The sequence below is a fragment of the Notolepis coatsorum genome (assembly GCF_963971535.1).
Source record: "Notolepis coatsorum genome assembly, chromosome: 4".
Taxonomy (NCBI): domain Eukaryota; kingdom Metazoa; phylum Chordata; class Actinopteri; order Aulopiformes; family Paralepididae; genus Notolepis; species Notolepis coatsorum.
Window position 1 is genome coordinate 125,446,949 of NC_140168.1, and position 72,089 is coordinate 125,519,037.

The 72,089-nt window shown below is 45.0% G+C and overlaps 1 protein-coding gene across 1 annotated transcript; it reads left to right on the top strand.

The window, feature by feature from the left end:
• Positions 1-1,309: 1,309 nt before the first annotated feature.
• pigr (polymeric immunoglobulin receptor) lies at positions 1,310-36,338 on the top strand. The gene is made up of 8 exons (XM_084312916.1): positions 1,310-1,438; positions 9,679-10,023; positions 17,671-17,752; positions 19,627-19,853; positions 21,484-21,574; positions 24,557-24,645; positions 24,963-25,012; positions 32,486-36,338. The coding sequence occupies exons 1-8, from the start codon at positions 1,390-1,392 to the stop codon at positions 32,573-32,575; spliced, it is 1,023 nt and encodes a 340-aa protein (XP_084169042.1). The 5' UTR covers positions 1,310-1,389; the 3' UTR covers positions 32,576-36,338.
• The last annotated feature ends 35,751 nt before the right edge of the window (positions 36,339-72,089 follow it).

Consider the following 72,089-nt stretch of genomic DNA (forward strand, 5'->3'; position numbering starts at 1 on the left):
TGGTCATACATAGGCACTCTTTCTTGTCCTCACTGTTCCTATAGTTTTGTTTTTTAATTAGTGACTCATGATTTTATCCAAATTATTTTATTCTACTTTTTTATCCGGTTTCACTGTTTTTTAACCCTTTAATCGCCAATGACGTGTTAAGACGTCATTCTCTGCCATGCGTAATCTGCCAATGACGTCGTACAGCGTCTTTGAGATCAATATTTCAAATTTCTGTCATGGCAATCATATTTCACCCACGGAGACTTGACTGGTGCTGTAGATCTCCTCTCAACTCTCCAACGGTTCAAGACCGCCACCTGGTGGCTGATCGGCGAGTTGCCAAAACCGGAAGTGAGCGGCCGGAAGTGGTGCTCACCCATATTGGACTCCATCTCGACACACTGGACATGGATCCGTTGCCATAACTCGATAAACAACATGATTGGACGTATATTAGTATTATACAACCTGGAACTGGACCAACTAGATCGACATACCATAATAACGATCTTTTTGCTCCACTAGCATCCCCCATCGCTACGAGGAAGCTGCAGTGAGTTTCAGCGTGTTTGATTATTATTATCCATACAAACTGCTCTGATCTATATATCATCCATACTACATAAATGATTTAACGTCGGCCACAGACTTATAAACCCCCCCCCCCCCCCACTCCGGGCACCAGCAGATGATGAGTCATGACGTTTAGGACCTTGTACAATTAAAATTTTTAATCTGGCGTCAATCGCTATCAAACTGCATTTGATGATCTAATATATGCATAAATGGCTATAACTCACGTTCTATGAATTACTGCAGAAAACGATTAAAACATATTTATACTCTGGACGGTATTTTAGTATGAATGTGTGAATGAAAAAGTAAAACGTTCCTACACCCTGAACAATAGCTAATCGATGTTGAATGGGCCATAGTAATGTCAATTTAGCAATACAATTTAAAAAGTTATAGCCCTGCAAAGTAGGTGAACATCTCCATAGACAAATAGAGCTGGCAGTGATCAAACATTGATGGATATAAGCGTGGCAGAGAGGGTTTAACTGCTGTCTGTTGTTGTTGTTATTTATTTCTGATTTTGTTTTGTTGTGTTTTTTATATAAGCTGTAGTGTAAAGCACCCTGTGCATTCGTGCTGTGAAGGGTGCTATATAAATAAGTCATTCATTCATTTCATATTCAATGTTAATTATGGGGGCAGATTGTTGACCAGAATCCCTCCTTGACGTTAAAACTGTCCGGCACCTAGAGGGTTAACATTTGAAAACATCTGGAGTCCAAATGTGGTCATGTGACCGAGGGCAGTGGGGACAGAACGGGGTCGGTCTTCAGAGAGAAGGCAGGCGGCTGACTTTTTAAAACCGCAAACTGACGAAGAAACATGCTGCTGCTCCAAACCCTCACCCTGGGCCTACTAGCCTGGATCCCAGGTAATAATAATTACTGCTATTCAGTGGCTCATCAAAGTACTGCAATGGGCTTTTTCCGGCAACTTTGTAGGACAGACAGCCATTGAGAAAGACAGGCAGCTCTTGATGAATTGCCCTGGAATGTGACATTTTGTTGCTACAACAACCAACTGTATAATATAAGACACTGTAGAATGTGTGATGCTTTGGTATATGATGCTGAAACCATATGGTTCTCATTATAGAGTTTCTTGCTCGTTGCTCTTTTGCCGTGGAGGAAAGGGGGTCAAAGTTCACTGAGATACTTGCACTGGGAGAAGGAAGGCGGGTCTGTGTTTGTAAAGATGACTTTACTTGGACTGGGAGAAGGAAGACGGGTCTGTGTTTGTAAACATTACTTTCAGGGAGATACTTCAAGTTTGTTTATTATTTGTCACAACAAAATACAGAATACTTTATGATGAAATGCTTGTTTATGTATGAGCCCCTGAGATTGTGCTACATACAGTAAAAAGAAAATAAGTAAGTCAAAGTTTCAAGTTTCTTTATTAGTTGTCATACAGAAGTACAGAATACTTGTAAGTAAAGTCAATATACATAATTTATATACAATATACAATACAGAGTAAAATGAGTAACTGAGGTACAATGCAGAGGTAAAAAACGTAGGGTAATGTGCAAATGAGGTATGAACGTAGTCCAAATCTCTTTAATAATAGATCAATATAAAGTGTGTTAAAGTGTCTAAAGTGAGTGGTAATGTGAGTGTTTGTTTAAAGTGAGTGTGTACATGTGGATGTGTGTGCAATTAGTGTAGATGGATGGTGTTACATAATGTCATTGTCGTTGAGCGTCCTGATGGCCTGGGCCCAGGAGGTCAAAACTTTTAATCCCTATCTGATCCGATCCGATTTTTAAATCCCCTTTTTTGTGATCCAGGATCAGACAACTCTGCCAGATTTTGTCCCGGTATTTCAAAGCAATCCAGGATAGGATCACCCTGAACCAGTTTCAGACTTTTCAAGATGACTAGATCCTGAATATCAGTGCTTTAATCCTACCGATCTCCATCTAGTGGATATGAAAAAGAATACAAGGAAGACAAGAGACCACATTGCAGAGACATCTATAATGTCTAATTATATTGTTAAATACATAAAGGACATAAAATCATAATGAAATTGTCATTAAAAAGAATACTCCCACTAGGGTAACAACAAAAACACATTCATTCAAAGGCATCTGATCGTCCAGGCGTGCTTTGAGGAGCTGAATTCTAAGTGAGCTTTCAGTTTGCTGAAGGTGACGACAGATGGACTTTTTTTTTGTTGAAGAACATTTTTCTTTAATCTAAATTACATTTGTGATTGACAATATTTGTTGTGATACTTTTATGAGCATAAACATTTATGTCATCAACATTTGGTTGAAAACAAAATAGGCCACCACAAATGTGGACAAAAGATTTAAAATAAAATTGATTTGCCATGAAGGCTAAAATGGTGTATTATTTCAGTTAACAAACTTTGCCATCTTATTTATATTGAAACATATATTTTAATAAATTGTATAGTACATTTTGCTCTGGTAATCCACTGGAAATCCACCCCTCTGGTGGGATCAAGATAATCCAGTTTTTTGGGATCAAACTAATCCCAATCCTGTGTTGTCGGTTTGAACGACCCGTTTTGAAGATTTGATCCAGATGAAAGCTTGGATTTGATTTCCTGATCTGATCGGATATCAAAGTGATCCTAATTCAGTTTTTTGGTTTTCAACTACCCAAAATCCAAATCTGATCCAATCAGATAGGGATTAAAAGTTTTGAACTCCCGGGCCCTGGGGATAGAAGCAGTCTGCTGCAGTCATGTGCGGTGCTATTCCCAAACCAGGAGGTGATGTTACCAGTCAGGATTCTCTCTATTCTGCACAAGTAGAAGTTCTTTAAGATCTTCTGACTCACTTTGAACTTCCCTAGGCGCCTCAGGAAGTAGAGGCGTTGTCGTGCCTTCTTCACTACACTGTCAATGTGTGTGGTCCATGAGGTACTTAAAACTGATCACTCTCTCGACCGGTGCCCCGTCGATGCTGCGGGGGCTGTAGTCCCTGGCCCCCGACATTCTAAAGTCCACAATCATCTCTTTAGTTTAGCTGACGTTCAGGGAGAGGCTGTTCTCCCGACACCATCACGCCAGGTCCTCTACCTCTTCCAGGTAGGCCCTCTCGTCGTTTGCAGAGATCAGGCCCACCACGACTGTGTCGTCAGCAAACTTGATGATTGTGTTGTTGTTCCGCTGTGCCACACAGTCGTGTGTGTACAGCGAGTAGAGGAGGGGGCTCAGAACACAGCCCTGGGGGGCCCCTGTGTTGAGGGTGATGGACGAGGAGGGGCAGTTGCCTGCTCTTACTTACTTGGACTGGGAGAAGGAAGACTGGTCTGTTGTTTTCACAAAAATTCTCATATAATTCCCTCCACAATCAACACAATGAGGGCATCATCCAAATTTGGGTTGAGAAGTATGGGGAGGGAAGTGAAAATAACCAAAATAATTTAATGGGAAACAAAAGTAGGAAGTGTAGGAGGTGTGTTGCCCAAGACCACCTTCGAATCGATACATACTGTCCCTTCTCTGAGTATGAAGCAAGCAGCGACCCAGATGGTTTGACTTCAAGTTTCAAGATTCAAGAGATTTATTAGTCACATACATACATACATACATACATACATACATACATACATACATACATACATACATACATACATACATACATACATACATACATACATACATGTAGTGAAATGAAGGTGGCCATGCCCGCCTCGATTGTGCAAAAAATACAAATAATAATAGAATAAAATAGAATAGATAATAAAATAGACACGATAAAAAGTACTAAGATAAAATACAATACAATGCTAAGCTTATGAATTGAAGGTCATGAGTCCTATACACTACTATACAATATACTATACAATATACAGTTATGCTATAACTATACTATACTAACTATACTATACAAAAACATACAGTTATGTTTCCTAAAGTGACCTGTAAGTTCAACCCCTATGTTCATTATTGATACCCCAGTCATGTTATTGATACCCCAGTCATGTTATTGATACCTCAGTTGTGGTTATTGATACCCCAGTTGTGGTTATTGATACCCCAGTCATGTTATTGATACCCCAGTTGTGGTTATTGATACCCCAGTCGTTATTGATACCCCAGTCATGTTATTGATACCCCAGTCATGTTATTGATACCCCAGTCATGTTCGTTATTGATACCCCAGTCGTTATTGATACCCCAGTCGTGTTATTGATACCCCAGTCATGGTTATTGATACCCCAGTCATGTTATTGATATCCCAGTCGTGTTATTGATACCCCAGTCGTGTTATTGATACCCCAGTCATGGTTATTGATACCCCAGTCATGGTTATTGATACCCCAGTCAGGTTATTGATTGCCCAGTCAGGTTTTTGATTCCCCAGTCGTGGTCAAAAGACATGCAGGCTCACAAACAAGCAGCAACCTAGAAGTTCAGAGTTCAACATGCTATGTTGACCATAGACCCCCCCTAATCATCCCCTGACCCCCCTAATCCTCCTCTGACCCCCCTAATCATCCCCTGACCCCCCTAATCATCATCCGACCCCCCTAATCATCCCCTGACCCCCCTAATCCTCCTCTGACCCCCCTAATCATCCCCTGACCCCCCTAATCATCATCCAACCCCCCTAATCATCCCCTGACCCCCCTAATCCTCCTCTGACCCCCCTAATCATCCCCTGACCCCCCTAATCATCCCCTGACCCCCCTAATCCTCCTCTGACCCCCCTAATCATCCCATGACCCCCCTAATCATCATCTGACCCCCCTAATCATCCCCTGACCCCCCTAATCGTCCTCTGACCCCCCTAATCATCCCCTGACCCCCCTAATCATCATCCGACCCCCCTAATCATCCCCTGACCCCCCTAATCCTCCTCTGACCCCCCTAATCATCCCCTGACCCCCTAATCATCCCCTGACCCCCCTAATCATCATCTGACCCCCCTAACCATCCCCTGACCCCCATAATCATCATCTGACCCCCCCTAATCATCCTCTGACCCCCCTAATCATCATCTGACCCCCTAATCATCCTCTGCTGTGTTGACCATAGACCCCCCTCCCCTCCGTCTCTCCCCACTCCCCAGCCTCTGTAACCACGGTGACCATAGACCCCCCTCCCCTCTGTCTCTCCCCCCTCCCCAGCCTCTGTAACCACGGTGACCATAGACCACCCTCCCCTCCGTCTCTCCCCCCTCCCCAGCCTCTGTCTGCAGGGTAACCCCTCCGTCTCTCCCCCCTCCCCAGCCTCTGTCTGCAGGGTAACCTCTCCGTCTCTCCCCCCCTCCCCAGCCTCTGTCTGCAGGGTAACCTCTCCGTCTCTCCCCCCTCCCCAGCCTCTGTCTGCAGGGTAACCCCTCCGTCTCTCCCCCCTCCCCAGCCTCTGTCTGCAGGGTAACCCCTCCGTCTCTCTCCCCGCTTCCCAGCCTCTGTCTGCAGGGTAACCTCTCCGTCTCTCCCCCCCTCCCCAGCCTCTGTCTGCAGGGTAACCTCTCCGTCTCTCTCCCCCCTCCCCAGCCTCTGTCTGCAGGGTAACCTCTCCGTCTCTCCCCCCTCCCCAGCCTCTGTCTGCAGGGTAACCCCTCCGTCTCTCCCCCCCTCCCCAGCCTCTGTCTGCAGGGTAACCTCTCCGTCTCTCCCCCCTCCCCAGCCTCTGTCTGCAGGGTAACCTCTCCGTCTCTCCCCCCTCCCCAGCCTCTGTCTGCAGGGTAACCCCTCCGTCTCTCCCCCCTCCCCAGCCTCTGTCTGCAGGGTAACCTCTCCGTCTCTCTCCCCTCTCCAGCCTCTGTCTGCAGGGTAACCTCTCCGTCTCTCCCCCCTCCCCAGCCTCTGTCTGCAGGGTAACCTCTCCGTCTCTCCCCCCTCCCCAGCCTCTGTCTGCAGGGTAACCTCTCCGTCTCTCCCCCCTCCCCAGCCTCTGTCTGCAGGGTAACCTCTCCGTCTCTCTCCCCCCTCCCCAGCCTCTGTCTGCAGGGTAACCTCTCCGTCTCTCCCCCCTCCCCAGCCTCTGTCTGCAGGGTAACCCCTCCGTCTCTCCCCCCTCCCCAGCCTCTGTCTGCAGGGTAACCCCTCCGTCTCTCCCCCCTCCCCAGCCTCTGTCTGCAGGGTAACCTCTCCGTCTCTCCCCCCTCCCCAGCCTCTGTCTGCAGGGTAACCTCTCCGTCTCTCCCCCCCTCCCCAGCCTCTGTCTGCAGGGTAACCTCTCCGTCTCTCTCCCCTCCCCAGCCTCTGTCTGCAGGGTAACCTCTCCGTCTCTCCCCCCCCTCCCCAGCCTCTGTCTGCAGGGTAACCTCTCCGTCTCTCTCCCCTCCCCAGCCTCTGTCTGCAGGGTAACCCCTCCGTCTCTCCCCCCCTCCCCAGCCTCTGTCTGCAGGGTAACCCCTCCGTCTCTCCCCCCTCCCCAGCCTCTGTCTGCAGGGTAACCTCTCCGTCTCTCTCCCCTCCCCAGCCTCTGTCTGCAGGGTAACCTCTCCGTCTCTCTCCCCGCTCCCCAGCCTCTGTCTGCAGGGTAACCTCTCCGTCTCCCCCCTCCCCAGCCTCTGTCTGCAGGGTAACCCCTCCGTCTCTCCCCCCTCCCCAGCCTCTGTCTGCAGGGTAACCTCTCCGTCTCTCTCCCCCCTCCCCAGCCTCTGTCTGCAGGGTAACCTCTCCGTCTCTCTCCCCTCCCCAGCCTCTCTGCAGGGTAACCCCTCCGTCTCTCCCCCCCTCCCCAGCCTCTGTCTGCAGGGTAACCTCTCCGTCTCTCTCCCCTCCCCAGCCTCTGTCTGCAGGGTAACCCCTCCGTCTCTCTCCCCTCCCCAGCCTCTGTCTGCAGGGTAACCCCTCCGTCTCTCTCCCCTCCCCAGCCTCTGTCTGCAGGGTAACCTCTCCGTCTCTCCCCCTCCCCAGCCTCTGTCTGCAGGGTAACCTCTCCGTCTCTCTCCCCTCCCCAGCCTCTGTCTGCAGGGTAACCTCTCCGTCTCTCCCCCCTCCCCAGCCTCTGTCTGCAGGGTAACCTCTCCGTCTCTCTCCCCCCTCCCCAGCCTCTGTATGCAGGGTAACCTCTCCGTCTCCCCCCTCCCCAGCCTCTGTCTGCAGGGTAACCCCTCCGTCTCTCCCCCCTCCCCAGCCTCTGTCTGCAGGGTAACCTCTCCGTCTCTCCCCCCTCCCCAGCCTCTGTCTGCAGGGTAACCTCTCCGTCTCTCCCCCCTCCCCAGCCTCTGTCTGCAGGGTAACCTCTCCGTCTCTCCCCCCTCCCCAGCCTCTGTCTGCAGGGTAACCTCTCCGTCTCTCCCCCCTCCCCAGCCTCTGTCTGCAGGGTAACCCCTCCGTCTCTCCCCCTCCCCAGCCTCTGTCTGCAGGGTAACCCCTCCATCTCTCTCCCCTCCCCACCCTCTGTCTGCAGGGTAACCCCTCCGTCTCTCTCCCCTCCCCAGCCTCTGTCTGCAGGGTAACCTCTCCGTCTCTCCCCCCTCCCCAGCCTCTGTCTGCAGGGTAACCTCTCCGTCTCTCCCCCCTCCCCAGCCTCTGTCTGCAGGGTAACCCCTCCGTCTCTCCCCCCTCCCCAGCCTCTGTCTGCAGGGTAACCTCTCCGTCTCTCTCCCCTCCCCAGCCTCTGTCTGCAGGGTAACCCCTCCGTCTCTCCCCCCTCCCCAGCCTCTGTCTGCAGGGTAACCTCTCCGTCTCTCCCCCCTCCCCAGCCTCTGTCTGCAGGGTAACCCCTCCGTCTCTCTCCCCTCCCCAGCCTCTGTCTGCAGGGTAACCTCTCCGTCTCTCTCCCCCCTCCCCAGCCTCTGTCTGCAGGGTAACCTCTCCGTCTCTCTCCCCTCCCCAGCCTCTGTCTGCAGGGTAACCTCTCCGTCTCTCCCCCCTCCCCAGCCTCTGTCTGCAGGGTAACCTCTCCGTCTCTCTCCCCCCTCCCCAGCCTCTGTCTGCAGGGTAACCTCTCCGTTTCTTTCCCCCTCCCCAGCCTCTGTCTGCAGGGTAACCTCTCCGTCTCTCTCCCCCTCCCCATCCTCTGTCTGCAGGGTAACCTCTCCGTCTCTCTCCCCCCTCCCCAGCCTCTGTCTGCAGGGTAACCTCTCCGTCTCTCTCCCCCCTCCCCAGCCTCTGTCTGCAGGGTAACCTCTCCGTCTCTCCCCCCTCCCCAGCCTCTGTCTGCAGGGTAACCTCTCCGTCTCTCCCCCCTCCCCAGCCTCTGTCTGCAGGGTAACCTCTCCGTCTCTCCCCCCTCCCCAGCCTCTGTCTGCAGGGTAACCTCTCCGTCTCTCCCCCCTCCCCAGCCTCTGTCTGCAGGGTAACCTCTCCGTCTCTCCCCCCTCCCCAGCCTCTGTCTGCAGGGTAACCCCTCCGTCTCTCTCCCCTCCCCAGCCTCTGTCTGCAGGGTAACCTCTCCGTCTCTCCCCCCTCCCCAGCCTCTGTCTGCAGGGTAACCCCTCCGTCTCTCTCCCCTCCCCAGCCTCTGTCTGCAGGGTAACCTCTCCGTCTCTCCCCCCTCCCCAGCCTCTGTCTGCAGGGTAACCTCTCCGTCTCTCTCCCCTCCCCAGCCTCTGTCTGTAGGGTAACCTCTCCGTCTCTCTCCCCCCTCCCCAGCCTCTGTCTGCAGGGTAACCTCTCCGTCTCTCCCCCCTCCCCAGCCTCTGTCTGCAGGGTAACCCCTCCGTCTCTCCCCCCCTCCCCAGCCTCTGTCTGCAGGGTAACCTCTCCGTCTCTCCCCCCCTCCCCAGCCTCTGTCTGCAGGGTAACCCCTCCGTCTCTCCCCCCCTCCCCAGCCTCTGTCTGCAGGGTAACCCCTCCGTCTCTCTCCCCTCCCCAGCCTCTGTCTGCAGGGTAACCCCTCCGTCTCTCCCCCCTCCCCAGCCTCTGTCTGCAGGGTAACCTCTCCGTCTCTCCCCCCCTCTCCAGCCTCTGTCTGCAGGGTAACCCCTCCGTCTCTCTCCCCTCCCCCGCCTCTGTCTGCAGGGTAACCTCTCCGTCTCTCCCCCCTCCCCAGCCTCTGTCTGCAGGGTAACCTCTCCGTCTCTCCCCCCTCCCCAGCCTCTGTCTGCAGGGTAACCTCTCTGTCTCTCCCCCCTCCCCAGCCTCTGTCTGCAGGGTAACCTCTCCGTCTCCCCCCTCCCCAGCCTCTGTCTGCAGGGTAACCCCTCCGTCTCTCTCCCCTCCCCAGCCTCTGTCTGCAGGGTGACCACGGTGAGCGAGCTGGCGGTGCTGGAGGGCCGCACCGTCACCGTGCCGTGCCACTACGACCCTCAGTACGCCGGCTACGTGAAGTACTGGTGCCAGGGCCGGGTCCGGGAGGTCTGCAGCAGCCTGGCACGCACCGACACCCCCAGCGCCGCGGCCTCCGGCGACCCCCAGGTGACCATCTTCGACGACCCTGTGCAGCAGGTGTTCACGGTGACCATGCGGGACGTGGCGGAGGCGGCCACCGGCTGGTACTGGTGTGGCGTGGAGGTGGGCAGCATGTGGACCGCCGACGTGGCCGTCTCGCTTCACATCAACGTCATTCACGGTGAGTCATCTACCGTCTGTAGTGTGGTAGTAAAGGGTTAACCGTCTGTAGTGTGGTAGTGAAATGGTTAACCTTCTGTAGTGTGGTAGTGAAAGGGTTAACCTTCTGTAATGTGGTAGTGAAAGGGTTAACCGTCTGTAGTGTGGTAGTGAAAGGGTTAACCGTCTGTAGTATGATAGTAAAAGGTTAACCGGCTGTAGTGTGGTAGTGAAAGGGTTAACAGTAGGTTATGAATATAACCATGTTCTATGAGTATAGTGACGCTCAGCGTCTATTGCACATATCTCACTCTAGTGCATGTGCACTGAATAAAAACTCACAAAATGTACCTTTACATACCAACATCCGTCTGGCCACACCCCCCGCTACCTATATAAGCAGGGGTGTGGCCACACACTCACCTCCTTCTCAATCTTTCACCACAAGGCAAGATCAAGGGCTGCAGTGGCGTCTAGACGCTGAGCGTCACTATACTCATAGAACATGGTTATATTCATAACCTACTGTTCTATGTCGTAGAGCTTCCGCTCAGCGTCTATTGCACAACAGGGGCTGAGTGGGAGCTGACGCCCGACAAATGTACCCCACTGAGGCCCCCCACAACCATCAGAACCGGGGAGGACCGAGCCCCCCGACCCTCCCTAATGGAGGGATACCCTCCCTATTGGAGGACGGGAGGGAGACGGATCCGACCGTGCGAAGAGGAACTCGAGCAACTTAACGCACAGGGTGAGCAGACCGTGGCTTGACCCCACGACTACGCACACGCACAACCCGCATGCCACCAGGGAACGAACGGAAGGAACAAAACTCGTTACCGCCCCCAAAATCACGGGGTCAAGAGCAAAACTCAACCCCGTGGCAAGGCCGTAGCAGCGGAGCACGAAGGAAGACCCAGAACCAGAAGGGACTGGATCCCCCCGGAAAAAGGGGGCCCGGAGAGGCCAATGACGCCACAGCATCGAGACTTCACCAGGCGGTCACTAGTGACACCGCCCCCCACATCGCCAGCGTATTCGGACAGGGCCCATCCAAGAGCAGGCCCTTCCCCCCACTAGCACACCGCCTGGCTCACTGACCCTGGCATACTCAGGCAGTCAGCATGGCTGTAACTCGAAGCACTCAAGAGGCTACACTACAGCGGGAGTAGGCAGCGCACCGGGGAGACGACCTCCAGAAGAGGCCGATCCCTCAATCCAGGCAGCAGGCACTTGACCCGAGCCTGGAGCACTGCGGACGAGACAGGCGCCAAAGGGGTCAACTGAAAACAGCACCCCGGTGGAAGGGGCGTATGCTGGCATTGTTGAGCACCATGTCAAAGCCTCCACCAAAAATCCCAGATGCTCTAGAGGGGCCGAGGCAGAGAAGGCTGACACGATTGGCAGACGTCATGAACGTGCAGGGGCACACTCAAACGGGTAACCTGGGAGTTGACTCCGCTCCAGGGAATGAACCACCCTCTTGGTTCAACATGCGGTGGTTGTTCCTATAACCCCTCAGGAAAAAACTCCAAAACACACCTGCGGGTATACACTGGCTATACCGCAGTACAAGTGTTCTAGTTTTCAAAAAGGGGTTATCCCAGGCCTACGGGTCGACGAAAACAACTTCGGACCGGGCCCGGCGGACCGGGACGTACACAGGGATGCCAGAGGAGTACTATAAAAACCACCTCAACAGCCCCCTCTCAGCCATGCATAAGCGGGAGAAGAGAGGGGCGAAAAGAATGGAGAACGACATCTCCATAATATCAAACCCTGTGACACCCGGGCCGACCCGGCATTTTTCCCCCTGAAAAAAGCACAAGTCCCTCAGGGTACCAGAACAGCAGATCTGCGTCCCCGGCGGACAATGGGTTAACTGACCTGGACCAGCGTGACCAGAACCAGTCCCATGCCCTAATCACGCCGACATCCCCAACTCTAGGAGGGGGGGTAGGTACGTGTGTCGATCTAAAACATTATAGAGGGCGCCACCCAGACGGTCCTGTTCGTACCACGCTCAGTGGCCCACCCCAAGGGCGTGAGACCCCTCTACCTATGCTTTGATCTATTCCGTTAACATCCCCCAGATATGAACGAGAATTCGTCGAGACAAACCTAGTAAACTGGCGCTCGGAAAAGACAAACTCCATCCCAGTTGCCCCATAAAAACGCAGTTTTAATGATGAGCAACCAAGGCGCGCAAGCCTCATGCGTGATTCCTATCAGAAACACCCAGGGCCAGCACTATGTACACGTCAAGACCCAAAACACATCAATGGATAGTCTAACAAGACACCAGATACTGTTCCTCCAAGCCGCCTGGGGGAACGACAAGAAGCCGCCTTTTTAATTTTACATTTTTTCAGAAAAAAAAATAATAATACGGACATGGGTCCCATGCGACGCGGCTGAGGGAAACACCACCCCGTCAACCACACTTCATAAGAGGGGACGGTGAGCGACGTACCCCTATGACGGGGGGAAACCCATGACTCAACAGACATGTAAGGCGAGGAGTCAGGGAAACCCTAAACAATACCTTGTCCACCTACTCCAAAAAGGAGAGGACGGGGAACCCCCAGAGAGACATATTGTAAACATACAACAGAGCAGAACTTATTTTTAAGTTCTACTCACCTTGACAATCTGAGGAGGAGGCTCTGAAACTCTGAGGAGGCCCCCTCACTGGGAGGGAGGGTCTGAACTCACAGGAGGCTCTGAAACTCCCTGAGGAGGAGGCTCTGAAACTTCCCGTAACAGAGGTCCATAACATGGAGCCTGAATAACCCACGGAAGTCTTACCAATAGAAACGCGCCCAGTGATGTACTCTATGGCGGGGGAATTTCCACGGTGCACAATCCCAATCTTTCAGGGCGTGGGACCAGGAAACTCCCACCCCCCCCCCTTACCCTGTAACGTGCCGAACCAGTAACGTGACAGGAAACCCGAAGGACAGGGGGTTTTAACCCCTGCCCCAAACAGAAAAAGGGGGAGGAAGGTTTACCAGTCCACCCCTTTATGACCCCCACCACTGATACGATGTAATGACAAAGTAGAGCCATGACATCAGTCATAGCATGCTACATGAAGCGTTTAACAGCTTCACATAGCTCATGTGCGAACCTGCTATCTGATTTTTATTAAGGAAAAAACACAGAACAGAGAGGGCCCCTTTAAGAGCCCCGGTACCAGACTTACACATGTGCTTCTGTGGGCCAAAACCTAACCCAGTCGTGGATCTTAATGACACACAACCCTTCATCACAACAAAAAAGGCAAAAGTACACTCTTACTACAGGGAACGCCGTTTTTCATAACGAGAGAGACATAAGTCCTGGATTATGTATTGGCCACAGGCCTTGCTAAGCACATATGACAGCGACCAAACAACATTTTCCCTAGGAAAAAATCGTTTTCTCAAGCAGAAGCACAACCCCAGCAATTTAAGCTGAGGGTTACATCGTATCCCCACAAACATAGTGACACAATATATTGTAAACAAAACATGTTTGAGAGGAGGGGGGGGAAAGCCCCAGGGAAAACCGGGGGGGTCACCCCTCCCTACCTTACCCTTGATACGACCAGGTTGAACAGGTACCCCTGTTAATATGTGAACACGCTGTTCATTGTCATCACAGGCTGAGAGAAGGATTTATTCCTCAATCACATGTCACTAAGCATAGCTTCGCAGGGTAAACAACCCACTTAGTTGTGAGTTCAACCACGTTACTAACGTTACATGAACACACATGTTCTCATCACAACTAAACCAGTTCATTTTTACTCACGTAAAAAACAACGCAGATTTTCTAGGTAGAGAGAAGCTATACCAGTGACAAGACAATTCACACACAACACGCGTCGTATCCTCAATGTATTGCAGCAACACACGTTATGGAAAAACATCGTTATTACAAAACATTTAGAAGGGAAGGAAAGAAGAAGTGTTAAGTCCGGCAGGTCTCCTACCTCCACCCTGAGCGCAGGCCGAGAGGACTGTGAACACTGGTTAACGGGGACAGCCTAAGTCGAACCCGGCGTCTCCTGCGTTGGTGACGAGGGCAAATGCCCGACGCGCCACCCAGCCGCCGTTCTCCATGTTGACGAAGTCCTCACTGGCAGGGCACCCGGTGTAGGGTCGACTAACATCCTCTGTCAAAGATGACGTCGTAGTCAGAGTGTTTTACTGTGTTATTCTCACAGTAACGTTCAACAGCGTAGCATTAAGCTAACAGCCACTCCCGACTAATAGCAACAAGCTAACGTTTCCTAGCCTAGTGAACGCAATGGGCTAGCGCCGCAGCTAACAGCTGACTGGCTAACAGGTAGGCCACACACTAGCACGCAAGCTAAGCAGCTATCACCTGAACTGTACACAACAACATAATAAGCCAGACTTCAGACAGGCCGCCGCCTGAATCCCTCCTCATCCTAAGAGAGAAGAGAAAAAGAAATGTCAACACAGTTTTCAACAGTGATTTAACAGACATACAGCGGAGTCTGCACAATTCCCATACGGGCTGCAGCCGACTTGAGCATAGATCTTCCGATAACGAAGCTCCAGACCCACTTTTCCTCGTGCTTAGGGTGTAATCTTTCATTCATTTGAAAGATGGGGCCTTCACGGGACAGAGAAGAATTCGCTCGTCCAGAGAACCCCGGGTTTAAACCAGATCTCGGTCGCGGCCCACTAGTTTGACCATTATGGGCGTCAGACCAGGACCCTCCGTCCGTCGCCTAAGAGGCCGAACAGAGGACCCCAATCTGGGGCCGGCCTTCGTAAAATTGTCAGCTAACCCCCATAGCATTAGCAGTACAACTGGCGCCCGCATAGCAAAACATTACTCACCCAGCCCAGAAAGCAACCAGTTTCTCACAAACAGCCGGTGCCTCCTGCAGTCCAGCTGTAGAACCGGAGGTTCAATACCTATCCAGCCGCAGCTTTGGAGGACTGCAGGTGGGGAGTAGATCAGCGACGCAAGCCCCTAATACGAAAAAGCCGGTGGAGGTCAGAATGATCATCATCTTCCAGACACCCCAGTGACGAAGACATTATCGCCGTATTTTCTCGAAAATAGTGAGAGAGAAAAACAAAGATATAACGTCAACGTATCTCCTTGCTCTTCTGTTCTCCTTTCTTCAGCTTAATAACCTCATCAAGTGATTGGTATACAGGCACTCTCTTGTGGTGAAAGTGAAGAAGGAGGTGAGTGTGTGGCCACACCCCTGCTTATATAGGTAGCGGGGGGTGTGGCCAGACGGATGTTGGTATGTAAAGGTACATTTTGTGAGTTTTTGTTCAGTGCACATGCACTAGAGCAGGGGTCAGCAACCTTTTTGACATGGAGTGTCTGTTTGAAATATAGTTGTAACTATATAGTTGTATAGTTGTGCCTCAACAATATTCCATGCATCGTAATAATTTTTTCTCATAATCAGGTATTTTTAATGATAATTTTTACATTATTACATCATTATTGTTATTGTTATTATTAACAATATTATTATGATGGTTGTATCAACCCTAAATCTGAGTTGGGGGGGGGGGGGGGGAATGCAATGCAGACAAACGGCTGCATACAGTGCGACCATTTCACTCACATTTGCCCAATCATTTTTGGACACATCACACATCGGTGTGTGTACTGTACGTGTGCTGTCATAGCTCCACCTACAGGCCTAATGGAGAACACCAGGATGTGAATGGAGGGTGAATGTGAGGTATATCGTGTAAATAAGTTTTGATTGATCGCAAGACTACACTGTAAAAAAAATATAATAATAAGTTACCAGAACTTAAAAATATTGAGTTCAGTTACTGTGCATTAAGGTTTTCCGTTTTCAATCCATAATAAGTTAACAGAAACATAAGTACACAAGCACATTATTTCAACCTAATAAAACTATGTTTATTGTCATTGTTTTAAGAACACAAGTTGACTTGGTAATACTCACATTTTGAGAAGAAAAAATGGCTTTTAACATGTGCAATGTTCAATGAAATAGAAAAATAAATAATAAAATTTGTTGATTAATCCCACTGGTCACAATGGTGACCGTAATAATGTTTTTGTTATAAGGCTCTGCAAATGTTACTGAATGATGTAGCAATGTATTTCCAGCTAAATTGAAATAATAAACAAATAAAGGGTCTCAATTAAATATGTGGTAGTAAAAAGAACTGTGGGAGGATTTCAACAAGATAAATGCGACAACAGTGCAAAATATTTCACTATAATATTTCAAAGCAAAAAAAAAAAAATTTAAAAAAGAATTATATATATATATATATTTTTTTTTTTTTATTGCTGCCCCCTGTGCCTATGCAAATGCCCCTGCGTGCCTATGCAGGCACGCGTGCCTAGGGTTGCCTACCCCTGCACTAGAGTGAGATATGTGCAATAGACGCTGAGCGGAAGCTCTACGACATAGAACCTTCTGTAGTGTGGTAGTGAAAGGGTTAACCTTCTGTAATGTGGTAGTGAAAGGGTTAACCGTCTGTAGTGTGATAGTAAAGGGTTAACCTTCTGTAGTGTGGTAGTGAAAGGGTTAACCCTTTGTCGTGTGACAGTGAAAGGGTTAACCTTCTGTATTGTCACAGTGAAAGGGTTAACCATTTGGTAGAGCGGTAGTGAAAGAGTTAAAACAAATGATAATTTTAATAAAAGATTATTGCTGTGAAGTAAAAAAAAATGTAAATAAAAAAACATTTTACATCCAAAACAATAGAGCAGATAAAACTTATATTTACTGTAGTGTACTGTAATGACTGTAGGCAGAAATCGATTTTTGGGCAGCCCTAAATGAACGTGGGTGGGCCAATTCTCCTCACTATTATTGGTTTACAGTACACATTAGAATAAAAAGATATGATATATGATGACAAATGTGGACCAAACTAATAAACTGGAAAAGCGTAACTTTGCGAGCAAGCTCTTTTAATGTAAATAATATCTCAAAAGACAAAACTAACAGCCCTTTATAATTATAACACACACACACGCACACACACACACACACACACACACACACACACACACACACACACACACTAACACGTCACACACTAACACGTCACACACTAACACACACACTAACACACACACACACACACACACACACACACACACACACACACACACACACACACACACACACACACTAACCCTAACCCTAGGTGGCACTGGCCGCCAAATCAGAAGGCTTCGTTTTTATTAATATGTGGAATGTCAAAGCTGGATCACACTACTTCAATTATATATCTTTGACTATGTGACCAATAAAAGATAATACAATTCTTCTTTCTTGCTTCTTGTTTACCATAATGATGATATATTAGATGGTTTGAGTGGCAGTGTGCGTTTCGCAAAAAAAGCCCATATAGGGAGCAGCCCGTCCTCTTTCGCTCACCTCCGCACTACCAAATGGTTAACCCTTTCACTGGTTAACCATCTGTAGTGTGATAGTAAAGGGTTAACCTTCTGTAGTGTGGTAGTGAAAGGGCTAACGTCTGATTGCACAGAGGAGCGAAGGCCTACCTCCCACACTAGCTGTTTTTAATGTAGGTCAAAGTTAAACCATGGCGAAACACCCTTGCCCGGGTAGCGGTACTTCCGGCTGATATGGAGATATGTTGTATTGTGTCCTGGTTGTTCCCTGCAGGCATGTCGGTGGTGAACAGCCGGCTGAGTGGAGAGGAAGGCAGCAGCGTCAGCGTGGAGTGTCTCTACAGTAAGAGATACAGGTATTATTATGTTTAAACTACTTGTCTCTTAGATGATCAGTCACTGTTTTTCTTTTTTATAACTCTTTATTTTGGTTCATTTTTCTTTTCTTTTCCAAAGTCACTTATTTTATTATTTCTTTTACTTGAACATTCTCCTTTTCTTTTCCAAAGTCACTTTTTCATATTTTTGCATAAACAATTTTCTTATTTGCAGTATGGTTTCCCGTTTTTACATAGACATTTTAACAAATTTTCCAGAAGTTATGAACATTTACATAAGCATTTTACAGTTTACAGAAATAATATGACTACCACCACAAGACAAACATGACTCACATCAGTCACTGTTTTAATTTTTTTTTTATTTGTATCCTCTTTTTCTCCGCCTGATTTTCTATGCTTTTCTGCCCATCCCAATTTAGTCGTTATGCCAATTCCCCCCCTCCCCTACCTGGTCGTTGTGCGCATGTTCCCCCTACTGGTCGGTACAAGGGAACCCTGAAGTCATCTGCACGCTTCCTCTGACACATGTGGAGACAGCCAGTGGCTCTCTTTTCACCTGGCAGCGAGGACTCTCATTGGTGAAGTGTAACGCGTGGGAGCTCACGCTGCCTTCACCATTTCCTGCCTTTCGCTGAGCAGGCGCCCAGACCTGACCTGTAGGCGTCGCTGTCCACAACGCCAGATTCCCACCCACGACTTCCCTCCCGCTAACTCAGCCAAACTAGTTAGTATGACGATAGGCCCAAGCCGCAGGCAATGCTGACTCCGGGAGTCAAGACCACAGCCTCTTGCATTGGTGACGAGCGCAATCTCTGCTACGCCATCCGACCGCCCCTCATGTTTCAGTTTTACCGGTAGACCAACAACAGAAAATCCGTAATAATACTCAACTGGAAGATAATTATTATTAAGTACATTTGAAGGGAAAGTAACAGGTCGTTGACCTTGGAGCTAGAAATTACGTCACGTGAGACTTATAGAACCTGAAGTGATATAATACTCGTTATAGATAGAACACAAGATGGCGGTTTGTAGTTTGTTTTAAGTCTGCTCACCCAGAACAGTCTTGCTTTCATATCGCACACCCGACAATGGTCCTCATGCTGGAACGGACTTACGAGAAAGTTATGAACAAATTTCTTCGCCGATTTTGGCATGATCGAACGGTTTCTTTTCGGAGATTCGTTTGTAGCTACAAACAGGATTTACGAATGCGGAAAGTGGACAGACTGGTGTGCGCCAGTGTTCTTAAGGACTTAATTTGGGATGATTGCGTTCATGTCGATTCTACAGACATACTCGGAATTAAATAATAATAATAATAATAATAATAATAATAATAATAATAATAATAATAATAATAATAATAATAATAATAATAATAAATATTAAATACGACAATATTTGTATCATTAACAATTACTTTTTACATTTATAGTCATGACTCAATGAGGCCTCGTAATGTCCGAAAATAAATAAAAGTACTACACAAACACTGCGAATAAATAAATAAATAGATAGATAGATAGATAGATAGATAGATAGATAGATAGATAGATAGATAGATAGATAGATAGATAGATAGATAGATAGATAGATAAATAAGAACTAAACTCAATTGCGCTTGCTTTCAAGCCTTGAACTCCTTCCTCTCTCACCTTTTATATAATTATTTTATTTAGAATTTTCTCTACTAAAACTGTATTGTTTGTTTTGTTCTGTAAAGCGTCTTTGAGCATTCGGAAAAGCGCTATACAAATTTGATGTATTATTATTATTATTATTATTATTATTATTATTATTATTATTATTATTATTATTATTATTATTATTATTATTATTATTATTATTATACAGTATGTTTAAAAACATATGCACCTTGTCAACAGAGCGAGTGAGAAGAAGTGGTGTCGCAGTGGCGACTGGAGCTCCTGCCTGGTGACCGGGTCCGAGGGTCACTACCATGACGCGGCGGTGGCCATCAGCGATGACACGACAGGCAGCTTCAGTGTCACCCTGAAGGAGCTGCGGATGAGAGACACCGGCTGGTACTGGTGCGCCGCCGGGCAGCAGCAGACGGCCGTGCACGTGCTGGTCACCCCGCGGCCCTCCACCAGTAGGTTCCCTCACCCTAACCCTCACCCTAACCAGTCCATATAGGGCGCTAGGGTGCCGCTCCCCCTGGTGGAGAGAGAAGAAGAAAGAAGAAATAGTGGTTTTGGATTTTAGATTTCGACCCCTAAAAATATAATAATTTTTTTTTTAATAAATAATAATTACTAATTTAAACCCTTTCACTACCACACTACAGAAGGTTAACCCTTTACTATCACACTACAGACGGTTTGTCACATGGCAGTGAAAGGGTTAACCTTGTGTATTGTCGCAGTGAAAGGGTTAAACCATTTGGTAGTGCGGCAGTGAAAGGGTTAAGTATGTTTGTGTTTAAAATGCACAATAACGTGTAATATATCAAATAAACCATTGTTTGTGTGTCCTATTCATCCCCCCTCTCTCTTCTCGGGCGCTAGAAATCAGCGCCGGCGTCAGTGAGCAACTCAGCCAATTGAAAAATTCACAGGGCAACATAAATGAACATAGCAACTAAATTGAATCCAATCAGCATCTTCAAATATGATGCCTATGGGCGCTTTTCTCTAGCGCCCGAAGTAGAGTCATTGTCGAATTGTCTATTCACTCATTCATTCAGCGTGGCATTCGTGTGACATCACGTCCACCAGGAAATCCCATCTTCTATTTGTCCCATACGCTCGGCTACTAGTTGTTGTCATAGATATATATCTATGGTTGTTGTCGTCGTCGGAAATTGATAATAATCACAAGACACTGTACATTCAGACAGTGTTGGACTTGGATCTAACAAAAATGGATTTATATCGACACGTTTATGGAAAGTTCAAGCTGTGACATGCTGTCTTACCGGCAGAAAAACAAGTGAGTCTATAACAATATATACTGTTCTGTAGTTACTGAAACTGATTGAATATGGCACCGCCCCACCCAGAATAATCTTCACCAGCTGCCACTGACCCTAACGGTCCAGAGTACTAACCCTAACCCCAACCCAGGTTTATAGATTTTTTGTTGTTGAATGAATTACAAACAACACAGATGTAAACACACATTCCAGAGCTTAAAAATTAAGCTTTATCACTCATTTTAGAATCTGTCGCTCCTCGTGTTACGGGGTCTGTCATCCATTTCAGACTGAAACATTGTCAATGTTTTGGATTCCTGTAGTGGGGCTGCCCTTTTGTTTTGGAATGGGCCTTGAAAAAGTATGTTCCATGGTTTAATATTAGGGTTTTCATTGGCTTTTAGAGATGCCTAGATGGTATCGCCCCACAGTAGAAGGTTTTTAGGCAGGAATGGGGGATTTGAAACTGTTCAGGGGTCCTGAAAATGCTGTTACAATTCACTCAACAGTCTCATGCAGTGAGAAGATGAGATACATAATACCTTTAATTTTCATTTAGAGGGCGAGAAAACAAAACAATTATATGGGCCAACAAAGGTTTTAATAGGCAGTGTGAAAATGCACTCAGTGTTTTGTCAATGGTGAAAGAAAATTATTTTTAAACTTCATCCGCAGACTATGCAGACTAAATCTGTCTATTTAATGGCCATGAGTCACAGTAGCCATACTGTACACATACTTTTAGTTTTGAATAGTTCAACAACCATCAGTCTCAAGATTATATCTTATAAGTATGTCTTACCTGCAGCAACCATGGTGTTGGTGACATCTCCACCTGTGCAAACTGAGAAGATGCCACTGCCGAAACACGTGACCAAGGACTCCTGGGACACTCACAGGTAATAACACACATCCATCTACTGTATCTATCTATCTATCTATCTATCTATCTATCTATCTATCTATCTATCTATCTATCTATCTATCTATCTATCTATCTATCTATCTATCTATCTATCTATCTATCTATCTATCTATCTATCTATCTATCTATCTATCTATCTATCTATCTATCTATCTATCTATCTATCTATCTATCTATCTATCTATCTATCTATCTATCTTCTGTTGCAGCGTAGAGGAATGACATGTTATGTTCTTGGTTCCTCAGTAGCAGCAGCGTAGAGGAATGACATGTTATGTTCTTGGTTCCTCTCAGTAGCAGCAGCGTAGAGGAATGACAATGACATGTTATGTTCTTGGTTCCTCAGCAGCAGCGTAGAGGAATGACATGTTATGTTCTTGGTTCCTCTCAGTAGCAGCAGCGTAGAGGAATGACAATGACATGTTATGTTCTTGGTTCCTCAGCAGCAGCAGCGTAGAGGAATGACATGTTATGTTCTTGGTTCCTCAGCAGCAGCAGCAGAGAGGAATGACATGTTATGTTCTTGGTTCCTCAGCAGCAGCAGAGAGGAATGACATATTATGTTCTTGGTTCCTCACCAGCAGCAGCGTAGAGGAATGACATGTTATGTTCTTGGTTCCTCAGCAGCAGCAGCAGAGAGGAATGACATGTTATGTTCTTGGTTCCTCACAGCAGCAGCGTAGAGGAATGACATGTTATGTTCTTGGTTCCTCACAGCAGCATCAACATAAAGGAATACAAAAAACAAGCAATAAAAATAGTAAAGACAAACATTTTTGTTAGTAACATAGCAATGATAAGGAATATAGCAATACTTTTTTCCCCATTTTTACATGTAACAAAACAAAACACAATGCAGTAACAACAATAACACACAAGACATCACAGGACAGTACCATCACAGACACCACAAAAGACATTTCTTGGAAGCCGGTAGTAGTGATATATCATTTAGGAGTAGTGTTGTTGCTTTGCTGTGGGTGTAGTCTGTAGGGTTGGGTACCGTTCACATTTGAACCGATACCGGTACCTGTGAATCGATACCGGTACCCAATGGTACCTTTTTTTGGTACTTTAGTCTCTACAAATGTTATCTACCTACCTCAGTTGTAACTGTCCAAACTTCAAATAATTTATTATCATATGCGGTTGGGTGGCGCAGCGGACTAAGCGCTCGTCACCAACGCGAGAGACACTGATATCGAGTCCGGCTGTCAGCGTTGCCTCCGGCTTGGCCGGCCGTCATACTGGCTCAATTGGCAGAGTCAGCGGGAGGGAAGCCGGTGGGTGGTAATCTGGTCGTTGTAAACAGCGACTCCTACAGGTCGGTCAGGGCGCCTGCACAGCGAGGAAGGGAGATGGTGAGATGAGAGTCCGCGCTGGCAGGTGAAAAGAAGTGGCTGGCTGACTCCGCATGTATCGGAGGGGACATGTGATAGTATCTATCAACCCTCCCTAGACCGACCAGTGGGGGGAACATGCGAGCAACGACCAGGAAGGAGAGGGGGGAATTGGCATGACTAAATTGGGATGGGAGAAAAAACACAGAAAAACAGGAGAAAAAGTGGACAATTTTTTTTTTTTTATTATCATTATTATTTATTTAGAACAATTTGTTAATATATACTGTATATAATATATAATATTGCAGCAAGCGTATTGCTCCAGGAACAGGCCAGTAGCCAGCCGCTTTATTGATGAGTCTGACTACCTGGTCCGGGCCTTGAGGCTGTGATTACCACACAAGAGTTTGTGGTTGGGGTGACTGGGGTCCTTAATAACCCTGCAGGCTTTGCTACAATGTCCATTGTACTGTATAGTATCCTGGATGGAGGGAAGCTCACAACAACAGGTGGTCTGGGTTGTTCTTATGACTCTCTGTAGCAGCTTCTCCAATCAGGATGCTCTCTGTTGTGTGTCTGTAGAAGCCTGTAGCATCGGGGGCCACATGTCTCTGTAGTGTCTCTGTAGGACCTGGGGGCCACATGTCTCTGTAGGGGCCTGTAGGACCTGGGGGCCACATGTCTCTGTAGTGTCTCTGTAGGACCTGGGGGCCACATGTCTCTGTAGTGTCTCTGTAGGACCTGGGGGCCACATGTCTCTGTAGGGGCCTGTAGGACCTGGGGGCCACATGTCTCTGTAGTGTCTCTGTAGGACCTGGGGGCCACATGTCTCTGTAGGAGCCTGTAGGACCCGGGGGCCACAAGTCTCTGTAGGAGCCTGTAGGACCTGGGGGCCACATGTCTCTGTAGGAGCCTGTAGGACTTGGGGGCCACATGTCTCTGTAGGAGCCTGTAGGACCTGGGGGCCACATGTCTCTGTAGGAGCCTGTAGGACCTGGGGGCCACATGTCTCTGTAGGAGCCTGTAGGACCTGGGGGCCACATGTCTCTGTAGGAGCCTGTAGGACCTGGGGGCCACATGTCTCTGTAGGAGCCTGTAGGACCTGGGGGCCACATGTCTCTGTAGTGTCTCTGTAGGACCTGGGGGCCACATGTCTCTGTAGGAGCCTGTAGGACCTGGGGGCCACATGTCTCTGTAGGAGCCTGTAGGACCTAGGGGCCACATGTCTCTGTAGTGTCTCTGTAGGACCTGGGGGCCACATGTCTCTGTAGGAGTCTGTAGGACCTAGGGGCCACATGTCTCTGTAGGAGCCTGTAGCACCTGGGGGCCACATGTCTCTGTAGGAGCCTGTAGGACCTGGGGGCCACATGTCTCTGTAGGAGCCTGTAGGACCCGGGGGCCACAAGTCTCTGTAGGAGCCTGTAGGACTTGGGGGCCACATGTCTCTGTAGGAGCCTGTAGGAGCCTGTAGGGGGCATTGTTGTGCTTTCTTCACCAGCTACTGCACGACATGACGAGAAAGACAGGGCTCAAGAAAGAAAACAATAAAGCAACCGAAGACGAACTTGGATCAGAAGGTGTATTTGCTGAGTTGTCTTTGTATTGCACTGCAGGCACATCTTGGAGTCCGTGGTGGTGTGTATATCCATACTGCTGCTGCTGAGCATGGCCTTGTTAGCAAGGAAGCTGTACAATGAACACAGTAAGTCAACTTCTCAATCTTTTGCCATTCATTTAACCAACGTCTTTATTGTCTATGACTATACGCTTTTAAAACAGGCTCATAACATGTTATGTCTCTTCACGACGCATATTAGTGAAATTACCCATTCATGGCTGCATTTTACTCCAGCTGTTGATATAGATTAATATGTGATATTGAATGTGTTAATAATGAATCATTTTGAATATCCTTGTTATTCCTGTTAGATAATACCTTTGTGTAAAGCAACGTTAGCTGCAGTGCCATCGGTGGCTAAATGATTCTCACTAGCTGTTTCCCTCACTGTGTGTTTACAGAACGGGAACAGAGGAGAAGACAGACGGATGAACTGAAAGCAAGGCTGAGCGTAAGATTGTGTTAACTTGTCTACATCACATTGTGTTAACTTGTCTACATTACATTGTGTTAACTTGTCTACATTACATTGTGTTAACTTGTCTACATTACATTGTGTTAACTTGTGTACATCACATTGTGTTCACTTGTCTACATTACATTGTGTTAACTTGTCTACATTGTGTTAACTTGTCTACATCACATTGTGTTAACTTGTCTACATTACATTGTTAACTTGTCTACATTACATTGTGTTAACTTGTCTACATTACATTGTGTTAACTTGTCTACATCACATTGTGTTAACTTGTCTACATTACATTGTGTTAACTTGTCTACCATTGTGTTAACTTGTCTACATTACATTGTGTTAACTTGTCTACATTACATTGTGTTAACTTGTCTACATCACATTGTGTTAACTTGTCTACATTACATTGTGTTAACTTGTCTACATCACATTGTGTTAACTTGTCTACATTACATTGTGTTAACTTGTCTACCATTGTGTTACCTTGTCTACATTACATTGTGTTAACTTGTCTACCATTGTGTTAACTTGTCTACATTGCATTGTGTTAACTTGTCTACATTACATTGTGTTAACTTGTCTACATTACATTGTGTTAACTTGTCTACATTACATTGTGTTAACTTGTCTACATTACATTGTGTTAACTTTTCTACCATTACATTGTGTTAACTTGTCTACATTACATTGTGTTAACTTGTCTACATCAAATTGTGTTAACTTGTCTACATTACATTGTGTTAATTTGTCTACATCACATTGTGTTAACTTGTCTACATTACATTGTGTTAACTTGAGTGTTAACTTGTCTACATCACATTGTGTTAACTTGTCTACATTACATTGTGTTAACTTGTCTACTATTGTGTTAACTTGTCTACATTACATTGTGTTAACTTGTCTACCATTACATTGTGTTAACTTGTCTACATTACATTGTGTTAACTTGTCTACATTACATTGTGTTAACTTGTCTACATTACATTGTGTTAACTTGTCTACTATTGTGTTAACTTGTCTACATTACATTGTGTTAACTTGTCTACCATTACATTGTGTTAACTTGTCTACATTACATTGTGTTAACTTGTCTACCATTGTGTTAACTTGTCTACATTACATTGTGTTAACTTGTCTACATTACATTGTGTTAACTTGTCTACCATTACATTGTGTTAACTTGTCTACCATTACATTGTGTAAACTTGTCTACATTACATTGTGTTAACTTGTCTACATCACATTGTGTTAACTTGTCTACATTACATTGTGTTAACTTGTCTACATTACAATGTGTTAACTTGTCTACATTACATTGTGTTAACTTGTCTACATTACATTGTGTTAACTTGTCTACATTACATTGTGTTAACTTGTCTACAGTACATTGTGTTAACTTGTCTACAGTACATTGTGTTAACTTGTCTACATCACATTGTTAACTTGTCTACCATTTTGTTAACTTGTCTACATTACATTGTGTTAACTTGTCTACATTACATTGTGTTAACTTGTCTACATTACATTGTGTTAACTTGTGTGTTAACTTGTCTACATTACATTGTGTTAACTTGTCTACAGTACATTGTGTTAACTTGTCTACAGTACATTGTGTTAACTTGTCTACATTACATTGTTAACTTGTCTACCATTTTGTTAACTTGTCTACATTACATTGTGTTAACTTGTCTACATTACATTGTGTTAACTTGTCTACATTGCATTGTGTTAACTTGTGTGTTAACTTGTCTACATTACATTGTGTTAACTTGTCTACATTACATTGTGTTAACTTGTGTGTTAACTTGTCTACATCACATTGTGTTAACTTGTCTACATTACATTGTGTTAACTTGTCTACATCACATTGTGTTAACTTGTCTACATTACATTGTGTTAACTTGTCTATATTACATTGTGTTAACTTGTCTACATCACATTGTGTTAACTTCTCTACATTACATTGTGTTAACTTGTCTACCATTGTGTTAACTTGTCTACGTTACATTGTGTTAACTTGTCTACATCACATTGTGTTAACTTGTCTACATCACATTGTGTTAACTTGTCTACATTACATTGTGTTAACTTGTGTGTTAACTTGTCTACATTACATTGTGTTAACTTGTCTACATTACATTGTGTTAACTTGTCTACATTACATTGTTAACTTGTCTACCATTTTGTTAACTTGTCTACATTACATTGTGTTAACTTGTCTACATTACATTGTGTTAACTTGTCTACATTACATTGTGTTAACTTGTGTTAACTTGTCTACATTACATTGTGTTAACTTGTGTGTTAACTTGTCTACATCACATTGTGTTAACTTGTCTACATCACATTGTGTTAACTTCTCTACATTACATTGTGTTAACTTGTCTACCATTGTGTTAACTTGTCTATGTTACATTGTGTTAACTTGTCTACATCACATTGTGTTAACTTGTCTACATCACATTGTGTTAACTTGTCTACATCACATTGTGTTAACTTGTCTACATTACATTGTGTTAACTTGTCTATATTACATTGTGTTAACTTGTCTACATCACATTGTGTTAACTTCTCTACATTACATTGTGTTAACTTGTCTACATCACATTGTGTTAACTTGTCTACATCACATTGTATTAACTTGTCTACCATTGTGTTAACTTGTCTACATTACATTGTGTTAACTTGTCTACATTACATTGTGTTAACCTGTCTACATTACATTATGTTAACTTGTCTACATCACATTGTGTTAACTTGTCTACATCACATTGTGTTAACTTGTCTACATTACATTGTGTTAACTTGTCTACCATTGTGTTAACTTGTCTACATTACACTGTGTTAACTTGTCTACATTATATTGTGTTAACTTGTCTACATTACATTGCATTAACTTGTCTACATTACATTGTGTTAACTTGTCTACATCACATTGTGTTAACTTGTCTACATCACATTGTGTTAACTTGTCTACATTACATTGTGTTAACTTGTCTACATCACATTGTGTTAACTTGTCTACATTACATTGTGTTAACTTGTGTGTTAACTTGTCTACATTACATTGTGTTAACTTGTCTACATCACATTGTGTTAACTTGTCTACATTACAGTGTGTTAACTTGTCTACATTACATTGTGTTAACTTGTCTACATTACATTGTGTTAACTTGTCTATATTACATTGTGTTAACTTGTCTACATCACATTGTGTTAACTTCTCTACATTATATTGTGTTAACTTGTCTACCATTGTGTTAACTTGTCTACATCACATTGTGTTAACTTGTCTACATTACATTGTGTTAACTTGTCTACATCACATTGTGTTAACTTGTCTACATTACATTGTGTTAACTTGTCTACATTACATTGTGTTAACCTGTCTACATTACATTGTGTTAACTTGGCTACATCACACTGTGTTAACTTGTCTACATTACATTGTGTTAACTTGTCTACATTACACTGTGTTAACTTGTCTACATTACATTGTGTTAACCTGTCTACATTACATTGTGTTAACTTGGCTACATCACATTGTGTTAACTTGTCTACATCACATTGTGTTAACTTGTCTACATTACATTGTGTTAACTTGTCTACCACTGTGTTAACTTGTCTACATTACACTGTGTTAACTTGTCTACATTACATTGTGTTAACTTGTCTACATTACATTGTGTTAACTTGTCTACCATTGTGTTAACTTGTCTACATTACATTGTGTTAACTTGTCTACATTACATTGTGTTAACTTGTCTACATTACATTATGTTAACTTGTCTACATTACATTGTGTTAACTTGTCTACATTACATTGTGTTAACTTGTCTACATTACATTGTGTTAACTTGTGTTAACTTGTCTACATTACATTGTGTTAACTTGTGTGTTAACTTGCCTACATCACATTGTGTTAACTTGGCTACATTACATTGTGTTAACTTGTCTACATTACATTGTGTTAACTTGTCTACATTACATTGTGTTAACTTGTCTACATCACATTGTGTTAACTTGTCTACATTACATTGTGTTAACTTGTCTACATCACATTGTGTTAACTTGTCTACATTACATTGTGTTAACTTGTCTACCATTGTGTTAACTTGTCTACATCACATTGTGTTAACTTGTCTACATTACATTGTGTTAACTTGTCTACATTACACTGTTAACGTGTCTACATTACATTGTGTTAACCTGTCTACATTACATTGTGTTAACTTGTCTACATCACATTGTGTTAACTTGTCTACATTACATTGTGTTAACTTGTCTACCATTGTGTTAACTTGTCTACATTACATTGTGTTAACTTGTCTACATTACATTGTGTTAACTTGTCTATGTCACATTGTGTTAACTTGTCTACATCACATTGTGTTAACTTGTCTACATTACAGTGTGTTAACTTGTGTGTTAACTTGTCTACATTACATTGTGTTAACTTGTCTACATTACATTGTGTTAACTTGTCTACATTACATTGTGTTAACTTGTGTTAATTTGTCTACATTACAGTGTGTTAACTTGTGTGTTAACTTGTCTACATTACATTGTGTTAACTTGTCTACATTACATTGTGTTAACTTGTACATTACATTGTGTTACCTTTTCTACATCACATTGTGTTAACTTGTCTACATTACATTGTGTTAACTTGTGTGTTAACTTGTCTACATTACATTGTGTTAACTTGTCTACATTACATTGTGTTAACTTGTGTGTTAACTTGTCTACATTACATTGTGTTAACTTGTCTACATTACATTGTGTTAACTTGTCTACATCACATTGTGTTAATTTGTGTGTTAACTTGTCTACATTACATTGTGTTAACTTGTTTACATTACATTGTGTTAACTTGTGTGTTAACTTGTCTACATTACATTGTGTTAACTTGTCTACATTACATTGTGTTAACTTGTACATTACATTGTGTTAACTTGTCTACATTACATTGTGTTAACTTGTCTACATCACATTGTGTTAACTTGTCTACATTACATTGTGTTAACTTGTCTACATTACACTGTTAACGTGTCTACATTACATTGTGTTAACCTGTCTACATTACATTGTGTTAACTTGTCTACATCACATTGTGTTAACTTGTCTACATTACATTGTGTTAACTTGTCTACCATTGTGTTAACTTGTCTACATTACATTGTGTTAACTTGTCTACATTACATTGTGTTAACTTGTCTATGTCACATTGTGTTAACTTGTCTACATCACATTGTGTTAACTTGTCTACATTACAGTGTGTTAACTTGTGTGTTAACTTGTCTACATTACATTGTGTTAACTTGTCTACATTACATTGTGTTAACTTGTCTACATTACATTGTGTTAACTTGTGTTAATTTGTCTACATTACAGTGTGTTAACTTGTGTGTTAACTTGTCTACATTACATTGTGTTAACTTGTCTACATTACATTGTGTTAACTTGTACATTACATTGTGTTACCTTTTCTACATCACATTGTGTTAACTTGTCTACATTACATTGTGTTAACTTGTGTGTTAACTTGTCTACATTACATTGTGTTAACTTGTCTACATTACATTGTGTTAACTTGTGTGTTAACTTGTCTACATTACATTGTGTTAACTTGTCTACATTACATTGTGTTAACTTGTCTACATCACATTGTGTTAATTTGTGTGTTAACTTGTCTACATTACATTGTGTTAACTTGTTTACATTACATTGTGTTAACTTGTGTGTTAACTTGTCTACATTACATTGTGTTAACTTGTCTACATTACATTGTGTTAACTTGTACATTACATTGTGTTAACTTGTCTACATTACATTGTGTTAACTTGTCTACATCACATTGTGTTAACTTGTCTACATTACATTGTGTTAATTTGTGTGTTAACTTGTCTACATTACATTGTGTTAACTTGTCTACATTACATTGTGTTAACTTGTGTGTTAACTTGTCTACATTACATTGTGTTAACTTGTCTACATTACATTGTGTTAACTTGTCTACATCACATTGTGTTAACTTGGCTACATTACATTGTGTTAACTTGTCTACATTACATTGTGTTAACTTGTCTACATTACATTGTGTTAACTTGTCTACATTACATTGTGTTAACTTGTCTACATCACATTGTGTTAACTTGTCTACATTACATTGTGTTAACTTGTCTACATCACATTGTGTTAACTTGTCTACATTACATTGTGTTAACTTGTCTACCATTGTGTTAACTTGTCTACATCACATTGTGTTAACTTGTCTACATTACATTGTGTTAACTTGTCTACATTACACTGTTAACGTGTCTACATTACATTGTGTTAACCTGTCTACATTACATTGTGTTAACTTGTCTACATCACATTGTGTTAACTTGTCTACATTACATTGTGTTAACTTGTCTACCATTGTGTTAACTTGTCTACATTACATTGTGTTAACTTGTCTACATTACATTGTGTTAACTTGTCTATGTCACATTGTGTTAACTTGTCTACATCACATTGTGTTAACTTGTCTACATTACAGTGTGTTAACTTGTGTGTTAACTTGTCTACATTACATTGTGTTAACTTGTCTACATTACATTGTGTTAACTTGTCTACATTACATTGTGTTAACTTGTGTTAATTTGTCTACATTACAGTGTGTTAACTTGTGTGTTAACTTGTCTACATTACATTGTGTTAACTTGTCTACATTACATTGTGTTAACTTGTACATTACATTGTGTTACCTTTTCTACATCACATTGTGTTAACTTGTCTACATTACATTGTGTTAACTTGTGTGTTAACTTGTCTACATTACATTGTGTTAACTTGTCTACATTACATTGTGTTAACTTGTCTACATTACATTGTGTTAACTTGTCTACATTACATTGTGTTAACTTGTCTACATTACATTGTGTTAACTTGTCTACATCACATTGTGTTAATTTGTGTGTTAACTTGTCTACATTACATTGTGTTAACTTGTTTACATTACATTGTGTTAACTTGTGTGTTAACTTGTCTACATTACATTGTGTTAACTTGTCTACATTACATTGTGTTAACTTGTACATTACATTGTGTTAACTTGTCTACATTACATTGTGTTAACTTGTCTACATCACATTGTGTTAACTTGTCTACATTACATTGTGTTAACTTGTGTGTTAACTTGTCTACATTACATTGTGTTAACTTGTCTACATTACATTGTGTTAACTTGTGTGTTAACTTGTCTACATTACATTGTGTTAACTTGTCTACATTACATTGTGTTAACTTGTCTACATTACATTGTGTTAACTTGTGTGTTAACTTTTCTACATCACATTGTGTTAACTTGTACGTTACATTGTGTTAACTTGTCTACATTACATTGTGTTAACTTGTCTATCATCACATCCTTCATGTAACTATGGTGATTGTTTATATTCTCCACAGGAGCACAACTCAAACGACATGATGGCTGATCTGCAGAACGCTTCAGTGATATTCCTGAACAAGGACACACAGCGTGTCGACATGTTCTGACCAACATCACATGTTCTGATCACATGTTCTGACCAACATCACATGTTCTGACCAACATCACATGTTCTGATCACATGTTCTGACCAACATCACATATTCTGACCAACATCACATGTTCTGATCACATGTTCTGACCAACATCACATGTTCTGATCACATGTTCTGACCAACATCACATGTTCTGACCAACTTCACATGTTCTGACCAACATCACATGTTCTGACCAACATAAAATAGTCCTTCAATTGAATTGAATTGATTTTATTTTGAACACAAATAATAAGAAAAGAAACAAAAAAGAACAACCAATCAAATTAACAGTAAACATATAAAGCAAATTCTCCATGAACAAAATAAATAAATGTTACATGTCCGAAAAGGATAGGAAGAAGTATATACTTATATGGTACTACCCTCTTTATTATAACTTAAATAATGAACTTCATGTATCAACTTGGTACCTTCCTCATCTCTGTACCTTCCTCATCCTCATCCCTGTACCTCTCTCATTCCTCATCTCTGTACCTTCCTCATCCTCATCCCTGTACCTTCCTCATCTCTGTACCTTCCTCATCCTCATCCCTGTACCTCTCTCATTCATCATCTCTGCACCTTCCTCATCCTCATCCCTGTACCTCTCTCTTCCTCCTCTCTGTACCTCTCAAAAATATGTTTGTACATCTCCTTTAACTGGATTACCGTACTTTTCGCACTATAAGCCGCACCTGACTATAAGCCGCAGCAGCTAAATTGAATGATGTGTACATATATAAGCCGCACTGGACTATAAGCCGCAGGTGTTTTAATGTTTAATTACCATAATTAGCATTGGGACACAATACTGTCGGACAAATAACAAGAATTAACTCATTTACAAGTTGTATTAAGTTTAGCAAATAAGGGAACAGATAAATAACATTTCAATGCAGTCAAAAAAGCAACATTTAGATTTTTACATTTTCGGGTTTGGTCACGTCGAGTCACATATAAGCCACACCGTTATATAAGCCGCAGGGTCGAAAAATGGGGGGAAAAGCTGCGGTTTATAATCCGAAAAGTACGGTATATTTATACTTTGCTCAAGTTCAACATTTAGACCATTCAACAAATCCACGGCACAAATTGAAATACACATATCATAGTAGTAAGGACACATTGTGTTTTTAGATGAAACCTTCCTCTTAAGTTAAATACCCTCTCTCTGTCTGAACACATGGGTTTGGAGCCGTCCTATAAACAGGCCTTCAGCAGACCCAGGATCAGTACGACACATAATCTCTGAGGATATGTTTACAAAATATTACAATATCACTGTAATATCCGCTGCTGGTGTGATTTCATTTTGTATAGACTTGTGTATATTTGCATGTATTATTGCAAGGGTTACATGTGTACAACCACTGTCCCTTTTCGCTAGAGTTCTGAACTTCTGGTGTTGCTCACGTCTGTGGTAACTAGGGCTGTCAGTTTATCGCGTTAATTAGATTAATTAATTACACAGCAAATAATCGCGTTATGAAAATTAACTCAAAATTAATTACAATTTTTTTTATTTTCTTTAATAATAATTTTTTTTTGTATCTCATTCATTCCATAAGCATGTAGAATACACATTTACAGATTTCTTTTTTAATATGGTCCATTTGCATGTTCTTGGTATCTGATTCTAGGGACATCTATGAATCTCAGGGAATGTATTCCCAGTGTCAGAGATACTGTGGGCTAGATCCACAAAGAATGGATTGTACGGTGCAAGTTGCACCCTTACTTACAATTCATTATGAATTGAAAATGGGGGACCCTGATGTAAACAAGACGAAAGTCTTTCTCTGGTCTGCATTCCCTTAACAATTGTGTGTATTGAGCCGTACTGTATTGTACCCATTCTGCAATCTGTTAATAACATTTTCATTCAATCAATCAATCTGCGCGGTGATTGATTGAATGAACATTTTATTTTGAGTAAATTGTAATGAACCAAATGAGAATATCAATAAATTTTTTTTTATCTTTGACTGTGAATAACACCATGCTCAAATTGACCAGACCTGAAAAATCTAAGCAAATTAATAGATGGAAGATGATTAAACAGAAGGTTTTGTAGATACAGTACTGAATTCTGCCATCCGGACACATGCAATTTGAAATATGATTATAGAATATAGAATATGAGGCATAAAATGGTAATGCGATTAAAATGCGATTAATTAGATTAATTAATTACAAATCCTGTAATTAATTAGATTCATTTTTTTAATCGCCTGACAGCACTAGTGGTAACATAACATTTAGCCAACAGTGTGCCTGCAAAGTGTGACCATGTGTGCTTATCACCTGTTCATTTCTGATTAAACAGGGTGTAAAGTACTTGAGTAAGTGTACTTCGTTACAATACTTAAGTACTGTTTTTGGGGATTTGTACTTTACTCAAGTATCATTAGGTTTGTATACTTGTACTTTTACTCAATTACATTTCAGAGAAAAAAAACATACTTTTTACTCCTTACATTTAAAATGCAAACCTACAAAGTACAAATCTCGCAGGTCCAACTATTTTAATTGGTATATTTATTTCTCTGGCCGAACTAACGTTAACGTTATTAATCCTGCGGCCGCACTTTATTTAAAAACAGCCAATCAAATCCCCATCAATGAAAAATGTACCCGCCCATACCCATGCTGATTGTGATTGATCCTTGTGCAAGACTAGAAAGCGGGGATCTTTTACTTTTTAGTACTTAAGTACATTTAAAAGTAGAAACTTTTTTACTTTTACTCAAGTGTATTTCTAGCCAGATACTCTTTCACTTAAGTATAATTTCTGGGTACTTTTCACACCCCTGAAATTACAAATCCAATCAAAATAAAAACGATGATCTCACAACAGTAGGACTATTAGGATTATAAACCCTTACAAACCCTCCAAACAGTATATGCTATAACATTCCTTATTGATGTTCGACGTGTGCTTCCTCTGGGACTACAGGTTCACACACATATTCATATTATGATCATATTCAAATATTTTTTCTTTTTTTATTTCTTTACAAAATCTTTTATTGAACACTTAAAATCATACAACACTTGTCCTGTATGTTACATTCGAGTTCCACACAGCGTGTCCTGTCCTGAAACAAAAACAAACATAAAACAGTACAGTGACATGTGAGCTTCTTCCATTTATACATGTGACATCATGTTCTGGTTTCAGTCTGTGGTGTCATTCACTTTTCTTTTATATTCAACCCATTTCTCCCATTTTGACCCACATTTCTCCTCCTGTACCCTCAATATGTGTGTAAATCGCTCCTTGTTATATATTTCCTCTACTACACCCAGCCACTGTTCTTTTGTAGGTGGATCCACGTTGTACCATGCTCTTGTTATTGTTTTCTTACTGGCTACCAGTCGTGTCTTTACCAGGTATTTGTCCTCTCCTTGTATGTTTTCCTGTGTCAGATTCCCCAGATACAGCACCACGCCCGTCATGGGCACTTCATATCCCAAGATAATATTCTATTCTATAAGTTTGCACATGTAAATGCCATAGATATCCTGTTTACAATGCTGGGGTAAACTCATATCCCAACGATGGTCTGGGACATGCTACCCATGGCATGTCTAGATACTGATTGACATTATTCCTTTACTGTTGTGTTTTTCTGTTCTGTTTTCACATGTACTTTTCTGTGTCCTCGTGCTATACAGTATGGATATACAAAGATCTCTATCTGAAATGAAAATAAAAATAAATACTAATCTTCTTCTTACTGTCTACTTACTAACTTACTGTCTTCTCTACTATCAGTCCTGGTGATGTGTTGCGCTGACTTCACCACCCTTGCGGTTGCCACACCAGGCAGTGATGCAGCCCGTCAGGACACTCTCTATAGTGCACCGGTAAAAGTTGCAGAGTATCCTGGAGTCCATGCCGAGTCCAACTTTGGCGAGATGGTGATGAATGGTGATCAGATGATGTGGTTGCAAATCAGTTTCCCGGATGTCGGATAGAAAAAAAGAAAAGGGGCCCAGAAAGTTGCAGTTTTGGGCAGAAATAAAACATATGACTATTTGTCAGGTGTTGTGTTGTCAGGTGTTGTGCTGTCAGGTGTTGTGTTGTCAGGTGTTGTGTTGTCAGGTGTTGTCAGGGGTTGTGTTGTCAGGTGTTGTGCTGTCAGGTGTTGTGTTGTCAGGTGTTGTGCTGTCAGGTGTTGTGTTGTCAGGTGTTGTGTTGTCAGGTGTTGTGCTGTCAGGTGTTGTGTTGTCAGGTGTTGTGTTGTCAGGTGTTGTGCTGTCATGTGTTGTGCTGTCAGGTGTTGTGTTGTCAGGTGTTGTGTTGTCAGGTGTTGTGTTGTCAGGTGTTGTGTTGTCAGGTGTTGTGATGTCAGGTGTTGTGTTGTCAGGTGTTGTGTTGTCAGGTGCTGTTATTTTATTATTTGAAAAACTTAAATTGCTAGGAATCGATGAGTCTCAGATAGAGAACAAGTGCTTAAAATAGATAATATGTTTTCCAGATCCCGGACCTTGAACACCGGGGCCCCCCAGGGCTGTGTCCTCTCTCCTCTGCTCTACTGTCTAGACACTAACGACTGTGCCTCCCACTCTGATTCTGTCAGATTCTTTAAATATGCGGATGACACAGCAGTAGTGGGGGATGAATCGGTCTATATAGAGCTGAAGTCGATAGCTTTGCTGTATGGTGCAAGGAGAACGACCTGCTTTTAAACATCTCTAAGACGAAGGAGATGATAGTTGACTTTCCGGCACAGGGAGGCAGTCCACCCTCCTCTGTTCATAAATGGCCAGCAGGTGGAGAGAGTCGATCATTTAAAATTCCTTGGCATCACCATATCGTTAGCCTCATACGATAATTGCCTAAGTAATCTTAGCTTAGTGCATGTGGCATCAGCCAATCAGAACGCTTGTTATGTTCAAAAATCCCCATCTGCCTAACTCCCTCGTGTGACTTGTGCATTTTAACATTGCATACACAGATGGCGTCGCATGACTTAGGCAAGTATAACTGCCTTAGTGTATGACATGTATGTATGTATGAGGGAAAAATGCAGAAGTCACGAGTCACGACATATTTTGTTTAAAAGTCACCTTATTTTGTTACGCAGTGGTTGTTGTCTTTTTGTATTTTTGCAAACTTGTTGAGGGGGAAACAAAATTTCACTTCTCTGTATGTCTTGCACATTATGAGAAGCGACAATAAAGCTGACTTTGACTTTGATACACCTTGTGGAACTTATTTTCAAAATATAAATGAAAAACGTGTACACATTAGCTGGAAAATTAGTTTTTTCTTCTTTTCCAAAAATCGTGAAAAATGACTTTTATTTATCGTATGAGGCTAACGATATGTGAAAACTTAAAGTAGGAAGTTACCACCAGCCACATAATCAGCAAGGCCCACCAGAGGCTCCCTGCGCCAACTTAAAAAGGTTGGTGTGTCCAGGGAGGTGATGCTCAGCTTCTACAGAGCCACTGTGGAGAGCGTCCTCACCTCCTCAATGACGGTGTGGTACGGAAACACAACCATCCATGATAGGGAACTGTTAAGCCCTAGCCCTATTTTATAAAAATCTGCCTAAAAATACATACCTAAGTAAATGGAAGATTGCTCCATTTCTACAAGGTCCATTTGCATGTTCTTGGTATCTAGTGACATCTATGGATCTCAGGGAATGTATTCCCAGTGTCAGAAATATTGTGTCTGTTACTAGGCTTGAGTAAATTGTGATGAAACAAAGGAGAATATAAATTACGATTTATAAATTTTTTTTTTCTCTTTTCTTTTTCTCTTTTTTCTGAAGGTTCCAACATATACGTGTTAGTAGAAGGTTCAAATAAATATGCCAATTGAGGTATATTTTTCATTTTTCACTTTATTTTTATTACATTAAAGGGAAGGCGCTAGACCACGAGTGACATTCTATTAAATTAGAATGAAAGTTTTAGATCCTATGGCAATTAGCATAGGAAAGTTAAGGTTAAAAGGCTCACTTTGGGCAAACCGGTGGTGTAAGGGAGGGAGTTATACGCGAAGGTTGTGTCTATGGAACACAGCCCTGTACGACTCTCTGAGGGAGGGGGATTTAGGGGTTTATTTGTATATATGTATGTTTTTAAGCTCGGCTCTCAACGGGACCTCAATAGTTGGATGTATATCCATCGTGAATTCGCACTCCAGAAGCATTACCAACAATTACACAACAACATGTATAGATTATGGCTAGTTTGAATATAATGATCTGGAATACTGGGGGAATAAATAATCAACATAAACGCAAAAGCGTGCTCACACTGATGAAAAACAAACAGGTTGACGTGGCTCTTCTAAGCGAAATGCACATTTTAGTGGAAGACAAAGCTACGTTAGCGGACAACATATATCATAACATTAGTCACTCTTCCTTTGGAACGAGAACCTGTGGAGTTGCTATAGTCGTGAAACGGAAGTTGAATATTGAATTGAAGGAAGTATGGTCTGATACAGATGGTCGGATAACCATAGCTAAAATTGTATACAGGAATAGGAAAATAGCGTTGGTAGCGGTATATGCCCCAAATTTGTACGAAGCTAACTTCTTACCAGAACAATGTTAAACCTTCCTGAATACTCATTTATAATTGGTGCGGATTTTAATGCCATTTGGAATCCTGGGATGGATAAATCTTATCCCACCTTTTCCAACAACCAGAAAAATGTATCTAATGCGTTAAAGGATTGGTCGAAGAATACAGGTGTAAATGATCTATGGCGATCACTCAACCCTACGACCCGAAAGTACTCTTGTCGATCTGCAAGACATAACACACTTTCCAGAATAGATTATGTTTTTGCATCCCAGAGACTATTTGATAACTATGACGTGGAAATGGTACCCAATGCACTATCAGATCACTGTTATTTACTCCTAAAAGGATCATTTGGTATACTGTCATCCCGAACCCCAAGATGGCGATTTAACTCGATATTGCTGAAAAACAAGGAATTCATTACACAATTCAAAGAAGCTCTTTCTGTATTCCTACTGGAGAATGCGAAATCGGTACAGGACCCCAGAATATTATGGATGTCGGTAAAGGGATTGATCAAGGATTTTACCGGGTACTTTTCCTCCAAAATACGCAAGAATTGTTGCTCAAAACTGGCAGAGCTGGAAACGCTTTACTCTACGTTATTTTCCTCTTTACAATACAACTACTCGGTTCGACTGGAAACTCAAATTAATGTGTTAAAAAAAGAGATTAATGCCATTTATAAACAACAATCTGAAGTACAAATACGTAGCACAAGACAACAGCATTACTTTCATGGTTCTAAACCAAGTCACCTACTAGCTATGCGGTTAAGAGTCAACGCAACATTTGCAGATATAACTACCATTAAAGCACAGCAAGGACTTGTTACAGACCCTAAAAAAATCAACGAGACATTCAAAGAGTTCTACTCCAACTTGTATAAATCAGAAACGACCTTCGATCAAAACAAAATGGACACATATCTTAATCAAATTAACCTCCCTAAACTATCAGAGGATGACGCTAAACAGTTAGAAACACCCATCACACTAGATGAACTTAGGGAGGCCATATCTGAAATGGAAAGTGGTAGGGCTCCTGGAAGAGACGGTATCCCACCAGAAATGTACCTCTCATGTTGGGATGTAATTGGACCCCTATTACTTAATATGATTTTATATTCAATCAAGGAGGGGAACTTCCATAAGAATGACAATATTGCACTCATAACAGTCCTCCTTAAAAAAGACAAAGACCCCACCGATTGCGGTAGTTATAGACCCTTAAGCCTCCTCGGAACCGATATCAAGCTGTACTCCAAGGTATTAGCCATCAGACTTCAAAAGCATAATGTCTTTAGTTCATCCTGATCAGACTGGCTTCATAAGAGGCCGCTTGATCACGGATAATATAAGACGGTTACTACATGTGCTAGATGCCAGCAAGGCGATGCTGTCCTTGGATGCAATGAAAGCTTTTGATAGGTTGGAATGGTCTTATTTATGGGCAGTATTAGAAAGGATGGGGTTAGGAAAAGGATTTATTGATATGATTAAAGTATTATACAAAGACCCATCGGCCATGATTACAACAGGTATAATCACCTCCGAAATCTTTCCGGTATCACGCTCTTCTAGACAGGGTTGCCCTCTTAGCCCCGGACTATTCGCTTTATCATTAGAGCCTTTAGCACAATATATAAGACAATCCCAATCCATAGAACCAATCGCAATCAAGGGCACACAACATCAAATAAGTTTATATGCGGACGACGTAATACTGTTCATGCAAAACCCTAACACCTCAATGCCTCATCTTCTCAAGTTGATTGATGACTTTGGCAATCTATCGGGATTTAGGATAAATTGGCCAAAGTCGGCTTTCCTTCCACTTAATGCCCCTGCAAAAAATATACTCCTTCCAGAAGAAATACCAATGGTTAAACACTTCAGATGTTTAGGAGTTGAATTATTCCCTACTATAAGCCAAACGGTGAAGTACAATTACATAAAAATCCAAGATAAGATAAAATATGACTTTGACAGGTGGTCAAAACTTAAAAACTCAATACAGGCACGGGTATCAATAGTTAAGATGGATGTCCTACCTAGAATCAACTTCATTAGCTCAATGCTACCGTTACCCCCTCCAGATGGTTACTGGAAAAAATTACACTCTACCGCATACAAATTTATTTGGAATAACAAACCTCCACGTATAAAAAGATCCACGCACAGAGAAATAAAGCCGACGGAGGTATGACATTTCCAGATTTTTACCACTATTTTAAGGCGTACACTTTAAGACCACTGACAACCTGGTTTGATTCCCAAGCATCTGTATCCTGGAGAAACTTAGAAGTAAATATAGTAGCACCACATAGACTGCAGGACATAGTATACACCAAATTATCAATTAAGCAATGCGAATAGAAATTTGGCCCCATTATTACTCATGCGATCCGGATATGGCGTGAAACACAAAAAAAATATTCTAACCCACATAAATGGCATAGTCATACTCCCCTATTCAATAACAATGCACTCCTGATTGGAAAACGACCTATAAGATACCCTAAATGGGAAAAGCAGGGCATACACACATTAGGAGATGTTTTCAACAAACAGGGTTTTTGTAGATATAAAGACATACATAAAAAATGTAATCTCACCAGTCCCACACATTATTTTTTACGCACAGTTATTGGTATGTTTGAAGGCTCATGGAGTCCCATTAAGGATACCAATTGAACACCACAGATATCACAAATTCTTCTATGAAAGAGAGACATCGAGAGGTTTTGTATCAGATTTTTATCATCAATTACTAACGTCCTCGTATGGAATCCTCCCCCTAGACTCAGTCTGGAGGAGGGATATACCAGACCTGGAAATAAATTTTGATTGGCAAGAAGTCTGGGCAAACGTTCGACTTGCGTCACGTAACCCGGACCATCGACAAATTTATCTTAATTATATTCATAGGACATACCTGACTCCTATAAGATTGAACAGAATGGGACTTAAACAAGACTCCAGATGCTCCTTATGTACAAATGGGGATGAGGGTACATGTATGCACATGTACTGGGATTGCCCACCAGTTAAGATATTCTGGAAAGAAGTGTCCCAGCAATTATCAAATTTCTTAATTCTGAATATACCTGTACACCCCTCTGTATTGCTGTTGAATGATGTTTTTGAGTTTGCAGTCCCTATACAGCTAAAGAGATTCGTTTTATCTGGTATCACAGCGGCTAAAAAGCTGATAGCATCACGATGGTTTCAACCGGAAAAAATTTGTCGGAAGGTTTGGGTTCTTATATCTCGATGTGATTTATCTAGAAATATCTACAGCAAGAATTTTAGGTGTCAGTGAAACCAAAATTGCAATGTGGTTAGAAGTGGTGGAGAGAATAAAAGCTAGCATATGAATTGTAGTGCCTGGTTAGGAGCGAATGATAATGGATGGATTATCCAAGTGGGGGTCCGGGGGGGGGGGGGGGGGGGAGCGAGCGAGAGCATATGTATGTAGGGTATTAGATAGCAAGTATTAGGTGTATATATCGTATACTACATTTATTTAAATGGTGATTTCATTGGATGTGTACTGTTAATTAATGCTTGTATATCTAATTTTATGTTATGTTTAAAAAAAAAAATTCTTTGCATCTTTGACAGTGAATAACACCATGCTAATAATGGCCAGACATGAAAAACGGCACCTTTTTGGAGATCACGTGTACAAAAAAAATCTAAGGAAATTAATAAAGGGAAGATGATTAAACAGAAGGTTTTGTAGATATAGTACTGAATTCTGCCATCTGGACACATGCAATTTGAAATATTATTATAGAATATAGAATATCAAGCCTATAAATGACCTTATTATAGCCAATTTGCACATCTATGGATCAGGCCAAATCTATTCTTTCCAATGCCAGAGTTCAATTTGGAATTAGTATCACCAGGCGTGCAGGAAGAACCGAGAATGAAATCTACTGTATGTACAGGACCATTCTTATAATGGATATGGCTCAGACATTTTGGATCGGATTGCAATGCGGATTGTTGCTAAATGTTCACAGAAGGTAGACACACTATGCCAAAAACGTTCAGTTTTGTGGTAGATAATCCCGAGAAATAAGAAATAAAAAATAATAAGCAGGAACTCATTTGCTTGCAGGAAGCTGGAATCAGCTGGGAAAGGTAGTTTTTCAAAATGTCAATGCTCATTGAGAGCTCTGGATGCCCTCTCCTCATATGACTACAAAACTTTTAGCGACTCTAATTCAAAATGGTGGATATTCGCTAAATTATAAAGACATTCCATAAACTAAAATCTCACTAATAACACTTTAACCTATTGATAAACAAACATATTGCTGAAAATATACACTATGACTGCTGTTGTGACATGTTTACTCTTGGATACATTTGGAAAAAAAAACGCAACATTATGTCATACAGTCTAGAGAGATTGATTTATGACGTGATGTCATCTGCGGTCCGCCAGGCTAAAGAGGCTAGAAAGAACTGTACGCACGGCGTCAAAAATCATTGGCTGTGATCTTCCTTCTGTGGCCTCTATATATGCCGCACACATCAGGCGGAAAGGGGAGAAGGTGATCGGTGACCCCTCTCACCCTGCTTACTACCTCTTTAACCCCCTTCCCTCCGGTAGAAGACTCCAAAGTCTCAGGTGTAGGACATTTCGTTTTAAGAATAGCACATATCCAGAGGTTGTCCGTCACCTGAACTCAAGCCCTAATGCACAGGCACTTTGTACCATAAGGGCTAGCACCAGCCGCCACTTATGTGAATGAATGAATGAATGAATGAATGAATGAATGCATGAATGAATGAATGAATGAATGAATGAATGAAAACTTTATTTAACAGATTGCAGAATGGGTACAATACAGTACGGCTCAATACATACAATTGTTAAGGGATGCAGACCTGAGAAAGACGTTTGTCTTGTTTCCATCAGGGTCCCCCATTTTCAATTCATATAGACATTTATGACATACACAACATACATGACATTTATGGCATAGGGACATATAGGTATTTAGTACTGATACATTTGTGACATAAACGGTATTCCAATATACAGTACTGTTACCCCTAGATCCTGACCGAGTATATACATATGATGGGGAGGGGACTGTACATTAGGGGGGGGTGGGTGGGTGGGAGAGAAATATACATACGGCGGGGAGGGAATATATACATGCGGTGGGGAGGAGACTGTCTATTAGGAGGTGGTGGGGGTTTTGGGCATTTACGGTGGCCAGTTTCGAATTGCAGCCTCCCGTAGGTGCTCTTTAAGAGCGGTTTTGAATGTGGGCAGGGATTCACATTCCTTTACAGCTTTAGGTAGGGCGTTCCACATTGTTGTGGCATAATTGCTAAACGTGTTTAGTCCCTTGTTTGAGCCGAATCTGGGTTTAACATGATTTGTTGAGCTTCCTCTGGTGTAGTGGTTGTGGTATTCACTGACCTTTGGGAAGTATTTTGACATGTACATGTGACTGGGAGACTTGTGTGACTGGGAGACTCGTGTGACTTGGAGACTTGTGTGACTTGGAGACTTGTGTGACTGGGAGACTCGTGTGACTTGGAGACTTGTGTGACTGGGCGACTTGTGTGACTGGGAGACTTGTGTGACTTGGATACTTGTGTGACTGGGAGACTCGTGTGACTGGGAGACTCGTGTGACTGGGAGACTCGTGTGACTTGTGTGACTGGGAGACGTGGTAAATACACAGGTCACAACATGCTAGTGAAGCACTTTGGTTGACAAGCGTCATGTCTAAATGTGCTATATAAATATATTTGATTGATATGTCCTGACTGTAGTGAAATAGCAGTGGCGTCGCGTGGGTAAAATAACAGGGGAAGCCAAAAATGTTTTATTAAAAAAAGAATTATTCAATATTTTTATTAATATTTTTTATTTAAATTTTTTAGTCAAGCAGTCACCATGTACACTACAGTATGGCTCGGCGGCCAGTCAAACTTTATTTTTATTTATTTAACAGATTGCAGAATGGGTACAATACAGTACGGCTCAATACACACAATTGTATAAGGGGATGCAGACCAGAGAAAGACGTTTGTCTTGTTTACATCAGGGTCATTAATACTGCTGGAGCATTGGTTCATTTTTGGTCAGATTTTTCCTTGCACGATTTGGCGCGCCGCGTGGGAGCAAATTCGAGACACATATTCGGTTGCAAAAAGGTGTCCCACAGTCTCCTCTATGGCCGTGAATACTTTCACGCGGATCGGAATCTCGGCGCGCCCGTGGGACACTTTTCCGTTTCGGCGAGTTTATTCCACGCTTTCGGTTTTCCTTTTCTAAGCATTTTCGGGGCTACATGTGAATGTGAGTAAAAGTTGCGGGACGCCCAGATGTTTCCACGATAGAAAGCTTGCGTGGATCCCATAATAGGCTCACTTAATACAGCGTTTTTAAAATCACGCAACATTTTCAGGGTCGCGAGCCGACCTTTTCCCCTCGTTTTCGATGATGGAAGTGATTTAGGAAAAGCTTCGGCACACCGAGAGGTACCCGTGGATTTAATCTCGCGAGGATCGGGGCAATATTCGGCCCGTGGGAGCAGTCACGGGTTAATACAATGTTCAGAGTGCAGAGGGGAGGTGTGCAGAGGGGAGGCCACACTCAGGATTCTTCTCACAGCCCCGTTTTAAACTTTTAGGGTGTGGCAGTCAGCTCGAATCTGATTGGCTAGGATCGGATTTGGACTCTAGATACATGAATCACATGGTTGAGGCTGGAGAAAGAGACCTACCCCCTGCCTCCTCTCCTCTAGCTGCAGTGAGCACAGTGAGTCTGACAGTGTGTTAGAGGGAGTGAGAAGGAGAAGAGGGAGACATTTAATGATGACAGATGAAAAAGAATGTAAACTATATTAATTTTTTTTTTTTTTTTTTATATATTTCATATTTGATATTAATTCATATTTTAATAGGGAGGCATGGCTTCTGTTGGCTTCCATAAGGATTCGCCACTGTGAAATAGGCTACATGTCTTCCCCACTTCCAGTGATGAAGCTAAGCTAGGCTAACGGTCCAGGCGTTCCCTAAGCCCAATGCATGCAGAGACGAAAAAGGTATGTATCTTCTTGTCTAACTCCAGGGAAGATGTTAAATAAGCTAATTTCCCAAAATCTTGGAGTTTTCCTTTAAGGCAATATGCACTTTAAATGGAACACTGAGCTCTTTTATGCACTGTAGCACTGTTGCATTTTCTTTTTTACTTCTACTTTATGTGAGTATTTTCGTTTTAGGGAACATTATACTTTTACTCCACTACATTTCAAATGAAATATTGTAATTTTTACTCCACTACATTTATCTGAGCCCATCAGTTACTAGTTACTTTGAAGAAAAGGATTTAGCATAGAAAACATAATATACAAAATAAAATATTTATGAAGATGATATACTTTCACATTTGAAGCCTGTCAACTTCAACTAACCTTTAATCAGAGCAGCATAACTGGACCACATACCACTTTAACATAACCTTTAATCAGAGCAGCATAACTGGACCACATACCACTTTAACATAACCTTTAATCAGAGCAGCATAACTGGACCACATACCACTTTAACATAAGCTTTAATCAGAGCAGCATAACTGGACCACATACCACTTTAACATAAGCTTTAATCAGAGCAGCATAACTGGACCACGTACCACTTTAACATAACCTTTAATCAGAGCAGCATAACTGGACCACATACCACTTGCAAGTACACTCAATAGCAAATACTTCTCTACTTTTACTTAAGTAGAATTTGAATGGAGGACTTTTACTTTTACCAGAGTACTCATTTATCTGTATACTTGAGTACTTAGTACAGTATTTCAGTACTGGTATTCCATTTACTTGTACCCCCCCATGGATACAAGGTACTATGATGCATTATTTGTCATGACCACAAGGGGTCAGTAAGTAACCTAATTCTTGCAGATCTTTTTCCCCCTCCATTTTCCTCCGATTTTCTCCCATCCCAATGTTAGTCGTATGCCAATTCCCAATCCCCTTCCTGGTCGCTGCGCACTTACCCCCCACAGTCGGTCTGGGAGAGTGGAGGCTACCACGTGCTTCCTCCGACACACGTCCAGCCAATCACCGCTTCTTTTCACCTGGCAGCGCGGATATTCTCTGAGAGGGCGTAGCGTGTGGAAGGATCCCACTATCCCACTCAGGTCCCATCCGCGCTTAGCAGGCGCCCCGACCGAACTGTAGGAGTCGCTGTTTACAACGACCCGGACCCACCCCGCCACCTTCTCCCACCCTCTAATACTGCCAATTGTATTAGTGTGAACGGCCAGCCAAGCTGGTGACAACCCCGGAGCTCTGAGCTGGATTCGAACAGGCGAATCCTAGCATCTCCGGGGTTGGTGACGAACGCAATCTCCGCTACGCCACCTAACCGCCCTGGGTGTCTGCTTGTAATTCAATTGCATCATGGGTCTACACACAGTATGTGGGTAAAAGTTCATCATCATTATCAATAATATGCACTGTTTGTTCAAATAAGCAACCGTAAAGCAAATTGAGATGACAGAATACAAATCTGAAATTGTATTGAAATTATTGTTATAGTTTTGCCTCTGTACACCATCGAAATAAATTATTATTAAAGCTACAGTGCGCAAACTTTGTCTCCACCTACTGGCAGTGAGAGGAAGTAGCTATCTGAGTTATTTTATTTTATCTGGAGCATCCCACCCAGAGCACCCACCCAGAGCATCCACCCAGAGCACCCACCCAGAGCACCCACCCAGAGCACCCAGAGCACCCACCCAGAGCACCCACCCAGAGCATCCACCCAGAGCATCCACCCAGAGCACCCACCCAGAGCACCCACCCAGAGCACCCACCCAGAGCACCCACCCAGAGCATCCACCCAGAGCACCCACCCAGAGCATCCACCCAGAGCACCCACCCAGAGCACCCACCCAGAGCATCCACCCAGAGCACCCACCCAGAGCACCCACCCAGAGCACCCACCCAGAGCACCCACCCAGAGCATCCACCCAGAGCATCCACCCAGAGCACCCACCCAGAGCACCCACCCAGAGCACCCACCCAGAGCATCCAGAGCATCCACCAGAGCACCCAGAGCACCCACCCAGAGCATCCAGAGCACCCACCCAGAGCACCCAGAGCACCCACCCAGAGCATCCACCCAGAGCACCTACCCAGAGCACCCACCCAGAGCATCCACCAGAGCATCCACCCAGAGCATCCACCCAGAGCACCCACCCAGAGCACCCACCCAGAGCATCCACCCAGAGCACCCACCCAGAGCACCCACAGAGAGGGGAGGGGAGGCAGGTAGGGGAGGGGAGGGGGGGCAGAGAGGGGAGGGGAGGCAGAGAGGGGAGGGGGGCCAGAGAGGGGAGGCAGAGAGGGGAGGGGAGGCAGAGAGGGGAGGGGAGGGGAGGCAGAGAAGGTAGGGGAGGGGAAAAGGGGGGCGACGGGTTGGAGGAGGGTGGTTATGGGTAGGGAAGGTTAAATGCTTGGGAGAATAGGTAGGTTTTGAGACAGGACTTGAAGGTGGAGAGTGAGGGAAAGTCTCGGACAGTCTGAGGGAGGGTGTTCCAGAGTCGGGGTGCAGCACGAGAGAAGGCCCGATCACCAAAACATTTGAATTTGGATGACGGGACAGTGAGGGAAGCAGTGGAAGAGGACCGGAGGGAATGGGTGGGGCGGTAAGGGAGAAGGAGGTCAGTCAGGAAGGGGGGGGGCAGGCTGTGGAGGTCTTTGAAGGTGAGGAGTAGTAGTTTGAAGTGTATGCATTCCTTGATCGGGAGCCAGTGGAGAGAGTGGAGGACAGGAGTGATGTGGTCGTGGGACCGGGTGTTTGTGAGGAGGCGAACCATCTGAAGTTTATGGAGGGAGCGGGAGGTGATGCCAGTGAGGAGGGAGTTGCAGTTGCAGAGTTGCAAATCTGTCACCAAGTCTGCCTTCTACCACCTCAGGAACATCTCCCGTCTCCGACCCTCACTCTCAGACTCTGTGGCGGAGACCCTGATCCACTCATTTGTCACCTCCCGGTTGGACTATTGTAATGGAGTCCTGTTCGGGGTACCCAGCAAAGCCCTGGACAGGCTCCAGTATGTCCAGAACTCAGCTGCCAGGGTTCTCACTCACACCAAGCCCTGGCAGCACATCACCCCCACCCTCATCCATCTCCACTGGCTTCCAGTCAGGTTCCGCATCACCTTCAAACTCCTGCTCCTCACCTACAAATCCCTCCATGCCCTCGCCCCCCGGTACCTGTCTGATCTCCTCCACCAGTACACTCCATCCCGGAACCTACGATCCTCTGATCTAGGTCTCCTCTCCATCCCTCGCACCAGGTTACGGACTTTTGGGGACAGAGCCTTCAGCGTGGCGTCCCCTACCCTCTGGAACTCTCTCCCCCCCGAAATCCGCAACGCCCCAACCCTGGACACCTTCAAATCCGCTCTAAAAACACACCTCTTCACCAAGGCTTTCCCCATCAGTTAGTTTTAGATTAAATTAGGTCCATTATCCCCTACTTTCCCTCATCCCCTCTTCCCCCTCCCCCCCTACTTTCCTTGCCCTATTTTTTGTCCTGATTGTAAAGCGACCTTGGGTTCTATGAAAGGCGCTATATAAATTTGATTTATTATTATTATTATTATTAGTAGTCGAGGCGGGAGGAGATGAAGGCGTGTATGAGGGATTCAGCGGCTGGGGGGGAGAGGCAGTGTCTGATTTTGGTGATGTTGCGGATGTGAAAGTAGGCGGTTTTGACGACGGAGTGGACATGGGGGTCGAATGAGAGGGTGGGGTCCAGGATGACACTGAGGTTGTGAACTAGGGGGGGGGGTGATGGTAAAGTCATTTATAGTGAGTGTGCTGGGTCCGGATCTGGTGAGGGTGGTTTTGGTGCCGATGATAAATAGTTCAGTCTTGTCGCTGTTAAGTTTGAGGAGGTTGTGGGTCAGCCAGGTTTGGAGTTCTGATATTCAGGACTCGATGTGACTGAGGGGAGGGTTGTGGGGGGATTGTGTACTGATGTAGATTTGGGTGTCGTCTGCGTAGCAGTGGAAGTCAAGGTTGTATTTTCGGATGATGTGACCAAGGGGGAGAATGTAGCAGATGAAGAGCAGGGGGCTGAGGACTGAGCCTTGGGGGACCCCCTGTGTGACTGGGGAGGGGGAGGAGGTGTGGCCGGAGAGGGAGATGAATTGATGTCAGTGAGATAGGAGGAAAACCAGTCAAGTGCTGTGCCCTCAACACCCAGTTGGTGCAGCCTTTGGAGGAGGATGGAGTGACACACTGTGTCAAAGGCTGCACTAAGATCGAGTAGGATCAGGATGTTGAGGGCACCAGCATCAGCGGAGATGAGGAGGTCGTTGACGACTTTGACCAGTGCGGTTTCGGTGCTGTATGATGGACGGAAGCCAGACTGAAGGGGTTCGTAGAGGGTGTTGGACTGGAGATGGGAGTGGAGTTGGGAGGCAGCAATGCGCTCTAGTGTTTTGGAGAAAAAAGGGAGATTGGAGATGGGGTGGCAGTTGGAGAGGTTGGATGCGTCAAGGGTGGGTTTTTTGAGCACGGGTGACAGCGGCGAGTTTGTAGATGGAGGGAACGTGGCCTAGGGATAGTGACTGGTTGAAAAGGGCGGTGAGGTAAGGGATGAGAGCAGGGAGGCAAGCCTTGGTGAGAGTAGTGGGGAGGGGGTCGAGGGAGCAGGTAGTGGCCTTGGAGGTGGTTTGATTGATTGATTGGTCATGAGGTCTGTGATGAAGGAGGAGTCAGCGGGGGCAAAGGCAGTGAGAGAGGTAGGGGGATGAAGTCAGGTGGGGGGGTAAATGATGCTGGGGGAGTTGGCGATGCAGGCGGTCAGTGAGCTGTTGATGAGGGATATTTTGTTGTTAAAGGAGAGGAGAAATTAGTTGCAGAGGTCAGGGGAGGAGAGTGAGTTATTGTCCGGGGGTTGGAGGAGTTTCTTGACAGTGGAGAAGAGGGTCCGGGGGTTGCCGTTGCTGCTGTTGATGAGGGTGGAGTAGTGGGCCGATTTGGCAGCATGGAGTGCATCGTGGTAGGAGGAGATGTGCTGTTTATATAGGTCAGCATGGACAGTGAGATGTTTTTTTTTGTAGAGTCGTTCCAGTTGATGGCCGGTCTGCTTCATGGTGCAGAGTTCAGGGGTGTACCAGGGGGAGGAGGTGGTGAATGAGACAGTGATGGTTTTTAGGGGTTTTAGCAAGGTTCTTTGTAGGATTATCTTAGATAGGATACAAGCAGCCTTAGACGGTCAGTTGAGGAAAGAGCAAGCAGGTTTTAGGAAGGATAAGTCATGCACAGACCATATTGCTACTTTAAGAATTATCATTGAGCAGTGTGTTTAGTGGCAAAACTCCCTGTACATGGATTGTGTAGACTTTGAAAGCCTAGATAGGGAAGTGCTTTGGAAACTCCTAGGTCACTATGGCCTACCCTCTAAGATCATCAACCTAATCAAGAAAATGTACCAGGATTTCAATGGCCGGGTGACTGTCAGACACCGTTGCCATCACAACAGGGGTGCAGTAGGGTTGTCTTCTTTCTCCTTTGATTTTCCTCATTGCCATTTATTTTATTTAACCTTTATTTAGCCAGATAAAACATTAAGAACAGGTTTCTTATTTACAATGTCAATCTGGTCCAAGAGGCCCCAACAGGAGTACAAATATACACATACATACATACATACATACATACATACATACATACATACATACATACATACATACATACATACATACATACATACATACATACATACATACATACATACATACATACATACATACATACATACATATGAATGAGTGCTTGTATGTTGTGTGAGAGGGTGTATGCAAGTGTGAAACTGGGGTATCAGCAAGAGCAGGAGGGATCTACTAAGAGCGTGTTGAGTATTTTCTTGAAGGCAGTCAGTGAAGTAAGAGCTGTAAGTTTAAGGGTGTCTTGAAAAGTCAAGTCAAGTCAAGTCAGTTTTATTTGTATAGCACATTTCCAGGCAGCGGCAGCTGACACCAAAGTGCTTCACAAGCAAGTTGATAAAAACAAATTAGTGTGAGGCAAGGTATAAGATTAAAAGAAAGAAAAAAAACATAGCGGGGCCAGGGGTCTAGTGGTGGTTAAGTAGGGGGGAAGGCCAAGGAGAACAGGTAGGTTTTCAAGAGTGATTTAAAAGAGTGATCTGAGGGATCGGTGGGGGGTGTGGCGGTGCAGGAGCTCGGACAGATAGGAGGGAGCCGTGCCATTTAATGATTTAAAAACATTTAGTGCTAATTTAAAATCGATCCTGAAGCTAATAGGCAGCCAGTGGAGCGAGGCCAAAACTGGGCTGATGTGTTTGTGTTTTCTTGTTTTGGTGAGGAGGCGCGCGGCTGCGTTCTGCACCAGTTGTAGGCGGCGGAGGAGGGACTTGTCGATGCCCGTGTACAGAGCATTGCAGTAGTCGAGGCGGGTGGTGACAAAGGCGAAAAGGTGAAAAGCGTTCCAGTCATAAGCTGCTGCAAAGTGAAAGGAGTTTCGGCCGAAGGTGGTCTTGGATCTTGGGATGTTTAATTTGATGAGTTTGCTTGATCTTGTGCCGTAAGTGCTCTGAGAAAGGTGGAGCAGGGAGGAAAGATAAGGGCGGGTCTTGCCCAGGATTGACTGGATCATGAGAAGAACAACTGAAAATCAACGGACAGGAATCCAGTGGACCTTGTTTACCCAGCTCGAGGACCTGGATTTCGCAGACGACCTTGCACTAGTCTCAGAAGACAGATAGGTTACAGACTAACAGTGACCAGCTTGGACTCAAGATCAACACCGGAAAAACCAAGACCATGAGGTTAAATCCGAAAACACATGATCCAACCACACTCAGGAGAGAGACAATAGAGGACGTGGAGCACTTCACCTACCTAGGGAGTAACATCAGCAGGGATGGAGGAGCAGACAGGGACATAGAGGCATGCATCAGCAAAGCACAGGTAGCATTCAGGATACTCAGGCCAATCTGGTTGTCCAAGCAACTCTCCAACAACACCAAGCTACGGATCTTCAATACCAATGTGAAGACTGTCCTGCTCTATGGCTCTGAGACGTGGAAGACTACAGAGGGCCTCACGACAAAGATCCAGGTGTTTGTCAACAAATGCCTGCGCTACATCCTCAAGCTGTGGTGGCCCATCAAAACCACAAATGAAGAGCTGTGCAGGTTAACCAACCAGGACAGCATAGCTAGCTACCACCATCAAAAGGAGAAAGTGGAACTGGATAGGGCATACCCTTAGGAAGGACTCAAACAACATCACTAGACAGGCCTTGGACTACAACCCGCAGGGGAAGAGGAAAGCCGGTAGGTCGAGAAACGTATGGTTATTCTATAACCCTAGTTACATGATACTGGCTGAGCGTCCCGCTCTGCCTACTGAGATAACCCCTTATCTCCACGCACCTAGTGTGCTCCGGGGAACAAAACAAATGCACCCACTTGCACTTCCCCGTTTGATTTCCATAAGCGGAAACCATCCAAGGGACCTCAGGGCGCTAAGAGCGGGATGCTCAGCCAGTATCATGTAACTAGGGTTATAGAATAACCATACGTTACATATCAACTGGCCTCGCGTCCCGCTCTGCCTACTGAGGTAAGGGCAGAGCAGACGCGTGGCCCAGACAAATGCACCCCCTGAGGGCCCGTAAGCCCCAGCCAGGGAGGAGGGGAGTCCCGTCCACCTGCCCATCCTAACGAAGGGGGGGATGCAGTCAACTCCACCAAAGTGCGAAACAGGGAAGGGAACCAAGAACCCCTGAATGCACAGTGCAAGCGGGACCAAGTGTGACACAGCACCCTGTGGTCCACACCCACACACCCCTGCTAGCCCACCTGATGGCGGGATGCAGGAGAGGTCCCGGACCTCAGGACCACCTGGGAGACAGAGCCCCCAGACATGTCCATGAGGTAAAACCTAACGAAAGGACTCAGGGAGGACCAGGAGGCCGCAGCACAGATGTCCTCCACTGAGGCCCCCCCTAACAGGGCAGCAGAGGCCGCCACACCACGAGTGGAGTGCGCCCTGACGCCCCCGGGGGGAACCCGTCCAGCCAACGTGTAGCAAAGGGCAATGCCCTCGCACAACCAATGTGACAGACGCTGCTTGGACAGCGCCTCACCTGCGAGAGGGCCACCGTAACAAACAAACAGTTGGTCGGAGGCCCTGAAACTCTGCGTGTGGCTAAGGTAAACGCCCAGCGCACGGACAGGACATGACAGGTGCAGGTTCGACTCCAACTCACTAGCGTGAGGAGGATGAAACGCCTGAATCACAATCTCTCTGGAGCGAAAAGAGCTCCGGATATTTTTTGGCACGAAGACTGGATTAGGCCTCAGAGTCGCCCCGCTATCGGCCCGAATAGACAGGCACTCAGGCTGCACGAGAAAGCACAAAGCTCACCCACGCGTTTAGCGGAGGTGATGGCCAAAAGGAACGCGGTCTTAAAAGACAGCTGACCCAACGGCGCCTACTCAAGAGGCTCAAACGAGGCCTCCGACAACCGGCCCAGGACCAGTCGGAGGTCCCAACTCGGAGACAAAGAACGCTCCACAGGCTTAAGACGCAGAGCGCCAAGCAGGAAACGTTTCACCAGAGGGTGGCAAAACAGCGTATCGCCCTCAAAGCCCACGTGACAGGAGGATATAGTCGCAGCGTATACCCTCACCGTCGAGGCCGACAGCCTATCCAGGATAGTCTGGAGGAAGGCAAGAACCGAGTCCAGGGGGCAAGACACTGGGTCCAGGCCCCCAACCTCACACCACTCTTGAAACATACGCCACTTCCCAGCGTAAACCGTGGTAGTGGACGGAGCGCACACGTTCCGGATGGTGTCAACCACAGTAGGGTTCAGACACATCACCTTCAGATTCACCCTTTCAGCAGCCAAACCATCAATGGCTGCCCCAGAACAGGACGCAGAAACAGCGTTCTGCGTGCCTGAAAGAGGGCCCACGGTGACCATGGAACAGGCCACGGTGGGGCCACCAAGAGTTGAATCAGAGCCGGGAACCACACAGCCGTGGCCCGGTCCGGCGCGACCAGGATCAAAGACCTGCACCCCTGACATACCCGCTCAAACAGCTGAGCTATCAGGTGTATGGGGGGGAACGCGTACAGAATCCCGGGCGGCCATGGATACATCGAGAAGGCATCCACCTCCAGAGGGGGGTTGTCCTCCCGACTGACCGGTGGCCGGACGGCTTGAGGACCAGAAGGACGGCCTTCAATTCCAACATGTTGATATGTAGAGCAGACCGGGCAGCATGGCACTGCCATCTGCCCCCTGGGGCGGCGTGGCTCAGGGGTAGAGCGGGTTGTCCAATGATCCAAGGGTTGGTGGTTCGAATCCCGCTCAAGCCCATGTCCATCCCACTGCCGTTGTGTCCTTGGGCAAGACACTTAACCTACTTGCCTCGTATGAATGTGTATGCATGTGAATGAATGTTGGTGGTGGTCGGAGGGGCCGTAGGCGTTGATTATTCACCACGCTTCCGTGAGTCTGCCTCAGGGCAGCTCTGGCTGCAATTGTAGCTTACCACCACCGGTATGACTGTGTATGAACGAATAATGGACTATGTGAAGCGTTCTGGGTCAGTGAAGAGCGCTATATAAATCCAAGTCATTATTATTATCATTATTATTACTACGTGGGCCTGACATGTCCCCCCCCATCCCGTGAGGGAGGCGTCATGAAGACCGTGACGTGTGGTCGAGATCCCCCAGTATTGACACGGGAACCGTCAGCCGCTTCCACTTGTCTCTCACCGGGTCTATTTTCATCCTGAAAAACCACCTCTGTATCCTCCTCATGAAGAGGAGGCCAAGAGGGACCACAGAGTGAGCAGATGCCATCATACCGAGCAGGCGCATCACGGACAGCGCCGTAACCGTCCTGCCAGGACGGAACCTCCTGAGCACGCCGAGAATATCCTCCCGCCGCCGCTCGACCTGAGCTTAGAACCAAGCCCAAGTACTCCATCTGTTGACTGGGAAGAGGAGTACTCTTCTTCCAGTTCACAGCAAAACCCAGGCTGGTGAGGTGTTCCACCAACTGCCTGGTATGAGACCTGGCGATCTCCTCTGACCGGCTGAGGACCAGAATGTCGTCGAGGTAGAATAAAACTTGTATCCCCTGACGACGCAGAGGGTCCAGCGCGGTCTCCATGCACTTGGTGAATGTGCGAGGAGCCAGAGAGTAGCCAAACAGCAGCCTCCGGTACTCGTACGCTACACCCTGAAAAAGGAAGCGTAGGAATTTCCTGTGAGGAGGGAAGATTGGGATGTGAAAATACGCATCCTTCAGGTCTATGGAGGTGAACCAGTCTCCCACTCTGACAGCGCTTAACAGGTGTTTGGCGGTCAACATTCTGAACCTTCTTGCCACAATCAGACGATTGAACGCGGACAGGTCCAGTATAGGTCTGACACCTCCCGATTTCTTGGGCACCAGAAAATACCGGGAGTAAACGCCACACATCGCGTCCTTCTTTGGGACCACAACGATGGCCTGCTTCGCCAACAGAGATTGGATCTCGTTGGCCAGAGCTGTCACTGCTGCGGACCCTGACAATAGGGTCTGTACCAAACCCAAAAACGGAGGGTGGGGTTGTGCAAACTGTAACACAAGCCCCTCCCTCAGCGTTCTCTCCATACACCTCGACATATGGCACTCCTGTAACCATACGTGATGATAATCCCAAAGCGCACCCGCCGCCAACTGGCGCTGGTCCGCCAGGAACCGTAGATAGGAGGCCCGGTCCCACCCGCTGTGTGTTGCCAACCCTGGACTCGCCAACCACGCGAGCAGGGTGTCTCGTGGAGCCGGGATATCGCACCCTGACTCTACCAACGAGGCAATCGCAAGGGGGGACCCCGACAGAAAGGGCCGGTCTGATACGGGGGGAGGGGCCATAACCCCTGGTGACATAAGCTCCCCCGCTGAGCATCTTCCCGGCATAGACTGCTGAGGATAGCCTGCTCTGCAGCTGGACATGCAAGGTGTGTGGTCTCGATAGGGTGAGTCCCTACACACCGTAGCCCTGTAGTGATATTACTACCACCCAAACCACGCGTGCCTGACTGACCACCGCCGGTCTTCCGGTCGGGGGAGGCACTAACGTGATACCCGGCCTGGCGAGGGCGGGGCTGGGGGAACTCACGCTGCGAACTCCTGGGCCTAGAGTTCCCCATCTGACAACCTTTTTTAGATACAGGGAACCCTGCTCCGTCGACAGACACAACACCAGGCTCACCAAACACAGACGCAGAACGTGTGGTGTGAGAGCCGCTTGACAGCACAGCATTCTCACAGGCAGACCCAGGCCTAGCTAGCAACTGGGTGTCAGCCCCTGTCCCCATGAGAAGCGAAATGTGGGGCCGCTTGCGCTTCACTAGAAGCACGCGGCCCGCAGCCAAAGGGAACAAATCAGAGCCCTGTGTCCCGTAGTATAGCGGGGGGGGGAGTGACCGGAGAGCGTGCTAGACACAGCTAGACGGCAACGTAAGGCCCCACTACCCGACACCATTTTGGACAGAAAAGCAGCCAATTGAGCAATGTTATTGGTTGCTGCTAAATTCCATCCCGCGGCGGTATAAGCTTCATCAGCCCACTCAGCCACCTGCCGGGCTGACTCGCCCTTCGGCGTCGGCTTCCGGGTGGGATACCGCTCAACCATGCCAGGGCAAAGGACCGATGCTACCTGCTCCTCTAAGCACGGCACACATGCCCTGAGCCCTGTCGTCAGCCCATCCACCCGTATAAAGGGTAAATAAGCATCAGCAAAAAAAAAACACATTAGACACCAATTGACCTTCAGCAATAAAACAGTTAAGAGGAGGGAAAAGTGGTGACAACCCTGCCGGGGTACATGGGGAACGGCGCCCCAACATTGTAGCATTAGCTGCGCGTGCTAGTGTAACTGGTCTAAGGTCACCCTCTGTGTCGTCGTCGTGCATTGGAAGTGAAGACTCAGTCGTGGCCATTTCAGTATTTAATTCTGTTGGCAATACAGATAACACCATTATCGTTTGTCCACAGGATGGCGCCAAAACAGCTAGCAGGCCCTTTCAGCATTCCAGATAGTCTCAATGGCATTTTTAATCAAACATTGAAATAACACATTTATAATGAAACAAAGATAATACAAAATAAACAATAGGATCCCTTAAATTACCTGTTGGCAATACAGATAACACCATTATCGTTTGTCCACAGGATGGCGCCAAAACAGCTAGCAGGCTGCAATGGGGAAATATGCCATCACGTCAGGTTGAGGCCTACATGTAACTCTCAGACCATAACTACCAGTTCAATCACATGTGTCATACAAAAGAGTTCGCCACCACAGCTAAACCACATTACAAAAAGTGCAGAATTGTTCACATTAACACAGTTACCACTATATACAACTTCGGTTCATTGCCCGACAACTTATTTACAATAGTGCGTTCTTTTAGACCTGATATATTTACAGACAGTGAAAGCACGTCTTACCCCTTTCAGCATTCCAGATAGTCTGGCGCGAAAGGGGAAGTGCAAGGGGAAATACGTCACTTCGGCAGGAAGTGACGACGGCTTCAAAATAAAAGACTATTAGAGTAAAAATAATAATAAACAATTAAAATAAAACGTTAGGGGGGGATCTTTGTGGAATACAACATTAGTATATTTTATATACCTGCTACATACTCCCCCCCTGAATTCCGCTAAAATCCCGAACCTACAGGACACACTAACAGGGACCTGTTAGAACCGGCACGGGTTTACCTGAAGATACACATCTCCAATATCAACTATAAGTCACCTGTCACACAGGTTCAGAGAAAACAAAAAGATGATCGGTCCTATGTTTCTCCTAGAATCACTCGGTGCCTTGTACACCAAACCACTCGGCCTACTCGAATCCCATACCTCATCCGTGAGCACATGTGGTAAATACGCCACCCACAGTGTCACAGTGCAAGACAATTTTTTTTTTTTAAATCAATGAAACAAAAAAAACTGAAAGAGATAGCACAGAAAGCCTAGGACAGAGTTAGAAGAGACTGGGAACTCCTACCAACCGAACGGCCTCTGAACCATCGTCTCTATCAAACGGTTGACTCTTCTAACCACCCTGCCAGCCCGTGTCCTGACTACACCCTCTGTGCCCCTCAGTGTAGGTGCACGGCAGTCTCGGTCCCGCTCTACAATGGCCGGAATGACTACCGGAACAACGGTCGGGGCCCTTGGCACTGTGTCTGATGTGTCGACACTGGTCTGGAGGACTGGGCACTACTTGCATCAACCACCGACACTGTCTCTATATCAGACTGATCTTCGTCCACATCAGCTATGTCACAGGAGCCATGACTGGTAGCCTCTTCAGCCCCACTCAACACCCATGCCTCCGTCCTATCCTCTGAACCCCTCTCTCCCTCCAGAGAGTTGATGAGGCCCATCTGAGACCCATCCTCTGATCCTCCAAGACTGTCTCCAGTCCCCGGCGCGTTCCCATCAGCAGTCTCTATGGGTAGGAAGCTGATATCCAAAATCAGGTTGCGATGCACCACTCTCGTCCTCCCCTTGTCATCTTCCAACTTGTAGACATGAGTCTGTGGGTTGCTGTCCATAACAGTATAGACTGTTGGTTCCCACCTGTCCGCGAGTTTCTTCTTCCCCCTCTCACCTTTGTTTGCGAGGAGCACCCTGTCTCCCACGTTCAAGCAGATCCCCTTGACTTTACGGTTATAACCCCTGGCTTGCTTGTCTTGCTCCTTGACAGCATGTCTCCGAGCAACGTCTGCTGCTTCATGGAGGTGGGACATAAGCGTTGCCGCGTAACTGCTGTAGTCAACAACCACTGGGTCATGCAAAACCCGTCCGAACATCACATCAACAGGGAGCCTCGGAACCCGCCCAAACATTAGGTGGAAAGGTGCATACCCAGTCGTCTCATGCACCGTCGCATTGTATGCAAATGTCAGAGTCTGTATTTGCTGAGGCCACCTGGCCTTCTCCCTCAGCGGCAGCGAGCGGATCATGCCTCCCAGGGTTCTGTTAAACCTCTCGGTCCCCCCGTTCCCCATGGGATGGTAGGCGGTAGTGTGTGACTTGGAGACTCCCGACAGTCTAAGCAGTTCCGCAATGAGCTCGCTCTCGAAGTTGGCTCCTTGATCCGTATGTATGCGCTTCGCAAATCCATACACACAGAACACGTGATCCCACAACTTCCTCGCGACTTGCTTCGCTTGTTGATTCGAGCAGGGAAAGGCATGTGCCAACTTCGTGAAATGATCCGTCAGGACAAGGACTCCAGAAGTCCAAACACACTAGTTCCATGGGAGCGGAGGTCCTTATACTCTCTAGTGGAGCCCTGGCAGCTGGATCTGGTGTCTTGGCCAAAATGCACCTCTGGCAGCACTTCACATAGTCCTTGACTTGGCGCTCCATCCTCGGCCAAAAGAAGCGTTGTCTTGTCAGGTAGATCGTCCTCGCCTGCCCTTGATGTCCGGCCAGGTCATGCACGCCCCGCAAGGCCTTGTCCACTAGACTCCGGGGTAAGACGAACTGAAGCCTCCTCTGCTTGCTCAATGGATCTTTGGTGACTCTATAGAGCACTCCGTCAGTGACCTTCAGTCTCTCCCATTGTCTGATCAGCACCAGAGCACTCGCGCCCAGACCGTCTCTCTCTCGCCTCGATGGCCTCCTCTGTCGAGTCAGAAAAGACGTGACCTTTGAGATGTCAGGGTCACTCTCTTGGCTCCTCTGAAGCTCTGTCAGGGAAAAGGCAGGCAGCGAATCCTGTCCCGGCGCAGCAAGATGTTGAACGGACTGGACCAACTCCGTCGCCCTGGACTCTGCAGCTACATTCCAATGGTCATGAGAATCAAGGACCGCCTTCACAGCGCTGTTACACAGGGGCGGCGAACACTGGGACTGCATCACCGCGATGCTCTCTGACCTCTCCGCCCGTTGACACTGGACCCTCAAACGGAAGGCATCTTGAACTCCGTTTACTCCAACCTCACCCGCTTCGGCGAGCAGATTGCCGTAGGACTCAGTGACCAGCCGGCGCCCAACCGTCTTGGCAAACGGATCCCGACTGAGAGCATCAGCCACCACATTCTTGACTCCTGCGATGTGCTTCAGGCTGAACGTGTAAGGAGCGAGCTTCGCGACCCACCGTTGTTCACAAGCGTCGAGCTTAGGCTTTGTCATTATATAGGTGAGTGGATTATTGTCCGTCCATACAGTGAAGGAGTTGCCCTTCAGCCAATGGCTGAACTTGTCACATACACTCCACTTCAGTGCCAAAAACTCGAGTCGATGGGCTGGGTAATTCTTCTGAGAACTGCTCAGGGTCTTGCTTGCGAAAGCTATGGGGCGCGCTTTACTTTCACCAGCTGGTACTTGTGACAACACCGCCCCGAGCCCGTCCAATGAAGCATCGGTCGACAGAATCAAGGGGCGTGAGAAATCAGGATGCGCCAGAACCACGCAGTCCAGCAGACTCTCTCGTAGACTGACGAAGGCGACGTCACACTCTGAAGTCCAGTCATCGGGTCCCAGTCTCCTGAACGTTCCTGCCTTCACCTTCACCTTCGTCCTTCCTTTCCTCTTCTGTCCCCCAGTCAGGGCGAACAGCGGTTTGGCGATGGAAGAGCAATTAGGGATGAAGTGTTGATAGAAGAAGACCATTCCCAGATAGGACTTTATCCTCCGTACTGAGGGCGTGCACCCGTCCTCTTCCATCAGATCTGTGCTAGACATGCTGGATATGACCTCCACCTTCGCAGGATCCACAGCCACTCCGTTACCATCTATGATATGGCCCAGAAACTTGACAGACGACCTCATCAGATGACATTTTTTCGGGCTCAACTTGAGGTTGTGGTCTCGCAGTCGCTGGAAGACGACCTCCAGTCTCTGTAACGCCTCCTCTTCCGTTGATCCGAAGACCAGTAGGTCGTCCAGATAGCATAACAGGCTGCTAAAGTTCATGTCCCCGAATATACTCAGCATCATGCGCATAAATGAGGCAGGACTATTGCACAATCCCTGCGGCATTCTATTATACTCATGCAGGCCTATCGGTGTAGTGAACGCCGTGTATCTCTTATCCTTTTCAGCCATGGGAACGTTGTAGAAGCCGGACGTCAAGTCCATCGTGCTGAAGAAGGTGTTCCCCCCCAAGGCGGCCAGACAGTCCGACTGATGTGGAAGAGGATGGGCGTCTTTCAGTGTTCTTGCATTCAACCATCGGAAATCGGTGCAGATCCTCAGATTACCGTCCTTTTTCCATACCATCACCAGCGGTGAAGCACAATCACTCACTGATTTTCGGATTATCCCTTGCTGCTCCATGTCTGTCAAGACCTGTCGTAGTTTCTGGTAGTGAGCAGGGGGTACTCTCCGGTAAGGAAGGCGGAATGGACGATCATCGGTCAGTCGAATGCGGTGGACGAAGCCCTTTGCCTCACCACAGTCCATCTCATGCTTGGAGAAGATGTCGGTGTAAGACTCGAGCAGCTGGACCAACTTCTCCTTTCCCGCGTTGCTGGCATGACAGGGTTGGATATCGAGTTTGTCAAGACCAACATCACGTAGCCTCTGCTCGAAGTCAGAGGGGCTGGATGTCGTATGGTGCTCAGTCGCGGGAGCGCTGTCGATCCGACTACAGCCTTGGAGTAGCTCCAAATCCTCCACAGCCAAGCAGGGAGACACATCTGCCAGCTTACAGTTCCTCTTCAGCGTAACAGGTCTGTCAGACAGGTTGGTGACCTTCATGGGGACCCACCCATCACCCCACAGAGGTGTCACGACCCGACCAACCATAATATTACGTGGCATGGACCTTGATGAAGTCGGCTCCACTATCACGGTGCTTCCCGGCGACATGACGGTATTCTTCGGTAGCTTACCCCAGACGAGGTGTTCTTGCATCGCCAGAAGAGTGATTGACTGCTTGAGCTTGACCGTGCCGATCTTATCCGGTACCTTCTCACCCCTCCATCGGGACGTATTCGCCATGAGGTCCAAGAACTGTTCACACCCTGGGGATGAGGATGGACTGCAGACGGAGATGAGCCGCCAGTAATCGTCACTGTCCTTCAACTTGTGCATGAGGAACTTGATCACATTCGTGCCGATGATGAGATCATCCCTCTGGCCCGGCACTACAAGGACTGGTACGATGCAGCTCACTCCATATACTTTCAGTTCAACTTCGTACACACACTTCGGTTTAGTGAGTTTTCCTCCACACCCCACTAAAACCACGTCCTCAGTCATCAGTCTTTGTTCTTGCAATACTTTTCCTTTCAACATCCTTTCCTCTGCATCTTCACTGAAAGTACAGGCCATGGAGCCTGAGTCGAGCATCCCTTGCATCTGAAACATATTATTCACGTTGACTGGAGCATAGAACAGCTCATCATACGGCTCAACTCTTTGCGTGTTCTGTGCTATGATCTTCACACCAGCCGGTGCTGCACCGCACTCTTTCACATAACACTGTTCATGTTCACTTTCAGCACTGAGGGTCTGACTGTCCTCACCCACACGTTCCCTCCTCCAATGCGGGTTAGTCAGTTTAAAGACTGCTGCTCTCTGGGTGAGCGCGCGCCCTGGCCTCTCTGTCTGGGAGGGGAACTGCGACAGTCTCTGTGGATATGGCCAGGTTTAAAGCAACCCAAACACAGGTGCTCCCGCATGCAGTGTGCCACAGTGGAGTGCTCCGCCGATCTGCATATCTTGCAGTCAAACTGTTGTCGTCCATACATTGGCTGGTTGTTCTGAGCCATCGGCTGGTAGCTCTTAGGGACCGGCAGAATGTTCTGAGCCATCGGCTGGTAGCTCTGAGGGATCGGCAGAATGTTCTGAGCCATCGGCTGGTAGCTCTGAGGGATCGGCAGAATGTTCTGAGCCATTACTTGGCTATTCTGCGCCATCGCTTGACTGTTCTGAGAGAGTGTCCGGTCAAGCAGGCCAATCAAAGTCATCAGACAGTTCCCATCTATCTGAGGAGCAGACGTGACACTCGCTCCCACCTGGACAGGGGGCGACTCTGGAAGGTTAGGCGTAGACAACCCCTCGAACACAGGTGTCTGGACATGAACTGTTAAAGGTCTCCCCAGACCTGCACGGTTTGTTCTGGCGTCCCGCTGTCCTCTCATGCTGATCTGATGACGGTCAACATGTTCCTGTATTTCACCAGCTGTCCACTTCTCTGGCGCTTTGAACCGCAAGATTGCGGCAAGGGAAGGATCAGGGCAATACTTTACGAACATCATGGTCACCTCTCGACGGGGGTCATCAATATGTCGCCCATGCCTGCTCAGGCCCTCCTCTGCTGCATCAACAGCCTTGTTAAGTCGGATCCAATACTCGACAGGGTCCTCCCCTGACACAGGCACAGTGTTATAGAAATCCGCAAGAGGCATACTTGAGCATGACACGCCACCGAAATGTTGTTTCAGTATGTCTATCACAACCCTCGGGTTCTCTTGAGGCTTTAGTAACGGGTTGCTACGGAGCGTTATCTTTACAATGTCTCTGGCTCTGCCCATCAGTCTGGACAACATCTCCTGATGCTGCTCGTCCACTCCTATACCTCTCTTCCTCAGGTAGGTGTCCATGAGCTCCTCCCACTCATGCACTGAGAGCTTGTCAGATCCATCTCCTCTGTACACTGGAGGCTCCCTCACATCCGACTGCATGACCAGCTTTACACCAGTCAGGTTGAGTGTGGAGTCGACGCGTGGTTGGCTCCCACCCGGGTATTGAACCCGCTCTTGACTGCCTTCATTCGCCCGGCTCTCTCCCCTCATCTGAGCCGATATTGACTGTCCCACCTGCTGGGCGATGTGTGATATCAGGTCACTCAATGCTGGGTCGTTCCTATCGGGGATGGCCGTAGGTGAAAAGGTAGGCCTGTGGGCAAAGGGTGTGTGGCTCGGTAGATGGGTTGAGGTGAAGACTGGGGAACCTTCATTGCCCGGGGCACTAACCTGCTGGGTCTGACTGGGCGCTCGTGACCTCCCTTCACCACCCTGCCAGCCCAGTGAGTTAAATCGAGCCAACAGCTGTGCCCCCCTCCCGGACGCAAAATCACTAGGGCCATGAACCACCCTCTCCTCAATGGCTCCCCCCTCTACAACAGACCCGCTCTCTGAAACGGCCCCCACCTCTACATTATCGTGATCCATTCTATTTTATTTTCTAAAATGGGCTATCAACAAAGAAGGAGAAAAAAAATTAAATATATACTGCGGATCACAATATGTTTACCTTGGCCATTACCAATACTATGCCAAAATAGTGGAGAAATATTTGATTATAATATTGTTCTTGGCTATTCCACTACGAGAGAGGAGAAGAAAAATATATAACAAGGTCACTATATTTTTCATTTGGCTATTCCACCACAAAAGAGGAAAAGAAAAATATTTAATCAGGTCACTATATTTTTCAATTGGCTATTCCACCACAAAGGAGGAGAAGAAAAATATATAACAAGGTCACTATATTTTTCATTTGGCTATTCCACCACAAAGGAGAAGAAGAAAAATATATTATCAGGTCACTATATTTTTCAATTGGCTATTCCACCACAAAAGAGGAAAAGAAAAATATATTATCAGGTCACTATATTTTTCAATTGGCTATTCCACCACAAAGGAGGAGAAGAAAAATATATTATCAGGTCACTATATTTTTCAATTGGCTATTCCACCACAAAAGAGGAAAAGAAAAATATTTAATCAGGTCACTATATTTTTCAATTGGCTATTCCACCACAAAGGAGGAGAAGAAAAATATATAACAAGGTCACTATATTTTTCATTTGGCTATTCCACCACAAAGGAGGAGAAGAAAAATATATTATCAGGTCACTATATTTTTCAATTGGCTATTCCACCACAAAAGAGGAAAAGAAAAATATATTATCAGGTCACTATATTTTTCAATTGGCTATTCCACCACAAAGGAGGAGAAAAAAAATATATAACAAGGTCACTATATTTTTCTGTTGGCTATTCCTATACCAGGAAAGAGAATAAAAATATATCTATACGTTGGTCACAATATTTTTCAATAAACCAGAAATCAGAAATCAAAGAAAGAAGAAAAAAAAATTCACTTCGACGACACTCTTCCCGGCGACCAATCTGGCGTTGGTTCTTGTGTTGTCCTGGTCACGGCACCACTGTAACTGGTCTAAGGTCACCCTCTGTGTCGTCGTCGTGCATTGGAAGTGAAGACTCAGTCGTGGCCATTTCAGTATTTAATTCTGTTGGCAATACAGATAACACCATTATCGTTTGTCCACAGGATGGCGCCAAAACAGCTAGCAGGCCCTTTCAGCATTCCAGATAGTCTCAATGGCATTTTTAATCAAACATTGAAATAACACATTTATAATGAAACAAAGATAATACAAAATAAACAATAGGATCCCTTAAATTACCTGTTGGCAATACAGATAACACCATTATCGTTTGTCCACAGGATGGCGCCAAAACAGCTAGCAGGCTGCAATGGGGAAATATGCCATCACGTCAGGTTGAGGCCTACATGTAACTCTCAGACCATAACTACCAGTTCAATCACATGTGTCATACAAAAGAGTTCGCCACCACAGCTAAACCACATTACAAAAAGTGCAGAATTGTTCACATTAACACAGTTACCACTATATACAACTTCGGTTCATTGCCCGACAACTTATTTACAATAGTGCGTTCTTTTAGACCTGATATATTTACAGACAGTGAAAGCACGTCTTACCCCTTTCAGCATTCCAGATAGTCTGGCGCGAAAGGGGAAGTGCAAGGGGAAATACGTCACTTCGGCAGGAAGTGACGACGGCTTCAAAATAAAAGACTATTAGAGTAAAAATAATAATAAACAATTAAAATAAAACGTTAGGGAGGGATCTTTGTGGAATACAACATTAGTATATTTTATATACCTGCTACACTAGGATACCTGGAAAAACATCCAAAATAGTCATGACGACCATGTTTTCCCAAATATCCTGCCCCCTGCGCCAATACATAATTCTGTCGTCTCACGAGACAACGAGCAGTATCACACATGCCAATACCAATGCCTGATAGCGCAGGCCCTACCTGTGCGCGACTTAGCTCGACTGCTAACCGTCGCGCGACGTCTGTCCGTTGTCACGAGATGAGGAAAACACAGGACAGGACCGCCGCGCTGTTAGGACGTGCCGAGAAGGTTCCGGGGGCCGGCGAACTTCTGGCGAATTCCCAACATTGTGTAATTTCTCCTTACGCTTCATAACAATTTCCAGTTCAGAAGTGCACCTGAGCTGCTTCCGCTTTGGAAACTAACGAGGAAGGGTGAGGCGTGACCACTTCTGGCGTAATATAGGACGCATGGGAGTGGCGTGGTCACGTGCAAGTGGGTGCATTTGTTTTGTTCCCCGGAGCACACTAGGTGCGTGGAGATAAGGGGTTATCTCAGTAGGCAGAGCGGGACGCGAGGCCAGTTGATATGTAACACCTGGAGATGTTCCACACGCCAAGACCTAAAGAACATCGGAGTGAGCTGGCAAGAAGCAAAGGCCCAGAAGAGAGTCAGATGGAGAGCTCTGGTGGACGCCCTATGCCCCCCAACGGGGTAAAGAGGATTAAGTCAAGTAAGTCAAGCCACCGCCCTCCCACACCAACCCACTGTGTGGAGACGGCCTTATCTGTATCTGTTCAACCAACAGAATTATTTTAATGATGTAGCCTATAACGTTTTGTCAGTGAATGAAGAGTCTGTTCCAGAGATGTTAAGTTGCAAGTAGATACTGGCTTTATCACTGGCTTGGGAACCTGGGATTAAGTCATTCACACACCTCTCTAGCCAGTAAGGGCTTGTCGGCTATAGAAGAAGGAATGAGTAGTGACTCAGAATGAGGAACATCATGATTTTTATTAACAACACAGCACAGACAGATAGAAAAACAGTTCCATATACAGTATATAGATAAATAGTAATGATAATAAGATATTAAAATAGTTTCCTTCACATTCTACTTCAGGTGGAGGCATAAAAAGAAACATGGTATAAAGAAGGTCAGGTGACAATACAGCCCTTTATGAAAGTCTGACTGCTGCTTAGAGCAGAGAGTCAACATTAAGAGCACTTGGCAAGACGACACACCTTAGTGGTACAGTGTGTCACAACACTGACTTCATTCTCACACGTTCACACAAAACAATGAATAAACAGAGGACTTTCAGAGCCATTTCTTCCTTCATGTGACGAGCCACGTGAGGCACATGTTGTCTGATATGTATATGTATATATGTAACATACATGTACAGTATGTATGATAAAAAAAAACACAAACCGCATGCATCTTGATAGGCGATATGAATAACAACACATTATGTACATTATGGTGAAATTATGATCTGACCTATTCCTGCCCCCTTGAAATTATTATCAGTGTTAAAAAAGAGAAAACAATTGGTGTTACTAAAGAATATTATGACGTTAAAGGAACACGCCAACTTTTGGGGGAAATTAGCTTATTTGCCATCTACCCTGGAGTTAGACAAGCAGACACATACCCTTTTCTTCTGTGTGCATGCATTAGGCTTAGGGAACAGCCGCACCGTTAGCCTAGCTTAGCGTCATTCACTGGAAGTAGGTGTGCCAGTGTAGCCTAGTTCCTAACAGTCACGAAATACACTCCAAATACAACTCCAAAACTTTCCTGTAAACATGTTGTGACCTGTGTATTTACCACGTGGAGAAATCACCTCAAAAGCCCTGTTTTAAAAAAACAACAGGGCTTTTGAAGTGAGTATAATCTGCTTAGAAAACAAAAATGTATAATTTTTTTATTTTTTTTATTTCTCCACGTGGTAAAGAAGAAAAGGGTATATATCTGCTTGTCTAACTCCAGTGTAGATGGCAAATAAGTGAATTTCCCAAAAAGTTGGCATGTTCCTTTAAATAGTGGTATATCTTAGGTCACATTTGCTACAGTAGTCTAGGAACTTCAGCACTATGGCTTTTGAAGCATTTCAATAATCTAGCTGGGCTCACATTAAATGCTACGCTTCCTCTTCATAGTTTACAGTACGTTTTCACCGTTTCAGAGCAAAAGGTACAGAAGGGATTTCATCCATGTCCAGTGGCAACCGTAACCAATAACACTGTCATCGCCGTAGCCAGGGGTGTAAAGTACTTGAGTAATTGTACTTTGTTACAATACTTAAGTACTGTTTTAGGGGATTTGTACTTTACTCGAGTATTATTAGGTTTGTATACTTGTACTTTTACTCAATTACATTTCAGAGAAAAAAAACATACTTTTTACTCCTTACATATTAAAATGCAGACCTACAAAGTACAAATCTCGCAGGTCCAACCATTTTAATTAGTATATTTGTTTCTCTGGCCGAACTAATGTTAAGTTATTAATCCTGCGGCCGCGCTTTATTTAAAAACAGCCAATCAAATCCCAATCAATGGAAAATGAACCCGCCCATACCCATGCTGATTGGTCCTTGTGCAAGACTAGAAAGCAGGGATCTTTGATGAAACATCTGCTATCAGAAAAAGCTGAAGAACATCAGAAATGTTGCTTCAATTTGAATTTCTATTAAAATATCAAATACACTCATGTAACAAACTCACAATCAAGACATGCGAAATGTATATAAAAAATACGATTTTTTTTGTTGTCAAATTCATTCTTTGGCATGACTACACAAACGGCATTGATCACCAGTGTTGGGACTAACGCGTTACAAAGTACCGCGTTACAGTAACAAAGTTACTTTTTGCCGTAACTAGTACTCTAACGCATTACTTTTTAAATTCAGTAACGCTGTTACCGTTACTAAATGGTTTGTTAGTTCGTTACTGCGTTCTTTTTATGTAGATTCATAGCGAGCGTCCTCCTGACTCCTGTTTGATTTCGCCTGCGTTTGTTTTGTTTAATAATAGAGAGCGTCTGGTTTCCGCATTTCTGATTGGCCACTGACTGACGTTCTCTGACGTTCTCTGACCAGAGAGCGTCAGTCAGTGGCCACTGGCCAATCAGAAATGCGGAAACCAGAAATGCGGCTACGGAAAAGTAATAGACGCTCTCTATAGTAAACAAAAGTCAGGAGGACGCTCGCTATGAATCTACATAAAAAGAATGCAGTAACGAACTAACAAACCATTTAGCAACTACTTGGAGAGATAATTAATATACAACATGGAAACGAGATAAAGAACATGTTTGAGGGGCTGCTGGAGTCAGCTGGACTAACGTTACTACATCTCGACCGGACCACCGCAGACTTTGGTGAGTGCATGCCAATGTGTTCACTGAAACTCAAGTTGATCAACGGATTTTGACTGTACGAAATCTGCCAGGGAATCTCATAATACTAATCAAACAATATAAATATAGTCCTTTCATGCACAATTGATATCCTAACTATTCTAACGTTGCAATGCTTTGATTGTATCTTAAACAACGTTGCAAGATGGTTATAATGAAACGCTCCGGCGACATCAAGGCTGAATGAATGAATGAATGAAAACTTTATTTAACAGATTGCAGAATGGGTACAATACAGTACGGCTCAATACATACAATTGTTAAGGGGATGCAGACCTGAGAAAGACGTTTGTCTTGTTTCCATCAGGGTCCCCCATTTTCAATTCATATAGACATTTAATTATGACATACACAACATACATGACATTTATGGCATAGGGACATATTTAAGCATTACATCACACGCAGGAGTGGTTTGTGACCAATAAACCATGCCTAGGGGTGGTTGTTAGGCCCGAGGCGCAGCCGAGGGTCGTTAGACCCCCCTAGGCATGGTTTATTGGTCACAAATCACGACTGCACGTGGTGTAAAGCTTTTATACAACTGCCAGATTCATCCAACCTTATTTCTATACAATAAACACACATTAATCGAAGATTTATTGAAAAAACCATCCGCCAGAAAAAGTAGTTCCCACAACTCCATGTGGAAGCAGCTTGAAGTGCATCCAACCAAACTAACACATCCAACTGTGTATTATTGGAATGATTGAGAGAAGTTGCCTCATGTGGAAGCAGCTTGAAGTGCATCCAACCAACTAACACATCCAACTGTGTATTATTGGAATGATTGATTGAAAATTGTATTACCAGATGCAGAATGGGTACAATACAATACGGCTCAATACACACAATTATAAAGTAGGTAAAACAAATTAAAACGTTTTCTTTGCCCTATAGGAAAAAAACGTTTTCTTCGCCCTATTTTTTTATTTATTTCTTTTAGCCTAAACTTAACCAGTTGGAAACCAGGGGTACAGTAATAAAATTAGCAATCAACCAATCAATCAATTCAATAGACCATGCTCACTTAAAACAGCGCTGCTTCTCTCTCAGTCTGACTCCCCCGCTGTTGCAGACAGGAGTGTGTGTGTGTGTGTGTGCGTGTGTGTGTGTGTGTGTGTGTGTCACAGTGTGTGTGTGCGTGTGTGTGTATGTGTGTGTGTGTATGTGTGTGTGTGTGTGTGTGTGTGTGTGTGTGTGTGTGTGTGTGTTTGTGGGTACGCCAGCGTCAAGTGAGAGAGAATGCTGCAGTCAGTAGAAAGTAGGAAGGAAGAAATTTAAATCAATCAATTAATCTATCAATCAATCCGCGATTTTTCTTTTGTTCTAGATTGAGTCAAGACCCATCAATTACATCATCCAACATTGTTTAAAGGACTAACACATTCCCCTTGACAGAATCGCTTCATATTTAGTCGTTATGGTGCTTTCAACATAACCATTTGTTGTCCGCGATCTTGTTTTCTCCCGGAGTGAGCCGGGGAGGGTTATGTGATTTGGTTGTAGGCGGGTCCTGA

Excerpts from the sequence above, each read along its gene's own strand:
- pigr (XM_084312916.1), top strand. The coding sequence starts at position 1,390 with ATGCTGCTGCTCCAAACCCTCACCCTGGGCCTACTAGCCTGGATCCCA. Across the intron at positions 19,854-21,483 it reads CACCCCGCGGCCCTCCACCA|CAACCATGGTGTTGGTGACA; the intron begins GTAGGTTCCCTC and ends TCTTACCTGCAG. Across the intron at positions 21,575-24,556 it reads GACTCCTGGGACACTCACAG|GCACATCTTGGAGTCCGTGG; the intron begins GTAATAACACAC and ends ATTGCACTGCAG.